The sequence below is a fragment of the Bos javanicus genome, chromosome 3 (genome assembly GCF_032452875.1).
Source record: "Bos javanicus breed banteng chromosome 3, ARS-OSU_banteng_1.0, whole genome shotgun sequence".
Lineage (NCBI taxonomy): Eukaryota > Metazoa > Chordata > Mammalia > Artiodactyla > Bovidae > Bos > Bos javanicus.
This window is the reverse complement of record NC_083870.1, coordinates 11,435,466-11,507,554: the sequence shown is the minus strand read 5'-3', so window position 1 is coordinate 11,507,554 and position 72,089 is coordinate 11,435,466. Positions and strand designations below refer to the sequence as shown.

The following is a 72,089-nucleotide window of genomic DNA, read 5'->3' as shown; positions in this document are numbered from 1 at the left end:
TATTTAATATTTTTACCAGCTGCTTGACAAATATATATGAATCCATTGTGATGATTCATTCATATCTTAATTTGTTTAATCATTGTTTCTCTCACATATACTTTGAATATTCGATATTTTCTAAAAACTCTGATGCTGATGGGGTTAGAGGGATGCATGTGAATACATGTTGCCTGGCACATAAACTTTGTCACCTGAACAGCGACATGGTGTCTGCTTTCTAAGAACTTGATTTTTCCTGAGCAAGTGAGGTCATTATCTTGAGAAGTTCTAGAATATGTTTAATAAGGGCTGGAATCTTTTTATTCACTGATGTATTCCAAATATCTAATAGAGTGACTGTGACTTACTATATACTCAATAAATATTTGTTAAATTGAAAGAAGTGCTATGGGAATGAAAGTGAGAGAAGTGTTTTCCTTTTTCCTGAGAGTTCAGAGGATCTGCCCAAAACTAAAACAGGCGTTGATGTGATACAGCATGGCTTACTGCATGCTCAGTGTCCACAGATAAAATCTGGGAGATGGAAGAGACAAATTTGGAAAGTAGTGAGAACCGAATTTATCAATAGTCCTTCCCCCCAATTTTGCTAAGGATTGGAATACATCATCATAAAGTTTTGGGTAAGAGGTACTCGATAACATATTTAATTTCTCCACATTCACCACTTCTTCCCAACTGAACTGTTTCAATACTCACTTTCCCTGTTTATTCTGTTTCTTGCCACCCTGTCCAAGATTTCTCTCTGTCTGTAATGCCTTGCTTCCCATACTCAGGACCCTATATTCTTCCTGCCCAAATAACTCCTGAAGATATTCAGTTCCAGTTGGTCTTCTCAAGTCAAAAGCAGTGGAAGCAAAAATCTATAGGTTCTTGTATTGAATGATTTTTTCCCCCTAATTTCCCTCGTTGGGTCCTACTATGAGAGAGGAAAGCCAAATATATTGAAAGTAAAGAGTATGATGGATATATGTATATATATATTTTTTTTCATTTTCAGAAACACTGATTCTCTTCAGATTTCTCTTCTGCCTCTAGAGAAAAATCAGGCCTGTAAAAAAACATCAGATATGGAAAGAAAGGGGCCTGAAAAGGTAAAAAAAAAAATAACAACTTTGTTTTCCAAGAAAGCCATCAGCCCTTTGTGTTGTATATTCTATGTTCCTGGTTTTCCCTGTAAGGTAGAGTAAGAAATATGTTTTAACTCCCACCTTTCATGCAGGTGCACATGTACACACACACAGCCTAAAACAGAAGATTCACTCTAAAGAAAGGTCACTCATGTATTGTATACTTTCATTCATTTCTCTCATCTATACTGTTGGTATATTAAAACTGCTGGTGTTGACCATTAACTTGATTCTGTAACCTCAGAGATGGGATAAGCATAAAGTTTCAAAATCACTATCTTTGAACAGCTGATTCATTCAGTGAGGAAAGTAGCAAGCAAAATAAACAAAACACCCCTAAACAGCAACAACAAAAAAGCAATAGTCAAAGAAAATCACACCACTAGTAGCACGCTTCCTATGTAGTACATGATATTTTAAGCACTTTCTACATACTTCCCACATACTTATTTACACATACATTTAATTCTCACATTTGCCATTTTTCAGATGAAGAAACATCAAATTCTATTTTTGATAGATTTCAAACAGAATTATTGAAGAAAAATAAATGAATATATTCAAGGGCCTTGATACATTTTGATGAACTTCTTTCCATAAAATTAAAGCTTATTTTTAAACATATTAGCATTAACACTTTTACTAATCATATAATCCACATCACTATTGATAATTTGGTGAGCACAAATGATCTTTCAGTTTAACTTGCACTACAAATGATGTAAAACTAATTTTTATATATTTGATACATGTTCTTTCTTTTTCATAAATCATATACTAAATCCATTTTCTACACCAGAAGTTTATTTTCTCCATCAGTTGTAATACATTTTTATTAATATTAATATTTTGAAATGATTTTTGTAATTTTTAATTTATTATTTGTTTTCTGATATTTCTGATTGTGCTTTTGTTGACAATATATGTTTTATTTTATTCAGTCAAATTTTTGGTTATTTACTGCTCTTTGGTATACTGTTTTTAGTTTTGAGCTTAGTTTTTCCATTTTTTCCATCAAAAAATGTACTTTTTTTCTAATCTTTTAATTTTTTGTATTTTTTTTTCTTGACATAGCCACAATAATTTTTTGAAAATTATATTAGTTGGAGACTTATACAATATTTTTTCTATTTATTAAGGAAGTAAAGGGTAAAGGAAAAGAAAATGAAGGGTGGTAGGAGCAATTCTGGTTACTTAAGAATATAGTTATCATGTTTATATATACAGACAGTGAGTCTTTTGGTATCATTGGTTTGAATCAGCTGGAGAATGTTTTCTTATTTTTCTTGAATGTCTGTATTGTGATTGTTCAAAGGGGAAAGCATATTAAATAGCCATAATTCACAGTCTAACTCAATCCCTCTGTATTGAATGCAGTAGAACCTCTCTCCCACTCATTTATTGCAAGTATACAGTCTTCTTTTTTGTATTTTTTTAACTGTATATTTATTGTTATATTAACTGTGGTTTGGAGATAGAATTGAGCATAATAATACACTATCATGGCACATCTTAAGTTGCTAGAAATGTAAAAAAATTATGTTTAAAATTACTTAACAAATTTTTTTTTTTTGAAGATCTGTAATGTGTTTCAGAAACACTGAAACATCCCAGAGAAGGACTCATGATGAAAATTAAATGGATCCTAATGTTCCAAAGTTTTCCATTTAGTAATTAAAATAAATATACATATAAAAAATTAAATCATCAATATATCAATTTCCTTTAAAACAGTCTTTTAAAAATAGCTTAATATACCATGACATACACATATTATATTTGTACAAATTAATATAGTTGTGTGGTCATCACCACAATAAGTTTTAGGACATTTTCATCATCCCAAAAGATAACCTCTTGTCTGTTTTCAGCCAAATTCCATCCTGTCCCCATCCCAAGATTACAACTAATCTTCTTTCCACTGATGTATATTTTCCCTTCCTACACATTTCATATAAATAGAATTTCCAATGTGTAGTCTTTTGTACTTGACTACTATCATTTAGCATAGTATTTTTAAAGATATTTATGCTGTGGTATGCACCACAGTTCTTCCTTTTACTACTGAATGTAATAGTCAGTTTTATGGGTATATCAGATTTTGTTTGTCCATAAATTTATTTCTTCATATATTGGGGCACAATACATTGAATAGTTTTCTCCTTTTGGCTATTATCAATAATGCCGCTACTAAGAACATTCACTAAAAATATTTATGTGGATAGTATTCACGTCCCTCTGTTATATCCCTGAGAATAAAATTGCTATGTCATTAGCTAAGTTTATATTTACCATTATAAGAAACTGTGAAACTCTTTTCAAAAGTGACTGCATAATATTACACTTCCATCAGCAAAATGTGAAGGTTTCAGCCTCTCTGCCTCCTTACCAGCACCTCTTAGTATCTATCATTTTCATTATAGTCATCTTAGTGCATATGAACAGTAAGCACATTATGGTTTTAATTTGCATTTTTCTAATGGCAAGTGATGCTGAATGTATCTTTATATACCTCCTAGCCACCAATACACTTTGATGAAATGTCTACTGAAAGAGTTTGCCCATTTTTAAACTGCATCCTTCTCTTATTTTACTTGTAAGGGTTATATGTATATTCTGGATGCAAATCCCTTATCAGATACATGCTTTGTGAATGCATTTTTTCTGTATGATGTTCCCTTCATTTTCACAATGGTACCCTTTGAAGTGTGTATTTCTGGACTCTCAATTCTAACCATTATCTATGTGTGTATATATATGCCAGTACCATGCTTTCTTGATTACTCTATCATTAAAGTAAACTTTGCAATCAGAAAGTATAAATCTTCTATCTTTGCCCTTAAATTTCATGATTATTTTGGTTATTCCAGTTCCTTTCCATATTTATTTTGTGATTACTTTGTCAATATTTTGAAGTCTGTAATGAATATATGGATCACTGTGCTCATAATTATCTCATAATAATGTTGAATCTTCCAATCCATGAACATGGTTGTCTTTTCATTTATTTGGATCTTTAATTTTTCTCAGCAATGTCTGATGGTTTTCTGTGTATAGATGTTGCTCCTCTTTTGTTAAATTTTATCCTAGTTGTTTTATGCCATTAAAAAGGACTTATTTTCTTTGTTTCATTTTTGTGTTTTGCATGGTGTGTTCCTAATTGTAGGAGGCAGCATAATGTCCTTTCAAAGATGTCCATGTATCAGTCCCAGAAACACGCAAATAAGTTAGGTTACATGAAAAAGGAGAATTTAGGCTGGAGATAAAATTAAGTTTGCTAATCCTGTGACCTTCAGCTAGGGAGATTAGTTTATATTATTTGGACTTGACCATGTAAACACATTGTTCTTAAAAGTGAAAGACAGAATCAGAGTCGGAAAAAGAGATATAATTTTCCTGGGTTTGAAGAAGGGAGAGGGGGATAATGAACCAGAGGCTCCTAGGAACTAGAAAAGGCAAGATGTTTCCAACATCTCAAGAAAGGAATATAAGCCTGCATACCCTAGATTTGTGTATTTTTGTACCTGAATGCACTTACTTCCCTTTTGTTTTCAGGTCTTGGCAGAAAACCTCACCATGGTCACCGAGTTTCTTTTACTGGGTTTTTCAAGTCTTGGTGACATTCAGCTTGTTCTCTTTGTGGTATTCCTTTTTCTGTACTTAGCCATTCTCAGTGGCAATGTTATTATTGTTACTGTCATCCGCCTGGACAAAAGCCTCCACACACCAATGTACTTCTTCCTCAGCATTCTCTCAACATCAGAGACCTGCTATACCTTCGTCATCCTACCCAAGATGCTCATCAATCTCTTTTCTGTGGCCAGGACAATCTCCTTCAACTGTTGTGCCATCCAAATGTTCTTCTTCCTTGGTTTTGCTATGACCAATTGCTTGCTATTGGGAGTTATGGGCTATGATCGTTACGCTGCCATCTGTCACCCTCTACATTACCCTATCCTTATGAGTTGGCAGATGTGTGGAAAATTGGGAGCCCTCTGTGGGATTGGTGGGTTCTTGGCCTCACTAACAGTAGTATATTTAGTTTTCAGCCTCCCTTTCTGTAGTGCCAACAAAGTCAACCATTACTTCTGTGACATCTCACCAGTTATTCGTCTGGCTTGCACAAATACAGATGCTCATGAATTTGTCATATTCATCTGTGGTGTTCTTGTACTCGTGGTCCCATTTTTATTCATTTGTGTTTCTTATATCTGCATTCTGAGGACTATCCTGAAGATTCCCTCTGCTGAAGGCAGACGGAAGGCCTTTTCCACCTGTGCGTCTCATCTCACTGTTGTCATTATTCACTATGGTTGTGCTTCCTATATCTACTTGAGACCAACAGCAAACTATGTGTCTAACAAGGACAGATTAGTAACAGTGACATACACTATTGTCACTCCATTATTAAACCCCATGGTATACAGTCTAAGAAACAAGGATGTTCAAGTTGCTATTAGAAAAGTGTTGGGGAAGAAAGGATCCCTAAAATTATATGATTGATATATTGTTATATTTCAGATTCTGTAATAAATATAGCTTTCTGACAAAGAATGTGTTTCCATATCTTTTTAACTGAGAATTTGTTTTTTGAGAATAGTTGGCACATTTTCTTCTCTCAGCTTTTGTAACTCAATTGCAATATAGACAAGTTCAGATAAAGTTAATTATGTGACACTAATGTCTATTTTTGTTTCAGAATAAGATGCTACTTTGAGGTTTATTGAGTTTAGAATGTTACTGACAGTAAAAATAATCATATATTTGACCTGATCAGTGTTATGCTGCTGCTGCTGCTAAGTGGCGTCAGTCGTGTCCGACTCTGTGCGACCCCACAGACGGCAGCCCACCAGGCTCCCAGGTAAGAATACTGGAGTGGATTGCCATTTCCTTCTCCAATGCATGACAGTGAAAAGTGAAAGTGAAGTTGCTCAGTCGTGTCCGACTCTTTGCAGCCCCATGGACTGCAGCCTACCAGGCTCCTCCGTCCATGGGATTTTCCAGGCAAGAGGACTGGAGTGGGGTGCCAGTTATGGCCATAGTGAATCAGTTAATCATTCTAGTCCACATATTGCAACAGACAGTATTTTTGAAAGCAATATCCAAAAATGAAATTAGCCTCATGAATACGAGTGGGGGAAGACTTATTTACAATTTAAAGAGTTAGCAGCATATCTAAATCCATTCACAGACCCAATTAGTTGAGAGTCTTTGCTCATGGCCAACCTTATCTAAATCATTTCACTCTGTATTACCATTTAATCTTTCTACATTATACATTTGAATATTACAGTGTTCTTTTTTACATGTTTGAGAAATTATTCATATCCTTCTGGCACAGATTTTATGTTTTGTAATTTGAAAAATAATGACAGGATAGATTAATTGGCATTCTTGCATCTACTCATAGATATACTCATCTACTACAGAGTATGTAGACATTAGGAAATCAAATTCTATATGTCCAGAAGTTACAGCAATTAAATAGAAAACTCCAGAAGTAGACTTTACACTTAATTCCTTGATCAACTTTCATAAAATGTGGGTGAGATTTGTGTGCAGCAGTCTGACACTAAAGTGATTTTTTTAAAGTTTTTATCTATCCTGCTTTATGGCTTTAATTTTCTGTTATCCTCTTCATGTGTGGACCTCCTGAATGATTTTAAATTTACCTCATCTTTTTCTTAGTGTTTCTAGAAGAGAGATAAATTGTTTTCTTTGGCATCAAGTGTGCCTTGCTAAGTCACTTCAGTCCTGTCTGACTCTTTGCAATCCTGTGGACTGTAGCCCTCCATGCTCCTCTGTCCATGGGATTCTCTAGGTAAGAATTCTGGAATAGGTAGCCATGCTCTCCCCTAGGGGACCTTCCCAACCCAGGGATTGAACCCATGTCTTGTCTTGCAGCTCTTGCATTGCAGGCAGATTCTTTACCATTGAGTCACCAGGGAAGCCCTGGAGACAAGTTTGCTTTTTTCTTATTCCTTACGTCAAGTCAAAAATGTGCCAAAAATTATGTCAAGTCAAAAATTGTGTTAAACAGACAAGGAAAATTTTATTCAAGATTATTTTGGTAATGGAGAAATACCAAGTCTGAATTTGGCAACTCTGCCACAACCAACAGGGATAAGGTTTTCAGTGGCTACGACGAGGTAATGGAAAGGTACTGGAGAACCTTATAGCATTTGGGTTTACTACCTGATTTTATCAAAAGGAAAAATAAACATCTCATGGCTTTATTACAGGATGCAATTTTGTGCTTGTAGCAAGGTATTCACCAATGTTGGATTCCTTTCATCCCATGCAAATTGGGATATTAAGAACAATGTCTTCCTTAATGATCATATTTCAAATGGATGCTCCCAGGTCCTTGAGAAAGACATTTCTGGGTTGTAAAACTGACTAGAATTTAAAAATATGTATATATTGGAAGGACAGAAAAATAATATACAATTGCACATTTTCTAAAGCATATACTCTAAGAAAAGGGAGATCAGGGGTCTAGGGTCAGGAAGAAACCTCCCCAAAGTTTAATCAAGTTGAAGGCAAAATTAGGCCTGTCCTGGTCACCTATGCTCTGGGCCCCTCTCTTGTAACACATACTGCTCTATGTACATCTCCCTGTGGCAACAGAGGGTCAACAGAAATTCTGATACTTTGGCTATTGCCAGAAAGTAACTATCCTTTGTCTTTGACCTAGAGTCCTCATCATCTGTGGAGTTGTAGAAGACTATCTTCTTAGCTTGCAATGAGTGCAAAATCTCATATTCTTACAGTTCTTCACACCACATCTAATGAATTTAGGTAAACAAAACGATAATATTTGGAAGGTTTGTGGACTGCTCATGTATATGAAGAAAGATTTCATGACCAGGGTTTTTGAAGGAACTAGAACAACTGCAAAACTTTTCTTCATAGGATCTTGTAAATCATCTCTTTAAGGAACTGTCATTCAATGATTTTCTGTCCTCTCTGTTTACCCATGTTTTTAGTACTGGGTTAGAGAAAATGGTTTGCCTGAGTCAGGGAATAAGCTCAAACTTGTGGTCAAAAGGATAACTTCCTGTAATTCATTTCCCCAGTTGGTTTACATAGAGTCAAACAAAGTTCCCTAGAAGTGGGATGCTATACAAATGAAATTAATAGATCTCCATTAAATGTGACTGCAAAAATAGTGTATATATGTATATATATGTAATACAACATTGTGAGTAAACTATATACTCCAATACAAATCAATTAAAAATAAAGTAGCAAAACAAAAAAAAAAATATGCTTGACTTTCAAGCATGTACACATTTATTTGCATATAAGGAGACATCTTTTTCTTTCTATAATTCCAAAACTATCCATTTTTAATAAAATAAATTAATATGTCCTGAACACTTACTAAGTGTTAGACACTATTTTAGTTACAGGATACATTAGTAAGAAAAAATAAAGAACCTTGCCTTCGTGGAGTTTATAGTCTATTGCAGAGAAATGAAGCATAAACAATAAGCAGGATATATTAGTAAATTATATGTTAGAAGATCATGTGTTCCATGGGGGTTGGGGGGTGGGGAGTAAGGCAAGGGAGCAAAGGTATTGGTGGTGATGATTTTAACAGGGTGTACAAGATCTCATTAAGAAGGGGCCATTCTAGCAAATACTTGAAAGAAGTGAAGAAGAACATTATGACTGCATAAATTGTCCCCCTTTTTGTCACCTTTCATCAGCTAAAATTTAGTATCCATCCATGAACAAAAGTACCTCTCAGAGAGTTGGGGGATCCAGGGAGTTTTTCCCACCTGTGCACTGGATAACAGGTAGATAAACCTTATTATGGGTTATGGAACTGGCAGGTGTCTGTGGACTGGTTTTGGCCCCTCTTTGTTGCAGTTGGGGAGCACCTGCAAAGCACTGACGTGGGCATATAGCCAAGGATAAAAGAGCCTTTGCAGAAGTCCTGGTTTACAGAGGGAAGATGCCAGCACTCTGTTGAAGCAAAAAAGCAAAAATCAAAAAACCCACAAAATACTTGCATTGAATATGGAAGAAGACGTTTTTCAGTGCCACCCCTCCTCTAGGTGTCACAGCTTGGCACTGAACTAGCTGGCAACAACTCTCCTGAGCAAAATGGGAGTGAAATGACTGAGTGCCCATGTTCCCCAGCTGTGTGGGATGCTGCTGGAGGAAAGCTTTTCTCTCCTAAAGCACCCAGGGTACAGGAAAGACTTTCATGACTACATGGGGAGAGGGGATCAGGAAAGGCAGATACAAATATGAGAGCACGTTTAAGGGATCTGGTATCTGTTGACTGTATTCAAGACTCTAGCAGCAAGTCCACATACAAGCTTTTGGAAAACCTCACTTGAAGATCTCCCCTAACTGGCCCATAGTTACCCCAAATACCCAAGTACCAAGCCCAAATCTCCCCTGACTTTTCAGCCAGCTCCTTTTGAATGATCCTGAAATGGCTGTGAGAGTGAGCTATGGTATTTAAAGAAGGCAAGCAGAAAACAGAGTCTATGGGCAAGGGACAAAGCACAAAGTTGGGCTACAGCACCACCTTCAGGAAAATAAGAGATTTCCAATATCTGATTGGATGTGCTAAAAGATTAAAAGAAGACATGCAAAATTAAGAATTCTGCTACTTAAAAAACAATGGATGATACAAATTACAATATTGGATGAACCTTGAAAACACACTGAGTGAAAGAAGCCAGTCATGTATGACCACATCATATATGATTCCATTAATATAACATGTCCAGAATAGGCAAGCTTATAGAAATAGAAAGTAGGTTAGTAATTGCCTAGGGATGAGAGTTGGGTGGGAATACGGGGTCTTGTAGGCTAAAGGTGTGGATTAATTTCTTAGGCTAATAAAATGTTCTAAAACTGATTGTAATGATGGGTGTATAACTATGTGAACATACTAAAAGCCATTGAATTGGACTCTTAAATGATTGACTTCTATGGTACATGGATTATATCTCAACAAAGCTTTTAAAAGAAGAATTCTGCTACATGAGGGAGCATGGAGCAGATGTTCCCATGCAAGGTCAGGAAATTCCAGTGTATAAGTAGGACCAACAAATGTACCTTCCACCTGAAGACAGTTAGTAAGGAATGCGGAGGTTATAACTCCTTCAAGTGCCAAAGTAGCTATGTACAATTTCAAGATACGCAAAAAGTCAAGGAAACATGACTTGATCAAATGATCACAATAATCCTCTAATAACTGAGCCCAAAGGTACAGAGATATGTGAATTGTCCAATAAATAATTCAAAATAACTTTTTTTGAAGAAACTTAATGACTTCATACTTTGGCCACCTCATGTGAAGAGTTGACTCATTGGAAAAGACTCTGATGCTGGGAGGGATTGGGGGCAGGAGAAAAAGGGGACAACAGAGGATGAGATGGCTGGATGGCATCACCAACTCGATGGACGTGGGTTTGGATGAATTCCGGGAGTTGGTGATGGGCAGGGAGGCCTGGCGTGCTGCAATTCATGGGGTTGCAAAGAGTCAGACACGACTGAGCGACTGAAATGAACTGAACTGAACTGAAATCACTTCATTGGAAATAGGGGAACAGTGGAAACAATGTCACACTTTATTTTGGGGGGCTCCAAAATCACTGCAGATGGTGACTGCAGCCATGAAATTAAAAGACACTTACTCCTTGGAAGGAAAGTTATGACCAACCTAGATAGCATATTCAAAAGCAAAGACATTACTTAGCCAATAAAGGACCATCTAGTCAAGGCTATGGTTTTCCCAGTAATTTCCCACCTGCAATTCATGGGGTCGCAAAGAGTTGGACATGACTGAGCAACTGAACTGAATTGAACTGAATGACCAGACAATTCAACAAAATCAACAGAGCAATGCAGAAATGAAATAAGTTTAAAGGAGATACATGTTGTAATAAAACAGAATCATTCAGAAATTCTGGTGCTTAGGAATTTAGTGAATGAAATTAAAAATGCAATAAAGGACATCAGTAGCAGAGCTGATCAAAAAGAAGATGGACTCAGTGAGTAAGAGAATAGGAATTTTGAAATAAGTCAATCAGAGAACAAAAAAAGTATGAAAACAGCAAAGAAAGACTACATGATCTAATGGACATCAAGAGAACAAATATCAGAATCACTGGATTTCCAGAAAGAGAATATGAGGAAGAGGACAAAAGGTTTATTTAAATAAATGATAGTTGAGATCTTCTCAAGTCTTATGTGATATTTAGACACCCAAGTTCATGAAGCTACATCCCCTCATTATTTCAATTCAAAATGTTGTTCTCTAAGACACATTAAATTAAATTCAAAAAATCAAAAGCACAGAGAGAATCCAAAAAGTAGCAAGAAGATAAAGATTTCAACCTACAACATAACCCTCATTAGACTATCAGCAGATTTCTCAGAAGAAACTACTGACCAGAAGAGAGCAAGATGGTATGTTCAATGTGCTGAATTAAAAAAAAGAAAGAAAGAAAGACAGCCAGCCAAGAGTACTCTGTCAGGGTTATTCTTCAGAAACAAAGGTGAAATAAAGATTTTACCAAATAAACAGAAGCTAGTGGCGTTCATAAATCATCGTTAGATCTGCCTTATAAAAAATGTTGAAATACTGAAAGGATTTCTTTAAGCTGAAGAAAGGCGATGCCAAAGAATGTTCAAATTACCATACAATTGTGCTCATTTTACGTGCTAGCAAGGTAATACTCAAAATCTTTCAAGCTAGGCTTCAGCAGTACATGAACTGAGGACTTCCAGATATACAATCTGGATTTAGAAAAGGCAGAGGAACCAGAGAACAAATTGCCAGCATCCATTGGATCATAGAAAACCAAGAGAATAAAAAAAAAAAAAAAAATCTGGTTCTGCTTCATTGATTATGCTAAAGCCTTTGTGTGAATCACAGCACACTGTTGAAAATTCTTTAAGAGATGGGAATACCAGACCACCTTACCTGTCTCTTGAGAAGGTTTCTCAAGAGAGAAACAGAACCAGACATGGAACAATGGACTGGTTCTAAATTGGGAAAGGAGTATGTCAAACCTATATATTGTCACCCGGCTTATTTAACTTATATTCAGAGTGTATCATACAAAATGCTGGGCTGGATTATTCACAAACTGGAATCAAGATTGCTGAGAGAAATATCAATAATCTCAGATATGCAGATGATACCACTTTAATGACAGAAAGTGAAAGCAAAAGTGAAAGTCACTCAGTCGTGTCCGACTCTTTGTGACCCCATGGACTATATAGTCCATGTAATTCTCTAGGCCAGAATACCAGAGTGAGTAGCCTTTCCCTTCTCCAAGGGATCTTCCCAACCTAGGGATCGAATCCAGGTCTCCTGCATTGCAGGCAGATTCTTTACCAGCTGTGCCACAGGGAAGTGAAGGGTAATTAAGGAGCCTCTTGATGAAGGTGAAAGAGGAGAGTGAAAAAGTTGACTCAAAATTCAACATTCAGAAAACAAAGATTATGGCATCTGGTCTCATCACTTAATGGCAAATAAATGTGGAAAAATTGGAAACAGTGACAGATTTTATTTTCTTGGGCTCCAAAGCCACTGTAAATGGTGACTGTAGCCATGAAATTAAAAGATACTTGCTCCTTGGAAGAAAAGCTATGACAAATCTAGACAGCATATTAAGGAGAGACATCAATCACCTTGCTGACCAAAGTCTGTACAATAAAAGCTATGATTTTTCCAGTAGTCATGTACAGATGTAAGAGTTGGACCATAAAGAAGACTGAACACCAAAGAATTGATGCTTTTGAACTGTGGTGCTGGAGAAGACTCTTGAGAGTCCGTTGGACTGTAAGGTAATCAAATCAGTCAATCCTAAAGGAAATCAACCCTGAATATTCATTGGAAGGACTGATGCTGAAGCTGAAGCTCCAATACTTTGGCCACCTGATGTGAAGAGCTAACTCACTGGAAAAGACCCTGATACTGGGGAAGGTTGAGGGCAAGAGAAGAAAGGGCAACAGAGGATGAGATGATTGAATGTCACCACTGACTCAATGAACGTGAGTTTGAGTAAACTTGGTGAAGGACAGGGAAGCCTGGTGTGCTGCAGTTCATGGGGTCACAAAGATCAGACATGATTTACACTGAACAAAAGCTGAAATGAAAGGGTGATAATTAGTAAAATGAAAATACATGAAAATATGCAGCACAATGGAAAATGTAAATATCATCAGATTTAGAAATTTTGAATTTTGTAATATGATGTGTTAACTATTCAACTGTTGTATAAAGGCTAAAGGAGAAGAGAATTAGAATGAGTATGACTACTATAATTTCTTCATGAATACAAAATACAAAAACATTAATTTTGAGATTAAAATTTAAAAGGCAGGGAGTAAAAGAATAGAGGTTTTATGCAAGCTGAGGTATGTTGCTATCAGTGTGAGAAAGGAAACATCACAATTTTAAATTGGTTAAAAGTTTTAAATAGGCAGACTCCAAAGAATACATGCAAATCACTAGTTACATATAGAAAAAAATAAAAACTCAATAGCAGTAGTGATTGAGGAAATGCAAATCAAAACCACAACATATCACTTCACATTCACTAGGATGGCAATCATACTAATAATCCTAATAATGCAGAAAATACCATGTGTTGGCTAGGAAATGGAGAAATTGGGATTCTCATATATTTCTAGAGAGGTAAATTAGTGCAGTTGCTCTGAAAATTTTGACTGTTCCTCAAAAAGTTGCAGATAAAATTACCATATGATCCAGTAATTCTACTCCTATCACATACTCAAGAAAATTAAATACATATGCTTACACAATACATTGTACATGATTCTTCATAGAGGCATCATACATTTTGATAATAGTCAAAATTTGGGAACTACCTAAATGTTGCCACAAAAAGTCACAAAGCCCTGATACATGCTCTAACATAGATGACCTGTATGCTAATTAAAAACACCCATACAGAAAAGACAACATATTGTATAATTCCATTTGTATAACATGCTTAGAATAGGCAAATCTATACGGATAAAAAAGTAGAGTAGAGGTTGCTGGGGGAAGAGGAGGAGACTGCTAATGCTTATGGGGTTTCTTGCCAGGCTAATGAAAATGTTCTGGAATTAATATTAGTGAAGGTGGCCTAATTTTCTAAATATACTAAAATCCATTGAATCTACATTTTAAAAGAGTAAATATTATAGATCAAATTGCCAACATCTGCTGGATCATCGAAAAAGGATGAGAGTTCCAGAAAAGCATCTACTTCTGCTTTATTGACTATGATAAAGCCTTTGACTGTGTGGATCACAATAAACTGTGGAAAATTCTGAAAGCGATGGGAATACCAGACTACCTGACGTGCCTCTTGAGAAATCTGTATGCAGGTCAGGAAGCAACAGTTAGAACTGGACATGGACAACAGACTGGTTCCAAATAGGAAAAGGAGTACGTCAAGGCTGTCTATTGTCATCCTGCTTATTTAACTTCTATGCAGAGTACATCATGAGAAACGCTGGGCTGGAAGAAGCACAAGCTGGAATCAAGATTGCCGGGAGAAATATCAAATACCTCAGATATGCAGATGACACCACCTTTATGGCAGAAAGTGAAGAGGAACTAAAAAGCCTCTTGATGAAAGTGAAAGAGGAGAGTGAAAAACTTGGCTCAAAACTCAACATTCAGAAAATGAAGATCATGGAATCCATTCCCTTCACTTCATGGCAAATAGATGGGGAAACAGTGGAAACAGTGGCTGACTTTAGTTTTTGGGCTCCAAAACCACTGCAGATGGTGACTGCAGCCATGAAATTAAAAGACGCTTACTCCTTGGAAGGAAAGTTATGACCAACCTAGGTAGCATATTCAAAAGCAGAGACATTACTTTGCCAAAAAAGATCCGTCTAGTCAAGGCTATGGTTTTTCCAGTAGTCATGTATGGATGTGAGAGTTGGACTATAAAGAAAGCTGAGTGCCGAAGAATTGATGCTTTTGAACTGTGGTGTTGGAGAAGACACTTGAGGGTCCCTTGGACTGCAAGGAGATCCAACCAGTCCAGCCTAAAGGAAATCAGTCCTGAGTATTCACTGGAAGGACTGATGTTGAAGCTGAAACTCCAATACTTTGGCCACCTGATACGAAGAGCTTGACTCATTTGAAAAGACCCTGATACTGGGAAAGATTGAGGGCAGAAGGAGAAGGGGATGACAGAGAATGAGATGGTTGGATGGCATCACTGACTCAATGGACATGAGTTTGAGTAAACTCATGGTGATGAGAGATGGGAGATGGTGATGAGAGCAGGAGATGGTGATGGACAGGGAGGCCTGGCGTGCTGCAGTCCATGGGGTCACAAAGAGTCGGACATGACTGAGTGACTGAACTGAACTGAAATAGTATAGTATGTGAATTCTCTCTCAGTTAAGAAACAATCTGATTCAGTCATAAATACACACTTGAAAAAGATTCATAAATATTTGTAGAATAATTTAAAGATTGATAGTAGATTATCTATCTACCTATGTATCATCTATCTATCATGTTTCTCTCTCTAAGTAATGTGTTTTGTGTGTGCATGTGTATATATTCATAATCAGTTTAATTATAAAGAGTGGAAATTCAAGGAAATAAAGTTGAAGAAGAAAGGACATTTCACAATCTCTGTTACATATTGATACTTTTTTTTACTCTGAGGATCATATGTTATTTAGATAGATATTTTAAATAAAAAAGTACTAAGGAATCACTAAGAAATTAGCTGTTGGAACAGAGAGCAAAATATATTGTTTTTCATTGCATCTAAAAAATAAAAATTTGTTTAATAGAAATGGGGGGGGGCATTTTTTTAACAAGAAATTTTTTATTGAAATATATTTAATATAGAAACCTCATAGTCTCTTTCTAATTTTTTTAAATTTATTTGCTTTGAATTGGAAGACAATTGCTTTAGAGTATTGTGTTGGTTTCTGCCATACATCAACATGAGTCAGCCATAGGTATATGTATGTCCCTTCCATCCTGAACCTCCCTCCCACCCCAACTGATGCCTCTATATTGTTGCAGAGCACTGGATATGAGCTTCCTGAATCATACAACAAATTTCCACTAGCTATCTAATTTTGCATATGGTAATGTACATGTTTTATTACTACTCTCTCATTTCATCCCACCCACTCCTGGGACATTTCAAAATGAAGAATTGTGTTATGGGTTGGATTGTGTCCCTCTGAAATTCACATGGTGAAGTCATAACCACTGGTACCTCAGAATATGACTGTTTGGGGAAAACAAGGTTTTAAAGCAGGCAATGAAGCTAAAATTAGGTCATTAGAGTGGACCACAATCCAGTATGACTGGCACCTCTGTAAGAAGAGGAAGTTTGAATACAGAATTACAGAGGAAAGATGAATGAAGCCACAGGGAGAAGATAGCTAAACACAAGTCAAGGAGAGAGGCCACAGAATAAACCAAACTGATGATATTTTGAATTGGATTTCTAGCTTTCAGACTGTGAAAAAATAAATTCTGTTATTTAACTAGCCAGGTCTACGATACTTTGTTACAGCAACCTTGGCTAACTAATATAGAACATGTGGCATAAGTATATTTTGCATATTTAGAAACTTAGCTGGAGGAGCAGGTGTGAAGAGAGAGGAATTTGAGGACAATTCATGGAGGATTTTAAGGCCAGCACAAAATATCTACTTTCGTTGGTTGTAAATTGTGAACTTTTGAAGCTTTGCGGAAGAGAGGAATTTGATCAGAAATTTTCTTAGGTTGAGATCCATGAGCATCATCAATTTAGAAGTGGAGAGACCAACAGGAACAGAGATTTTAGGAGCAGTTTAGTGACCTAGGAAGATCAATTACTGCCAGATAATTATGACACAACTGTTTATCTTTCTACTTTACTCAATACTGTTCAAACTAATCTCATCTTTATCTACTTTAAATGAAGATGTAGATCAATAGAGAAGAAGACACCCATATCCTTATTTTACAATGAATAGTCCATGGCCCAAACTAAGAAAGTAATGTACTTAGTAATTTTCTAGGTCAAAGAGGTCATACATTATATATGTTCTCTTTCCTTGCAAATTTTCACTTTGTATGACCTCAAACAGTGTGGGAAGTGAGGAGGAAGCAGTGGTGCTTGTTGATTCATGAGGTCATCCTTAGAACTGAGTTGCATGTCATTGCATGGGAAGAGGGTCATGGTGTCCAGGAGTGTGTGTGACAAGATATGGGAAATAGTTTCCATGACTGTTGGGCAATGTTAGTGCCTTAATCACAGCATGAGGCAGTGGGGACAGTGGTACTGGACATACCACTGGAGTGAAAATTCAACTGAGCTCTGGGAAAGGGGTAAGAGTGGTTTCTCTGCCATGTATTTACCTGCAGTGTGATTTAAAAAAAATACATAATCTCCACTATATCCAGTGTTTACAATGTGGTAGAGGGCTAAAAATTCTTACTTAGCTTATCTCAAAATTTTTAAAGTAACAATTCACACACACTTACAGACATATATATTCCTCTATATATGTGTATTCCTGGAGAAGAGCATGGCAACCCACTCCAGTACTCTTGCCTGGACAATCCCATGGATAGAGGAGCCTGGTGGGCTACAGTCCATAGGGTCACAAAGAGTCAGACATGACTGAAGCAACTTAGCATTCATGCACCTATGTGTATAAAGGTGACTTGAGGGATTTATGATTAATATTATGCTTGAAACTTGGGAATATTTATCGTATTATCAAACAATTAATATTTGAGTGGCATTGATTTGAGTTTAAAGACGAAATAAGGACAACTGGTATGTCTTCAAAGTTGAGGCATCCTGTCCTTGTATACAGTATGTCTATATTTATCCAAGTTTTATTCTGTATCCCTCAAAAAGGTTTCTTTATAGCTTCATTTTAATAGGTCTCAGCTAGAAATTATGAAATGTTTCTAGATGATTTGCAAGGTAAAAGATTAAAATTCTCCAATTTGCAAATATCTTCCTTTAATATTTTCACACAGATCTATGTTGAACTTCCAAAGGAACTCATATCCCAGAACTAATCCCTTTTCTTTCATTTGCAAGCTGTTCAGGGATTTACATCTAAATTTTCCTGTGGGCACACACAGAGTTTCTGTCACATCTTCTTAATCCCCCAGATCACTCTCTATAGAGTTCACTTCTACAAATTCCTTCTGAGCTGTTGAACCACTGATTGTTACCAATGATGTCTCTTTTGTCTCTTGCCAAGCCCAGATAGATACATTTGCTCTGTAGCTGTGTGATCAAATCCCCTGGAATGATTATGACATTATGTTTTGATACACATTTTTTTCCGTATTACTAATAAAGATTCATCAGGGAAAATGAGCAACTTTCTTGATTGGGACATAAGTTTAAAAACTGATATCATGCAAAAACTTAAATCAGGTTTCAAAAGATTTTCCATAGGGGAAAGTGCAAGATGAAATGAAATGGTCAAAAAATTATCTGAGGAAGTATAGAAGATTTTGAGGGGGGAAGGGTGGAAGAAGTATAGGAAATTACTTCACGAGCACTGAAGGAGTTTCAATTAATGCATGAAAGTTGAGGTAGTTAGTACAGAAAGGATGAGGGATATTTTGCTGGAAAATGGGGATTTTTAGAACCCTGTTTTTACCATGAGCTGGTCACCTTCTTCCTACAAATTATATGTGTTTGTGTGCTATGTTGCTTCAGTTGTGTCCAACTCTGTGTGACCTTATGGACTGCAGCCTAACAGCCTCCTCTGTCCATGGGATTTCCCAGGCAAGAATGCTGGAGTGGGTTGTTGTGCCCTCCTCCAGGGGGTCTTCCTGACTCAGGGATTGAACTGGTGTCTCCTCTTACATCTCCTGAATCGTCAGGCAGGTTCTTTACCACTAGCGCCACCTGGGAAGTCCTTTTACTGACTGTATTTCTGGTCACTTGTCTCAATGCCCTGTTGTGCCACAGTCACATCTTAATTACAAGGATAGTAGGAAGAGGATGGCTCTACACATATAAAAATGTACATGTGTGCTTTCCTAAGGAATTATCTTCTCAAATGAGGGTTGTCTGGGAGAAATTAACTAAGCTAGTTCAAGTAGAATTAATCTTGTATTTGACAATGACTGGTTTTCTCAAAATGTGTGAGACTATTAGTGGCTCATTAAATTCATCAGGAAAGGCAAAAGGCAGTCAGGAATTTAGAAAAAAAAATAATACATTGAAATTTGCTCTCTGAGTATTTCTACCCAATCAACCTATCAATTCTCAATCTTTGTGAAAGCTAAGTTTGTTTTATTTTTTAAAAACTTTTTATTTTGTAAAACAAAACAACAATGTTGTGGTAGTTTCAGGTGGACAGTAAAGGGATTCAACCATCCATATACATGTATCCATTCTCCCCCCAAATACCTTCCCATTTAAGTTTGTTTTAGGCTGCAGTGGCCTTGTTCTCCGCTTTTCAGTGTTGCTGTTTGACGACGTTGCCCTGCTCACTTCAGCCTCCGGCCCGCCATCTCCTTGAGACCTACCACCATGCCTTCAATTAAGTTGCAGAGCTCTGATGGAGAGATATTCGAAGTTGATGTTGAAATTGCAAAACAATCTGTGACCATCAAGACTATGTTGGAAGATTTGGGAATGGATGATGAAGGAGATGATGATCCAGTCCCCTTGCCAAATGTTAATGCAGCAATATTGAAAAAGGTCATTCAGTGGTGCACTCACCACAAGGATGATCCTCCTCCTCCTGAGGATGATGAGAACAAAGAAAAACGAACAGATGATATACCTGTTTGGGATCAAGAATTCCTGAAAGTTGACCAAGGGACACTCTTTGAACTTATATTGGCAGCAAACTATTTAGACATCAAAGGTTTGCTTGATGTTACCTGCAAGACTGTTGCTAATATGATCAAGGGCAAAACTCCTGAGGAGATTCGAAAGACATTCAATACCAAAAATGATTTTACTGAAGAAGAGGAAGCCCAGATACGCAAAGAGAACCAGTGGTGTGAGGAGAAGTGAAGTTTCGTGTCTAACGCTGTAACACTGTAAGGATTATTCCAAATACTAGTTGCACTGCTTTGTTTATAATTGTTAATATTAGAAAAAGAGTCAACAAATGCAGCAGCAAGTCAATTGTATCAGCAGAATGTTGTCCTCATTGCATGTGTAGTTTCAGTACAGTTCCCAAACTTAAGGCCCAGTTTCTTCTAGTGTGATTGAAAGTTTCTTTTCTTTGCTCTGAATAAAATTGAACTGTGGGTTCCCTATAGAAAGTGGCATTTTGGGCTTTCCCTTTTTGTAAAGCAATTTCTGCCTAGTTTATTGTCCAGTTAATTTAAGTTCAGTGACTTTTAAAGTTGGCGTTGTAAATAAAGCAACTTGCAAAAAACTTTCTGAAATAAAAAAAAAAAAGTTTGTTTTATATCACTGATTAGGGAAACAAAAATCTGTGTGTCTTTCACTGACTTATATGGAGTATACATACACATACATACACATATACACAGGAGAATCATTGTGTTTGCTAGGCACAAACTTATTTATCATTCTCAATGTAAATCTCTATGTGGTGTTATTTAACTGCTCTCAACTGTAATTCACTCCTCTATGTATAACTTAGGTTGATATCTTTAAAATTACATTTTATTGAATCATAATTGATTCATCTGTTCAATGGTAAAAGGTGTTTTATAAAATCAGTTCCAACATGCAGGCCAGCCTGATAAGCTACAAATCCAATTTACATGCAACTATATGATATCATGTGGCTTCCTAGGTGGTGTTAGTTGTAAAGAGCCCACTTGCTGACGCAGGAGGCCTAGGAGACGTAGATTTGATCCCTGGATCTGGAGGATCTTCTGGAGGAGGGCATGGCAATCCACTCTAATATTCTTGCCTGGAGAATTCATGGACAGAGGAGTCTGGTGGGCTGCAGTCCATGGGGTTGCAGATAGTCGGACACAACTGAAGTGACTTAGCACACATGCATGCATATTATAATCTGGCCAAGATCACAGAAATTCCCTAATTCATCCTCGACTTAGCATTTTCCTGCAGTGTATTCAAAAGAGATATATACATAGGATATGTGAGGAAAGAGCAAATTAGCCACGATGGTGTGGTCAGGCCCTCTTGCCCCACGGCCTCTTGCCCAGTGTCTTGTAAGGTAACCCTGAGATCACCTGTAGCACTGCATGTGTGTGCCACGACACACTCGCCTGGTCATGGGCTGCTTTGTGTGGTGTGCATATTCTCACTCCACCTAAACCACAGTGGAGTTACTGCTGTGTTGTGGCTGTGTCCATTGGGTCAGTCACAAGAGGAGAGAATAGAGTGTCTACTGCTACAGTTTCTGTATCAGCCAGGAGAGAATTCTGTCATGGCTGCTGTGCCAGCCAGAAGAGAGGCTGTTGTGTTAGGTTATGCTATGGCTGTTGCCAGGAGCCTGTAGTTCCTACGGCTCCTCAAGCCTTCTTCCAGTCTCTTAGCTTGAGCCTTGCCTACCCTGGGTTCAGCAGACAGCATGCACAGTGAGATACAAAGAGACAATTGGTTTCACAAGCGTGATCAGCAATACAACTGGTGTAGTTGGCAGGATACCCAGCAGGTAGGGAAGCCTGAGGCTCCGCTGGAAGGAGGAAGCCACTGGCCACACACAGTATGTGGTACCCTGTGGCTGTGATCCTCCAGGTGTGGGCTCGGTTGGAAGATTGGGAGGCAGTTGACAGATCACCAGATAATACTGAAAAGGCATTAGAAGTGGTGAGTTCCTGTTTCCCAAACAAGGCAGCACGGACTGCTCTGGCACTGTGGGGTGGATTTTTCTGACTGTCCTGAAGGAGAATATGGATGGTGGTCTACATAATGCCATGTCAGGGAGAAATGTGCAGAGATGCTTAGAAGAACTAGAGCAAAGTATCCTGGCATACAAAGCTTCCCTGGTGGCTCAGACGGTAAAGCATTTGCCTATGATGTGGGAGACCTGGGTTTGATCCTGGATTGGGAAGATCCCCTGGAGAAGCAGATGGCAACTGACTCCAGTACTCTTGCCTGGAAAATCCCATGGACGGAGGAGCCTGGTAGGCTACAGTCCATGGGGTCACAAAGAGTCGGACATGACTGAGTGACTTCTCTCTCTCTTCTCTCTCTATCCTGTCATTAGAGCAAGAACCCCGTGGGCCTGAAGAACCCAGCATCTCTAACAGTGAGGTGGTAAGTGACAGTGATGATGAACATTATGAGAATGCAGGTTCCTGCTTGGCAGCAAGGCCTATGGTATAGTGGAAAATGAAGCATGAGCAGCCTATAGGCCTGAGGGGCATCCTCCAGGGGCCCCCGATGCGACTGAATTCACAATGAATTGACCATATACACAGGTGAAATTGGTTGACTTGGGTAAGCAGTTTCAGCAAATGCAAGGGAAAACCTTTGCAGCTTGGCTTTGCAACTCTGGGACATAGGGGTGGGGCTGGCACCTGTTGAGGGTTTTGTGGGTCTTTACTGAGAGAAGTAGAAGGATGGCATGCAAGACCATTTTGAAAGTGTGAAGATCCCAAAGAGGGCCTGAGCAGGCAGGGGTACCATCTGGGTTATGGGGATGCAAATGCAGGCTGGTCTGTGTGGAGATAAACTACAAAGGCTGTGTCCTATACAGAACATTGTACTGTAAGTGCTGTGTCCTGTGATGTAGATTTAGGCTGTGTCCTCTGATGTAGGTTTAGAACAACATACTGTAAAGGCTGTGTCCCGTGCTGTAGATTTAGTTGATGAAGATTTAGACTGTGTTCTCTGATGTAAGTTTAGAACAGTATTCTGTAAAGGCTGTGTCCTGTGATGTAGATTTAGTAGAACAGTGTACTGTAAAGGCTGTGTCCTGTGGTGTGCTACTAACCTCTGATTCTCTTGCAGATTTAGAACAATATGAAAGCATATGGTATTTTGTGGGTAGGCTGTGAATGCCACCAAAATCCCCTCCTTGAAGGGGTGGGCCCGTTGCCTATGGGGGTTTTGCAGGCCCTTAATAATAAAATAATAATAATAAAAAAACTCCTCAGGGTTGGAGTTGCCCCTGTTGTTGGAGTTGCAGGGATAGATGGTGGACTGGAGTTGGCTGTGGATATAAGGGCACTCCACATGCAGTGGGTGTCTCTTCTGGCACTGTGAAGGCAGAGATAGCGACATGAGCTCCATGTGATCCCTGGCGCTGGGTTTTTCTTTGTGTTGGGGATGTGACTGTTTGTTTTAGTCTCTATTGTCATTGCAGGATGTGGGTTCAGGTGGTGGCATTGTGTTCTGGGAGGATGCTGCATAGGGTGGAACCTGCATTGTGGGATGAGAGATCCTGAAGGGGTGGAGTGTAGTGAAAGAGCAAATTAGCCAAGATGGCCTGGCCAGGCTCTCTCACCCTATGGCCTCTCACTCTTGACCCACGTTTTGTAATGTAACAGTTAAGATCACTTAGCACTGCGTATGCACAACGCAAGGTTTATGTAGCCGCTGAGCTCACTTACAGCACTGCAAATGCATGGCACGAGGTACTCGCTTGGTCATGGGCTACTCTGTGCCTTATAAATATATGCTGCTGCTGTTTCTGCTAAGTCGCTTCAGTCGTGTCTGTCTCTGTGCGACCCCATAGACGGCAGCCCACCAGGCTCCCCGGTCCCTGGGATTCTCCAGGCAAGAACACTGGAGTGGGTTGCCATTTCCTTCTCCAACGCATAAAAGTGAAAAGTGAAAGTGAAGTCGCTCAGGCGTGTCTGACTCTTAGCGACCCCATGGACTGCAGCCTACCAGGCTCCTCCGTCCATGGGATTTGACAGGCAAGAGTACTGGAGTGGGGCGCCATCGCCTTCTCCGTATGCATATATGCTGCTGCTGCTAAGTCGCGTCAGTCGTGTCCGACTCTGTGCGACCCCAGAAACGGCAGCCCATCAGGCTCCCCCGTTCCTGGGATTCTCCAGGCAAGAACACTGGAGTGGATTGCCATTTCCTTCTCCAATGCATGAAAGTGAAAAGTGAAAGTAAAGTCGCTCAGTCGTGTCCGACTCTTAGCGACCCCATGGACTGCAGCCTACCAGGCTCCTCCATCCATGGGATTTGCCAGGCAAGAGTACTGGAGTGGGGTGCCATCACCTTCTCTGTATGAATATATGAGCTCCCCCTAAATAATAGCAGAATTACTGCTGTGTCACAGCTATGTCCATTGATTGGGTCAGGCACAGGTGGAGAGAATAAACAAACCGATTTATTATTACTGGCTGAATTTATACCTGAAACTTAAGTGCAGATTTCTCCGTAAGCTCAGCTGAAATACATGACCCAGTTTGGAGGCTAAAGGGGCTTTCCTTTCTCACTCAAGTCAATCCCAAATTTGAAGATCTTACCTCTTTCCAGCAAGTTACATATGAATAAAGAGGGGAGCTAAAATTAACCATGGGCCAAGGGTGTGTGAGAGAGCCCTTTTGTGTGTCCATGAAAAGAGGAAGGAGGGCAAAATGTTTAGTTCTAACCCATGAGCACAGGCTCAAGGCCAAATTAATTTTATGATCATATAGGGAACAACAAAAAAAAAAAAAAAAAAGAGGAAGAATAAACTGCTAGAAGGAGAATCATTCTAATATACATGACCTGTTCATACACAGTGATCCTTCCCACTTGTGAGTGTTATGCTATCTGACTCAAAATGATGGTATTTATAAGTCTTGGGAAAGAACAAAGCAAAAGGTGGGAGGCTTTCTTGCTCCTCCTCCTTCAACACTGTGTTACAGAAGGATAGGGATTAACTACACCATATGATATAAAGGTCATTTACATCATACTTATCAGTATATTTTTTACACAGATGTTAATGAGCTTACAGTTATTATTATTTTTTTTAATCTTGTATGAAGATGAATACTTGTTCATTCTAAACTCTATTAAGAAAGTCATAGTCTTCACAAAGGGTCATGCAAGAGCATTGTAGGAGCATTAAAACAGGAAGTGAGTGATGTGGGATCAGTATTAATTCTACTCACTAACAGGAAAGGCATTTTAATTTTCTGAGAGTCAGTTTTCTGATCTATAAAAAGTACATTATAATATATCCTTCCTAGGTCTGCTCTAATGTTCAAGTAAGGTGACATTTAAAAAAAAATTTTTGTTTACTTGAAAAGATTTTTTTTTAATTTTATTTTATTTTTAAACTTTACAATATTGTATTAGTTTTGCCAAATATCGAAATGAATCCGCCACAGGTATACCCGCGTTCCCCATCCTGCACCTTCCACCCTCCTCCCTCCCCTCCCCTCCCTCTGGGTCGTCCCAGTGCACCAGCCCCAAGCACCCAGTACCGTGCATCGAACCTGGACTGGCGACTCATTTCATACATGATATTATACATGTTTCAATGCTATTTTCCCAAATCTCCCCACCCTCTCCCTCTCCCACAGAGTCCATAAGACTGATCTATACATCGGTGTCTCTTTTGCTGTCTCGTACACAGGGTTATTGTTTCCATCTTTTTAAATTCCATATATATGTGTTAGTATACTGTATTGGTGGTTTTCTTTCTGGCTTACTTCACTCTGTATAACAGGTTCCAGTTTCATCCATCTCATTAGAACTGATTCAAATGTATTCTTTTTAATGGCTGAGTAATACTCCATTGTGTATATGTACCACAGCTTTCTTATCCATTCGTCTGCTGATGGGCATCTAGGTTGCTTCCACGTCCTGGCTATTATAAACAGTACTGCAATGAACATTGGTGTACACGTGTCTCTTTCCCTTCTGGTTTCCTCAGTGTGTATGCCCAGCAGTGGGATTTCTGGATCATAAGGCAGTTCTATTTCCAGATTTTTAAGGAATCTCCACACTGTTCTCCATAGTGGCTGTACTAGTTTGCATTCCCACCAACAGTGCAAGAGAGTTCCCTTCTCTCCACACCCTCTCCAGCATTTATTGCTTGTAGACTTATGGATTGCAGCCATTCTGACTGGCCTGAAATGGTACCTCATAGTGGTTTTGATTTGCATTTCTCTGATAATGAGTGATGTTGAGCATCTTTTCATGTGTTTGTTAGCCATCTGTATGTCTTCTTTGGAGAAATGTCTATTTAGTTCTTTGGCCCATTTTTTGATTGGGTCATTTATTTTTCTGGAGTTGAGCTGTAGGAGTTGCTTGTATATTTTTGAGATTAGTTGTTTGTCCGTTGCTTCATTTGCTATAATTTTCTCCCATTCTGAAGGCTGTCTTTTCACCTTGCTAATAGTTTCCTTTGTTGTGCAGAAGCTTTTAAGTTTAATTAGGTCCGATTTGTTTATTTTTGTTTTTATTTCCAATATTCTGGGAGGTGGGTCATAGAGGATCCTGCTGTGATGTATGTCAGAGAGTGTTTTGCCTATGTTCTCCTCTAGGAGTTTTATAGTTTCTGGTCTTACATTGAGATTACTAGAACTAATCAATGATTATAGTAAAGTTGCAGGATACAAAATCAACACACAGAAATCCCTTGCATTCCTATACACTAATAATGAGAAAACAGAAAGAGAAATTAAGGAAAAAATTCCATTCACCATTGCAACGGAAAGAATAAAATACTTAGGAATATATCTACCTAAAGAAACCAAAGACCTATATATAGAAAACTATAAAACACTGGTGAATGAAATCAAAGAGGATACTAATAGATGGAGAAATATACCATGTTCATGGATTGGAAGAATCAATATAGTGAAAATGAGTATACTACCCAAAGCAATTTATAGATTCAATGCAATCCCTATCAAGCTACCAACGGTATTCTTCACAGAGCTAGAACAAATAATTTCACAATTTGTATGGAAATACAAAAAACCTCGAATAGCCAAAGCTATCTTGAGAAAGAAGAAAGGAACTGGAGGAATCAACCTGCCTGACTTCAGGCTCTATTACAAAGCCACAGTTATCAAGACAGTATGGTACTGGCACAAAGACAGAAATATTGATCAATGGAACAAAATAGAAAGCCCAGAGATAAATCCACGCACATATGGACACCTTATCTTTGACAAAGGAGGCAAGAATATACAATGGATTAAAGACAACCTCTTTAACAAGTGGTGCTGGGAAAACTGGTCAACCACTTGTAAAAGAATGAAACTAGACCACTTTCTAACACCATACACAAAAATAAACTCAAAATGGAGTAAGGGGACATTTTTAAACAAAAGCACGTAAGTACAAATTGGACAATTGACACATTAAACTGATTCGCATGAGAGGTTATCAGTTTATTTCCTTTTCATGAGACAACTTGATAGGCTGGAAGTCTGGGCTGAGCAATGGGACTAAAGAAAAGATGACTTGATGGCCAAATTAAATTTGCTTTGGTCCCTGGGATTTCATAGGTGGCACTAGTGGTAAAGAACCTGCTGGTCAATTTAGGAGATTTTGATCCCTGGGTTGGGAAGATCCCCTGGAGGAGGAAATGACAACCCACTCCAGTATTCCTGTCTGGAGAATCCCATGGACAGAGGAGCCTGATGTGCTACAGTCTATGCCATTACAAAGATTCGGACATGACTAAAGTGACTTGGCATGCACTATGATCTTCAGGCCCCTCCTTCAGGAAGTTTCAAGCTGCAGAGAAGTGCAGCAGGCTTGCATTCTTGGGAAGCTCAGCATCCCACATTAAATCAGGGCTTGTGAATAAAACATTCCAGTTTCTACCCTCTTCCTGCAATCCCTGAGTGTATATAACATTGATGAGGAAACTTGTGGAAGAAAATAATAAGAAATGGAATGATTCTGTCAGGAGACCTTATTAACAAGTCAATCTTGGAAAAAATATATAAAGCAAGGAGGCAGCTTTCTCCAAGGAGCTCCTTGTTTGCTCTACTTCTGTAGGAACATAAGCAAAATGTTCCATTCAAAATCTGGCTTGAAGTGCACATGAAGATTCCCAAGCTTCCTGAGACAGATGCTGTTTACTCTTTACACAGACTTTTCTACTTAATGGAGTGGTTAAACTTAGCCTGCTTTTCTTGCCCAGTCTGTGTGATTCTAGTTCTCTTTAACCAATGTCCTTGTGAATATCTTTAAGGAATTCTAACTAAATTTAGATTTGTACTGGTGCATAAAAAAATAAATAAATAAAAAAACAGTTTTCAATACACTAGAAACATAGAAATGGATAACTTTTTGCATAATATTCTTATTTGAACATTGGATATAACTTATGCACCAAAAATTGTTACTTTACAAATGCCATTTCATTTAAAAATTGTGTCCTAAGCTAAACCAAAGACATTGAAGGGTGTTTGTTCTTTATAAAGACTGAATATTATTTGATTATTTTGTCTACTCACTCTGCTTTATAAATACAAATAATGTTTTCCATCTATAGGTTAATATTTATTGGAGAATAGAATAAAAAATTAAGATTTGGAAAAAATGATAAAATAATACAAATTATGGTCTGACTATCCTGACATCCAGAAAAGGGAGCAATAAAGAGAAGGAGCTTTCTGGGTTGCTAAATCAGAGAGTTAATATTGTACAGTATTTTGTATATTTAAAATCTGGGTGAGATTGGGTAATAGTGTTTGCAAGAGTATAAAATTCTGAATCTGCGTATATTTTCCTGCAGTAGCCATCTAATATTTTTCTGTCAATCAAGAGGACTTCAGTAGACAATAATTTATGTGACCATGACAAGGTACTTTTTTTTTTTTTTTTGGAAATAACTGAGAAATATCTCTGTTCTTGAACACTGCTCATTGCTTGATCATTTTTACTCAAGGAATTTTCCCCCATGTATTTAAAAATGAAGAATCTAGATTAATGTCATGATAAACAAATTGTTCTTCCCACAACTCTTTGAAGAGCTGATGTGAACTCTTTATTTCTCAAACTGTAAATCATAGGATTGAACAATGGCGTTAGGATTGTGTAGGATACTGATATGAGAGCATCCTGGCTTGAGGAATAGTTGGATTTAAGCCTTAAGTAGATAAAGGAGGCACAGCCATAATGAACAATGACAATAATGAGGTGAGAAGCACAGGTGGAAAAAGCTTTGTACCTGCCTAATGTGGAAGGAAATTGGAGTATGGCAGAGATGATGCAAATATAGGATACCAAAATCAACAGCAGGGGGATAATCAGGACCAATGCACAGAGCATGATAATGACAATCTGACTAAAGTGAGTATGGTGAGATGCTACCTTAAGAACAGGAGAGATATCACAGAAGAAGTGGTGTAGTTGGTTGGAGGAATGAAAGGGCAGATGAAATACCAAGGATGTGATGATCTGTGCGACAGTAAAGCCACAGGCACAGGCAGCAGCCACTAGTCCCACGCACACCCCATGCCCCATGAGCACTGTGTAGCGCAGAGGGTCACAGATGGCCACGTAGCGATCATAACCCATGGCTGCCAGCAGGAAAGAGTGAGAGCAACCTAGAAAGAGGAAGGAAAACATCTGGATGGCACAGCCCAGAAAGGAGATGGCCTTCTTCTGGGCCAGCAGGTCAACCAGCATCTTGGGTACAATGACGAAGGTGTAACAAGTCTCAAAACAAGAGAGTACAGCAAGGAAGAAGTACATGGGGGTGTGGAGGGCTCTGTCCAACACAACGGTGGAGATGATGGCGTTGGTGCCCAGGGTGAAGAGGTAGACTACCAGGAAGACAGCAAAGAGCAGCCGCTGTAGCCCAGCCAGAGAGGAGAAGCCAAGGAAGACAAACTCTCTCACCAAGGAACCATTGACACACTCCATGGAAGATGCGTCATCAGGAGACAATCTGAGAGAGAAGACAATGCCAAGAAAAAATCCCTGAAAAATAGAAGAATCCCGAGAAACTGGTGATCATAGAACATGTATTCTCAGGTTTTGAGTTTACTCATTAGTCTCCTTCCTGGTTTTTGTAAGACATGAAGAAGCATCTAAAATTATTCAAAGCTTGCATCCAACTTTGAGTTTCCTCAATATTTTTAACATCATAGGAAAACTTTCTCGACATTTCTTTTTTACAGACATAAAGATTTCAGGAAACCAGTTACATCTCCCGATTTCTGGAGAAAAGTGTTGTGTTGACCCTGATGTTTTCTGCTTCTATAGTTATACCATTCTATCTCCCCAACTCAAACCTTATGAAATGCACACATCTTTTCTTCCTCCATTTATCCCCCTGATTCTTTGTTCAGTGCCTAACACAGTGCTTTTTATTGCTTAGAAGGTACATTTATTACTAAATAATTACTATTATATTTTTAACTCCAGGATCCTCAATTCTCAGGACTATGAATACATTTATACAAATATAATCTTAAATTTTATCCTTGCAAACACATGTAAAATTGAGTACTGTAGGAATAAAATGAATTTTGAATTTAGATAGATATAAGCTTTAATCCTGACTCTGGCATGTTCTTGTGGTAAGATCATAAATTCTCTTAGTCCCGCTTTCTCATTTGTATCATGAGAAAAGTAATTCTTACCTTCTAGGGTTATACAGTAAATTAATTAGGACCATGCATTACAAAAGAGACATTCAATACATAGTGCTTAATAAATAATTCCATCTAATCACTTTTTTATTGTTCTTCAAGAATTAGAAATATTTTCATCAAGGATAAAATGAGCATTTATTTAACTCACGGCAAGTTGTTGAAGCTGCCTTTCTGTACTTTCTCAGGGGTGCAGAGGGGATTTAAAAGAGATTATCATTCCTCTGAGTTCTCCAAGCTTGATTAAAAGTAACTTGGTCTTACTGGAGTCCTGTTCTTCACTGGAAGGGAGGTAAGGTGACTGACTTTGAAGTTCCAAGCAAGTTCTTTGGTATTTAGTTCTCTGTAGTCTGAGTCACTCAGGCAGGTTATTTACATTTTGCAGAGAGTAAGGGAGGTTTCACAAAATTCCTATTTTGGAGGGTGGGGGTATACAGGATAAGTTTAGAAGATAAACTTGTATTGCATAATCAGACTTAGTCACATACAAATAACAATTTAGAAGTTTATCATTGTGGATGCTCTATAAATCAATGATGCACACTTTATGTATGTTTTAGTCTACATATTTATAAATCAGCATCAGCTCTTTGAAAATGAAAACATGAAACTGTTAGTCACTCAGTTGTGTTTGACTTTTTGAGACCCTATGGACTGTAGCCCACCAGGAATCCCTGCCCATGGCATTCTCCAGGCAAGGATGCTGGAGTGGGTAACCATTGCCTTCTCTAGGGGATGTTCCCAACCTAGAGACTGAGCCCAGGTCTTCTGCATTGCAGGCAGATTCTTTACCATCTGAGACACCAAGGAAGTCCTTTATTGAGTTCTTAAAGATTAGAGATGAAGCACAAGTTGTAATCAATATTGTTGGGAGAAATATCAATAAACTCAGATATGCAGATGACACCACCCTTATGGCAGAAAGTGAGGAGGAACTGAAGAGCCTGTTAATGAAAGTGAAAGAGGAGAGTGAAAAAATTGGCTTAAAACTCAGCATTCAGAAAACGAAGATCAAGTCATCTGGTCCCATCACTTTATGGCAAATAGATGGGGAAACAGTGGAAACAGTGACACAATTTATTTTGGGGGGCTCCAAAATCACTGCGGATGGTGTCTGCAGTCATGAAATTAAAAGATGCTTGCTCTTTGGAAGGAAAGTTATGATCAACCTAGACAGCTTATTAAAAAGCAGAGACATTGCTTTGCCAACAAAGGTCCATCTAGTCAAAGCTATGGATTTTCCAGTAGTCATGTATGGATGTGAGAGTTGAAATATAGAGAAATCTGAGTGCTGAAAAATGGATGCTTTTGAACTTTGGTATTGGAGAAAACTCTTGAGAGTCTCTTGGTCTGCAAGGAGATCCAACCAGTCCATCCTAAAGGAAATCAGTCCTGAATATTCATTGGAAAAGCTGATGTTGAAGCTGAAACTCCAATACTTTGGCCACCTGATGTGAAGAGCTGACTCATATGAAAAGACCCTGAGGCTGGGAAAGATTGAAGACGGGAGGAGAAGGGGATGGCAGAGGATGAGACGGTTGGATGGCATCACTGACTCAATGGATATGAGTTTGAGTAAACTCCGGGAATTGGTGATGGACAGGGAGTCCTGGTGTGCTGAAGTCCATGGGGTCACAAAGATTCAGACATGCCTGAGCAACTGAATTGAACTGAACTTAAAGATTAGAGTAGATTACTTAATAATATTCATATTTTATGACTTTGTCATTTTTATTATATTTTAAGTATTAGTTATAAATATGAATAAAATAATTTTTCCTTTCTCATGAAAGTGATAATAAAATAGTTAACCATATTGTAGGACATACTATCATAAATATCATCAGGGATCAAGCAAAATATCTTGAAAATCTTGAGGAAAAACAAGCCACTTCATGGAAATCTTTGAAGAGCAAATGCCATTTGAATGTCACCTATAAACATTTTGATAAAAATATGGACTGAGTGTCAGTGTTATGATGTAGCTGATTAATTTCCCTTAATGTTGATTAGCCCTTCAGAATTGAACAAATACCTGTCATTTTGTTGTCAGGCATAGAGATACATCATTTTTACAAAGGAAATACCTCAGTTTACATAGTTCTGTGAACTGAGAGACACTCCTTTCTTCTCTTATTTTTTCCTTTTCTTTCTTTACCAAAACAGTCACATTGAGGTCACAAACTCAAGCACAAACAAAAAACCCAATTCAGTTCTTTGGAGATCATCATCCCAAATATTAGTCCATCTGTATTGCTTTTAACATTTCCAGGAAGAAAAAATAGGATATAATTTTGGTATCAGCTTATCAACAAAAATTTAGATCCATTATATAGAAATATAACATGAACTGTCATTTATCATGTTTTTCATAATGCAGATAGGGTGAAAATACTGTTGTATTTGGTCCTCATCACGATCTCATGAGGTAGGTATTACTTTTGATTTCTTCACTGTAAGAGAGAATAATTTGAGAATCAAAGTGTTTGGAGACTCCTTTCAAATTCACACAGCTAGTGGAACAAGCACCAAACTATGAATATTCTGACTGGCATAGGAATAAAATGTGTGTGTGTGTGTATTGGTGAGAAAGGAAAAATAGTATTCTGTCACCTCCTTACATAGGATGGTATTTTAACAAAAGGATTCCTCCCTAGAGAAGGAAATGGCAACCCACTTCTGTATTCTTGCTTGGAAAATTCCATGGACAGAGGAACCTGGAGAGCTCATGGGATCCTAAAGAGTTGGTCATGGGATCCTAAAGAGTTGGCCACGACTGAGCACATTTGCACATATTGTGATTTAAAATAGTTGTTTCCTTTTTGTATTCCTTACAGAAAAGTTTGGGACTTCCAGTTCTTCCACATCCTTTCTAATATGTTTAGTCTTTTTAAACTTTTGATGTTTTTAATAAGTGTGTAGCATTAAAAAAAAAAGAATAAAGGATAAAAGGAATCTTGTTACAATTTTGTTACGGGCTCATCATTTGTCAGGCATAGAGATACATCATTTTTACAAAGGAAATACCTAAATTTACATAGTTCTGTGAACTGAGAGACACTCCTTTCTTCTCTTTTTTTATTTCCTTTTCTTTCTTTACCAAAACTGTCACATTGAGGTCACAAAGGACTTCAACATGTCCGAAGTACTTTCCTCTTCCTTATAATAGGGTTCATTCTGATACCAGCTAACTTAATTTTCAAAGTTTGTTCAAAATGAATAAGAGAATATCATTGCAAATCTTAAATATTACACAAATATTAGTTCTGTAATTGTAATTTAGAGTTGAAAAGGGGAGACAGTTTTGAGAATATTTCCCTCATACTGCTTGTTATACTCCATTGATATCAGGAAGGGTATATAAGATAAAGATGATTTCCATTCCCAGGACTGAGAAAGGCATATTGCATTTTTGTCCTTGTGTCTTACTCAAGAGGATCTACAGAAAACTGGGGTCATAAATGTTATGTAAAGCTGTGACAAAGTAAAAATGCTAATTGCTCATTCCTGCCTGACTCTTTGCGGCCCAGTAGGCTGTGGCTCATCAGGCTCCTCTGTCCATGGAATTCTCCAGGCAAGAATACTGGAGCGGGTTGCCATTTCCTTCTCCAGGGGGCCTTCTTAATCCAGGGGATCAAATCCAATCCACATCTCTTATGTCTCCTGCATTGGTAGGCAGGTTCTTTACCACTAATGCCATGCTAGTGAAGCCAGACACAGAAGGACAAATTCCATTTGTAAATGTTATATAAAATAGTCAAATTCACAGAAAGAGGAAGTCAAATAGTGATTGCCAGGGCCTGGGGCAAGGAAGAGAAAGAGGAAATGGCTGTTCATCGGTGTTAAGTTTCAGTTATGTGAGATGAATGTGTTTTAGAGATCTGTTGTATAATATTGTGTCTGTAGCTAATATTTTGTTATTGTATACTTAAACATTTACTAAGAGGGTAGATCTCACGTTTGTTGTTCTTACTAAAATGAAACAAAAGTTTTGTGAATAAAGTGTTGTTGAGTGTACTTTTGAATTAAATCAGAACCAAGACTGTGTCTATGTAAATTTAGGAGAAGCAATGAGACAATTAATTTAAAATATGTATAAAATATACATTCATAGTTCTATAAAAGTTCATTTTAAAATGTCATTAATCCTGATTAACATTCTTTGGAGTCCTCATTCTTGGGTATGGCTATTTCTGTCTTTCACTGTCACTGCACCAATGTGGGCCCCTCACCCTTCTCTGTCTCTTACCTGAGCTGAGAAAGCACAGGTCCTGCTGGGGATTAGATGCTTACTCTTATTCCCTGTCCATTGTCCAGTTGCTCATTCCTGTAGGTGCTCAGTCCAATGTGTTGTCTGTTATTCATAGATGGGCCCCCGTTTGCCTCTCCCTTTCCCTAAGAAAAGCCAGAGGCACAGTGACTACAGGAGCTAGAATCCAGTTGAAATGGGAAATGGGAAAAGACCAAAACAGAGCAGAGGCTACTGGTCTCTACTCAGGGGTAGAGATATGATGATGGTCTGGGGACTAAGACCCAGACCAAAATCAAATGTAACTAATTTCTTCTTGACATTTTGTGCCAATTGACCAAAGACCACAAGTCATATCTAACAGTGACCACTGAAGTGTTGGCACTTTCATTGCATTTATTGGTAGTGGGAGGTTTCTCTGTGGGTCTCCTGATGCCAGAGTCATTGCCATGGAGATGTTGCACTGGGTTTAATTAAACAGCTGAATTGACTGTGGAAAGTAGAGGCAAGTTATCAAATGCCAAATTGCTCCAAATTGTACTCAAGCATTAGGGCTTAGGGAGTGGAAGTCTCTAAGCCACTCTCAGATGTAGCAATTTTCAAAAATTGACTATTTTAAATTGGTTTCTCAATTTTATGTTACCAAAGGATTGAAAGGTGTAGTTCATGATGATACATTATAAAGCATGTTTGTTCAGTGTAAAATGTGCTTTTGCACTTATAATTGGGAATATATCTTTCTGTTAGGCTGAGAGGACCAAATGAGCAATGTTGCTTTTACAGTAAAGGCCCAGGTCAGGAAAAGTTGAAAGGAGATTGATTTCACCATTAACCATTGAGTTCATTTTTTCTGCTCTTTATTTCATTATCCAGAAACTAATATAGCATACTTTTACACATGGGAGACATTAAAGATGTACTGAATGTTGGATGAATAAATGGTCACAGGTAGCATTATCCCTGGAAAAGGCAATGGCACCCCACTCCAGTACTCTTACCTGGAAAATCCCATGGATGGAGGAGCCTGGTAGGCTGCAGTCCATGGGGTCGCTAAGAGTAGGGAACGACTGAGCGACTTCACTTTCACTTTTCATTTTCATGCATTGGATAAGGAAATGGCACCCCACTCCAGTATTCTTGCCTGGAGAATCAAGGACAGAGGAGCCTAGTGGGCTGCCGTCTATGGGGTCGCACAGAGTCAGACACGACTGAAGAGACTTAGCAGCAGCATTATCCCAATTACATAAATGACCTCTTAGTTTAAACAAAAATATCATCATTTATTTTCCAGTTTCCAAAATTTCTGGTTTCTACTTGCCTGTGGCTAAGCTAGAAATGGTTGATTTCAAAAGCAATGTCAATAAATGTTAAAGTCCCCTAACAATGGCTTGATGCATAGTAAGAATTCATCAACTATCTGATAAATTGAGAAATAATGATATTGAGAACAAACGTGAAAACAAAGGAATAACAAAAAATAAGTGAGATAGAGAAATAATGTCCCAAAAGAAGTAAGAAAAGTGAAATTTTAGATATCTGATTCTGAATGCCAAGCATTTTTGTTGTTGTTGTTATTGGTGTCCATAATTTACTCCAAATGCATGTAGTTTTTTTTTTAAACTTTTTAAAAAGTTTTTATTTTTTTTAATTAACATATGATAGAGATAGGAAAAGCTGTACATATTTAATGTATACAACTTGATGAATGTGATATAAGTATATATCCATGACCAGACAACCTTACCTGCCTCCTGCTAAAACTGTCTGCAGGACTAGAAGCAACCATTAGAACCAGACATGGAAAAAGGCACTGGTTCCAAATTGGGAAAATAATACATCAAGGCTGTATATTGTCACCCTGCTTATTTAACTTATATGCAGGGTATATCATGTGAAATGCCAGGCTGGATGAAACACAAGCTGGAATAAGATTACTGGGAGAAATATCAATAACTTCTGATATGCAAATGACACCACTTTTATGGCAGAAAGCAAAGAACTAAGAGCCTCATGCTGAAAGTGGAGAGTGAAAAAATTGGCTTAAAACTCAACACTCAAAAAATGAAGATCATGGCATCCAGTCCCATTACTTCATGGCAAATAGAAGGGGAAACAATGGAAATAGTGGCAGACTTAATTTTTTTCAGCTCCAAAATCACTGCAGATGTTGACTGCAGCTATGAAATTAAAAGACACTTGCTCCTTGGAAGAAAAGCTATGACCAACCTAGACAGCATATTAAAAAGCAGAGACATTACTTTGCCGACAAATGTCTGTCTAGTCAAAGCTATGGTTTTTCCAGTAGTCATGTATGGATGTGAGAGTTGGAACATAAAGAATTGATATTTTTGAACTGTGGTGTTGGAGAAGACTCTTGAGAGTCCCTTGGACTACAAGGAGAGCAAACCAATCAATCCTAAAGGAAATCAATCCTGAATATTCATTGGTGGGATTGATGGTTAACTTGAAGCTCCAATACTTTGGCCACCTGATGGGAAGCACTGACTCATTAGAAAAGACCCTAATCCCAGGAAAGATTGGAGGCAGGAGGAGAAGAGGATGGCAGAGGGATGAGATGGTTGGATGGCATCCCTGACTCAATGGACATGAGTTTGAGCAAGCTCTGGGAGATGGTGAAGGACAGGGAAGCCTGGTGTGCTGCAGTCCATGGGGTCACAAAGAGTTGGACACAACTGAGCAATGAACAACAACATATATCCATGAAACAATCACCACCATCAAAACCATAGACATATTCATGACCTCCCAAAATTTTCTCTAGCTAACTTTATTATCACTTATTATTAACTGTGATAAGAAGACATAAGGCCTATCCTCTAAGCAAATTTTAAGTATACAATACACTACTGTTATCTCAAAGTAATATACTGCATAGTACATCTCCAGTTATATTGCTAACTGAAATTTTGTACCCTTTAACCAGTATCTCCACATTTCCTTTATTCCCATCATCCTATTGTCTGCTTCTATGAGTTTAACTATTTCACAGATCCCACACATAGGGAGATCATGCAGTATTTGTCTTTCTATGTCTGGCTTATTTCTCTTAGCATAACACTCTTGAAATTCACCCACACTGTGGCAAATGTTAGGCTTTCCTTTTTTTTTATGTTGTGCTCTTACCACATTTTTTTTCTTTATCTATTTTCTTTGATACATACCATTAGGTTGTTTTCATATCTTTGCTATTGTGAATGGTGCTGCAATTAACATGGGAATGCAAGTATTGCTTTGGATTCTAATTTCAATTCCTTTTGATAACTGCCCCCAAAGTGGGATATCTAGATCACATGGTAGTTTTATTGTGAATTTTAAAAGAACTTCCATGCTGTTTTTCCTAATGTCTGTATCAATTTGTATTTCCACCAACAGTATACCAGAGTTCCCCTTTCTCCACATCCTTGCCAAGGTATTATCTTTTCATTGATAAAGGTCATTCTAACAGATGTGAGATGATATCTCACTATGGCTATAGTTTGCATATCCCTGATGATTAATGATTTTGAGTATTTTTTATACATCTTTGACTATTTGTTTTGTTTTCAAATTGGGGAAAGCATAGCCTCTATTAATGGTTTTAGGAAACACTGGATAGCAAAATAATAAAATAGGACCCTTTTGCTATATCATACATAAAAATGAACTCAAAATGGATTAAAAACTTAAACATAAGGCCTGGAACTATAAAATCCTTAGTAAAAAAATATAGAAAAAGCTTCTTAACATTTGCTATTGCAGGCTTTTTTAATATGCCCCCGAAAGTACACATAACAAAAGCAAAAATAAGTAAGTAGAATTATGTCAAACAACTTCTGCACAGCAAACAAACAATCAAAAAATTAAAAAGACAATCTGTGAAATACAAACATAGTTTTGCAAACAATGTATCTGGTAAAAGACTAATATCCAAAATATATAAGGAACTCATACAATTTAATAGCAAAAACAAAAAAACAAAAATTTTTATTAAAATTGCATAAATAAGCTGAGTAGAGATTTTTCCAGAAAGAACTATAAATGGATACACCCACTACTTGGAGTAATACCCCAAATTTTATTATATTTTAAATTTTGTTCTCATGTTAATTGAATTGCTTCATCCTGAAATTTCAGGAGGAGCAGGTAATGTTTACTAAGTCAGTCAGAAAATTGGATTTTTCCTGTAGTGTTTGATTCAAGATGAGTATGTGATCCAAATCTGTTAAAACACACACACACACACACACACACACACACACACACACACACACAAATCTGTTCAATCAGGATCAAGAAGATTCAATATCCCAACTTTTGTTTTCACATCCAAGGAAGTGAATTATTTCTTCCTCTGGACTAGATTTTGTGAGCTAAAGTTGTCAGAGACTTCTGAGCTTAGGCTAAAAAAGTGGAGCCAAGACTGAAGAAGCAGATCTATGTGATGCATCCAGATAACTAAGGATGACTGAACTCTGTATCAAATGTGGGGCCAGAACCAGAGTAGTGCCGGACTTTTCAAGCTTACATAAACCACGTTATATTTTTTGTTATTGCCAGTTTGCGTTGGATTATCTTTTATTTGCAGCCCAAAGAATCTTAAATTATAAGACCTGATTGCATTCCATGACAGATTGAAGATGACTTACAGTATGTCCTATTAAGGCAAGCATTACTGTGTAAAAAATAAGAAATTAGAACAAAGGTAAATAATGATATCTTTGTGTGATATAATTTCTATAATTGAAATTTTAAGAGTGTCAAACTTAAATGTTCTCACCCAAAAAAGTAAAAAAAGGTAAATATGTAAGGTGATGGCCTTGTTAATTAACAAGATAGCAGGACTCTTTTTACAATGTATATCAGGCATCCCAATGTCACTTTAAATATTTAAAAAAAAATAATGATATCTTAATAAGGTAAATTTGGGAGGGACAATTACATAGAAATGTATATAGTGAACAAACATATGTATTAAATTTAATCTTAAAATTAAACAAGGTTCATACTAGCTAATTCAAAACATACATAATTGAGTCTTATTGTTCTTAGATATAAAACATCTAAAGGATGTGATTTCCAATATTACTTCAAATAGAAGTATTGATCATATTGATTAAATCATAAATAACCATTGGATATCCAGGCAGAATAAAAGATCTAAAAAAAATTGTGACCACATCACACATTTAAATATCAGCCTAAATGAAAAGTGTACGTTTATCTACTCTCAGCCCGCTCAGATCTCTGGTTTCTATGAACCATCACTACGGATTTAAGAGTGGAGTCTCTATTTTGTACAACCCTCTAACTTTTCTGAAAGTAAACTCTGCTGGCTTTCAAAGCCAAACATTCTTGAGGTCATCATTCTGTCATAAGGCCCCTGATTTGGGGCTCAGCTCAGGCTTCTTACTTCTTATGGAGAATCTCTGTGATTGTAATAATAATCTGTCTGTGAGTTGCCCACTCAGGTCATCAGTTGTGATTCTTCTTGTGGTTGTGGTTCCTTCTTTATATCTTTAGTTGTAGAAGATCTTTCCTGCTAGCTTTCCAGCCTTTCTTATCAATAGTTGTAACTGATGAGATTATAAATACTATAATTTTGGTGTGTCTGTGGAAGGAGTTAAGTTCAGAGTCTTCCTACCCCCACCATCTTGTCGAATCCACTCATAATGACTTTCTAATAAAAACTATTCAGGTAGCTTTAAGTCTTTCTTTCTTTCTTTTTTGACACAAAAGATTTATTTGCCTATCAAATTGAAGTTCCATCCAGGGCACTTTCATGAATATAACTTTGCCAACTTATCAACTCACACATATCATTTTGGGAAATGAGTACTATAAGAACCTTTTCAGAGCAGTCTTCCCTTCCTTATTCCTCAATGTGCAGGCAAGTTGTTTGAGTAGAGAGGTGATCACTGTATAGGTCGCTGCCACAAGCTGGTGTATGAGGAGTACAGGGATGCAAACCTCAATAGATAAATGAAGCACAGCCAGAGTGGACAATGACCATGGTGAGGTGGGAGGACCAGGTGGTAAAGCCTTTACACCTCCTTATAGAGAGATCTTGAGGATGGCGGAAACAATGAAGACATAGGAGATGAAGATCAGCACTAGGGGAACCAGCAACACCAGAATGCTGAGGAAGAAGATAGCCATCTCCTTCAGGTTAGTGTCTGTGTGGCCCAGTTTTATGACTGGGGAAATGTCACAGAATTGGTTGATCTGACTGGAGGTACAGAAGAGTACACTAAACACCAAGGTGTTGACAACCACAGAGATCAGGAAACCACAGAAGCTTGAGGCTGAAACCAGCATGCAGGTGGAACAGCTTGCAATGAGTGTGTAGTTGAGAGGGTTGCAGATGGCAGTATAGTGATCATAGCCCATCACAGCATTTAGAAAACAGTTGGTACATGCCAAGCCCACAAAGAAATAGAACAGGGAAGTAACTATATTCTGAGAAAGAAATAGTATTGTGGAAACAAGTAGTCAGCATTTTGGTACAATGAGCAAGAAGTAACAGGTTTCAGAGCAGGAGAAGACAAAGAAAAAGAAGTACTGATCCAAAGGAATGACAGCCATGATGGTGGCATTGGCCATTAGAGTGGTCAGGTAGACCAGGAGGAAAACAAGAAGAGAAGGATCTGCAGATGTCCCAGCTTTAAGAAGCCTGTAAGGATGGACTTGATGGTCATATTCTAGTTCTACCTCACCAATAGGCACTGGGAATCAAACTCAGACATTCTTATATCCAGAACAGAAAGAATATGACAAAAGTGAGGTGCTTCCATGGAAACCACAAATGCATTTCTGTACAAAGCTAATGATACTGATATGAAAACAATTAGTAACAAGTTAAGCACACTAATAAAGGAAGGAGGAGAAAGCAGGAGGCATGAGAAGCAGTGACATAAGTTTTAAAATATCTAAGTTAGTGATATCTGAATGTTTATTTCTATAATTGTTCTCATTCTTTGTATTATGATTTGCATGGAAGATTCATACAAAGCACATTAAATCAATAAGTGATTTTAAGCTCATCTCATCCAATCCTGCCATTTTATGGAAGAAGAAAATTATTTACTTAATTGACATGTTAATACAAAGTTAATGAAAGGAGTAAAATAATGAACTTAGGAAATCAATCAAATATAGACTAAGGCAAAAGACATAAGAATCAATAAAACTTAAAGTTTAAAAAAAAATTAAATCAACAGTCTTAGCTAAATTGACTCTACACGTGGACATAACCAGATGGTCAACACCGAAATCAGATTGATTATATTCTTTGCAGCCAAAGATGGAGAAACTTTATACAGTCAGCAAAAACAAGACTGGGAGCTGACTGTGGCTCAGATCATGAACTTCTAATTGCCAAATTCAGACTTAAATTGAAAAAGTAGAGAAAACCACTAGACCATTCAAGTGAAGTCACTCAGTCACGTCCGATCCTTTGCGACCCCATGGACGTTAGCCTACCAGTCTCCTCATCCATGGAATTTTTCAGGCAAAAATACTGGAGTGGGTTGCCATTTCCTTCTCCAGGGGATCTTCCCGACCCAGGGATCGAACTCGGGTCGGCCGCACTGTGGGCAGATGCTTTACCATCTGAACCACCAGGGAAGCCAGCAGATCAGACCATTCAGGTATGACCTAAATCAAATCCCTTATGATTATAGAGTGGAAGTGAGAAATAAATTTAAGGGACTAGATCTGATAGACAGAGTGCCTGATGAACTATGGACGGAGGTTCGTGACATTGTACAGGAGACAGGGATCAAGACCATCCCCATGAAAAAGAAACGCAAGAAAGCAAAATGGCATCTGAGGAGGCCTTACAAATAGCTGTGAAAAGAGGAGAAGTGAAAAGCAAAGGAGAAAAGGAAAGATATAAGCATCTGAATGCAGAGTTCCAAAAATAGCAAGGAGAGATAAGAAAGCCTTCCTCAGCCATCAGTGCAAAGAAATAGAGGAAAACAACAGAATGGGAAAGACTAGAGATCTCTTCAAGAAAATTAGAGATACCAAGGGAACATTTCCTACAAAGATAGGCTCGATAAAGGACAGAAATGGTATGGACCTAACAGAAGCAGAAGATATTAAGAAGAGGTGGCAAAAATACACAAAAGAACTGTACAAAAAAGATCTTCATGACCTAGATAATCACGATGGTGTGATCACTCACCTAGAGCCAGACATCTTGGAATGCGAAGTCAAGTGGCCTTAGAAAGTGTCATTACAAACAAAGCTAGTGGAGGTGATGGAACTCCAGCTGAGCTATTTCAAATCCTGGAATATGATGCTGTGAAAGTGCTGCACTCAATATGCCAGCAAATTTGGAAAACTCAGCAGTGGCCACAGGACTGGAAAAGGTCAGTTTTTGTTCCAGTCCCAAAGAAATGCAATGCCAAAGAGTGCTCAAACTACCACACAATTGCACTCATCTCACACGCTAGTAAAGTAATGCTCAAAATTCTCCAAGCCAGGCTTCAGCAATATGTGAGGTGTTCAAGCTGGTTTTAGAAAAGGCAGAGGAACCAGAGATCAAACAGCCAACATCTGCTGGATAATCAAAAAAGCAAGAGAGTTCCAGAAAAACATCTATTTCTGCTTTATTGACTATGCCAAAGCCTTTGACTGTGTGGATCACAATAAACTGTGGAAAATTCTGAAAGAGATGGGAATACCAGACCACCTGACCTGCCTTGAGAAACCTATACGCAGGTCAGGAAGAAACAGTTAGAACTGGGCATAGAATAACAGACTGGTTCCAAATAGGAAAAGGAGTACGTCAAGGCTGTAAAACGCTGGGCTGGAAGAAGCACAAGTTGGAATCAAGATTGCTGGGAGAAATATCAAATACCTCAGATCTGCAGATGACACCACCCTTATGGCAGAAAGTGAAGAGGAACTAAAAAGCCTCTTGATGAAAGTGAAAGAGGAGAGTGAAAATGTTGGCTTAAAGCTCAACATTCAGAAAATGAAGATCATGGAATCCAGTCCCATCACTTCATGGCAACTAGATGGCGAAACAGTGGAAACAGTGGCTGACTTTAGTATTGGGGCTCCAAAATCACTGCAGATGGTAATTGAAGCCATGAAATTAAAAGACACTTACTTCTTGGAAGGGACGTTATGACCAACCTAGATAGTATATTCAAGAGCAGAGACATTTTTTGCCAACAAAGGTCCGTCTCGTCAAGGCTATGGTTTTTCCAGTAGTCATGTATGGATGTGAGAGTTGGACTGTGAATAAAGCTGAGCACCAAAGAATTGATGCTTTTGAACTGTGATGTTGGAGAAGACTCTTGAGAATCCCTTGGACTGCAAGGAGATCCAACCAGTCCATTCTAAAGGAGAGTGTTCTTTGGAAGGACTGATGCTAAAGCTGAAACTCCAGTACTTTGGCCACCTCATGCGAAGAGTTGATTCATTGGAAAAGATTCTGATGCTGGGAGGGATTGGGGGCAAGAGGAGAAGGGGATGACAGAGGATGAGATGGCTGGATGGAATCACTGACTCGATGGACGTGAGTCTGAATGAACTCCGGGAATTGGTGATGGATGGGGAGGCCAGGCGTGCTGCAATTCATGGGGTCGCAAAGAGTAGGACATGACTGAGCGACTGATCTGAACTGAACTAGCTAAATTAAATAGGAAAAAAGGGAAGACTCAAATAAAATCAAAGAAACAAAAGAAGAGATGTTGTAATATATGCCTCAGAATGTTAAAAGAGTAATAAAAGAATATTATCACCGACTGTGTACTTCTAAATTGGGTAATTTAGAAGAAATTAATAAATTTATAGAAACATCAATCTACCAAAACTGTGTCAAGAAGAAACAGAAAGTTTAAGTAGACAAAAACTGATAAAGATATTAATCAGTAGTCAAAAATCTCCCAATAAAGAAAAATCCAAGATCAGATGGTTTTCTGAGCTAATTTTACCAAGCATGCAAAGAAGAATTGATACAACCCTTATTAAATGCTTCAAAAAAACAGAAGAAGGAACACTTTCAAATTTAAATAATGAGGTTAACATCATCCTGATACCAATACCAGATAAAGACAACAGAAAAACTACAAGCCAACTTCCCTAAAGAGCATAGATGGAAAAAATCTCAACCAAATACTAGGAAACTAAATACAAGAGAACATTACATTTGTTATATTTTATTCTAATGATACAAGGGTGGTTGAAGATGTACAAATCAGTCAAGTGCTGTACCACATTAATGAAATAAAAAGCACCATCAAATAAATATATGTAGAAAAAGTATTTGACAAAGTTCAACATCTAGTCATGATTAAAACTCTCCAAATAGTTATAGAACTTACTTTGACACAGTAAAGTTGGTATACAAAAAGCCCACAGCTTAATCATAATCAATGAGAGAAAATGTAAAGCTTGTTATCTAAGACTGGGTACAGTGGAAAGGATTCCCACTTTCATCACTCCTATTCAGCAAAGTACTAGAAGTCCTAGTCAGAACAAGGAAAAGAAATTGAAGGCAACCAAATCAGAATGAGAAAAGTATTTCTATTTGCAGATGATGCAAACATATACATAGAAAACTCTAACAATTCAATCAGAAAATGTGTATTAAAACTAATAAACAAATTTAGTAAAGTAGCAAGATACAGGATCAACATAAAACCAGATATGTTTCTATACACTGTCAATAAATTATCCAAAAAAGAAATTAAGAAAATAACCCCATTCATAATAGCAACAGACAGAATAAAACATTTAGGAATTAAATTAGCCAAAGAGGTGAAAAACTTGTACACTGGTAATTGTAAAATACTGAAGAAGGAAATGAATGAAGAAACATGAAAGAAAAGACATCTAACCAACAGATAAATGGAAAGACATGCAGCATTCACAGGCTGAAAGATTTTATATTGTTAAAATGTCTATATTACCCAATGTGATCTACCAACTAAGTTCAATTCTTATGAAAATCCTATTGACATTTTTTAAAAAATAGGAAAAAAAAACCTTGAAATTAAATATAGAACTACAAAAGACATGGAATAGCCAAAGCAATCTTGAAGAACAAAGGTTGAGGCCTCACTCTTTAAGATTTAAAAATATATTACAAAGCTACAGTATTCAAAATGGTATGCCATTGGCAAAGTAAAAAACACAGAGACCAAAGGAATTGAATAGAAAGCACAGAACTAAATCCATCCATTTATGGTCTATGTATAACTTGCAGATCTCTAATTTACATTTAAATTTTTGCATTAAACAAAACATTTTCAGAAAAATAAAATCAATTATATAGTAATTATAAAACATAGGATCAATATCTTAACTAGTGTAAAAATCTCCTTTCCATCTGTGGATGATTTGTAAATAGAACATAGTAGACTCAAGTAACCAAGGGCAAGTTTCAACTTCTGTTTTTGTGTTTCCTGATAGAAGCAACACTCCTTGGAAAAATAACACCTCTAAACTATGAATCCCAATATTATGTAAGTCATTAGAGGTAATAATGAAAAGAATCATTTCCACCACCACCCCCATTACATTAATTCACAGATATAACATATTATTGCTGTTGGAGAATAGGCATAATACATTGTTTGCTAGCTCAGAGTATACACTGCTTTAAGTAGACCTATGGGGTTCCATCATGTCTTGTCACACAGGTGGTGCTTTGCCTGAGCCTTCAGTAAGCCATTTTATTTTATATTATGACAGCTACTTCTAAGTGATGTGTACATAGAGAGAGCCTGGTTTCTCAGTTTTATTTACTAATTACAATGGTCTTACTGATTTGTGAGGTAACTCAGATCAGATCAGATCAGTCGCTCAGTCGTGTCCGACTCTTTGCGACCCCATGAATTGCAGCACGCCAGGCCTCCCTGTCCATCACCAACTCCCGGAGTTCACTCAGACTCACGTCCATCGAGTCAGCGATGCCATCCAGCCATCTCATCCTCTGTCATCCCCTTCTCCTCCTGCCCTCAATCCCTCCCAGCATCAGAGTCTTTTCCAATGAGTCAACTCTTCGCATGAGGTGGCCAAAGTACTGGAGTTTCAGCTTTAGCATCATTCCTTCCAAAGAAATCCCAGGGCTGATCTCCTTCAGAATGGACTGGTTGGATCTACTTGCAGTCCAAGGGACTCTCAAGAGTCTTCTCCAACACCACAGTTCAAAAGCATCAATTCTTTGGCACTCAGCCTTCTTCACAGTCCAACTCTCACATCCATACATGACCACAGGAAAAACCATAGCCTTGACTAGACGAACCTTTGTTGGCAAAGTAGTTAGTGAGGTAATTACGCAAAGACAAATTTTCCAAATATACATAGATCAATTTCAGAGATCTCCTTTTTGCTTCTTTGTAATACTTAACTCTTCCTATTCTAGAAGCAAGCTCTTTTTTTTTTCTTTTTTTAAATTTTATTTTGTTTTTTAACTTTACAATATTGTATTGGTTTTGCCATATATCAAAATGAATCCACCACAGGTATACATGTGTTCCCCATCCTGAACCTTCCTCCCTCCTCCCTCCCCATACCATCCCTCTGGGTCGTCCCAGTGCACCAGCCCCAAGCATCCAGTATCGTGCATCGAACCTGGACTGGAGACTCTCTTTTTTATTACTAAGGCATCTGACTATTGGGTCAAGTGAACCACTATATCACTTGTTATTTTTCAAAAGTGTCTTATTATTCCATGTAAACTATAAATTTGTATTGTTAGGCTGCTTTCACAATTTATGGTAGAGTTTGGATTAGAATTATATTGATTTTGGATTAGCTTGGATGAAATTGACAACTATATATATCTAGTTATTCTAGTAAAAATTTGTAAAATAGCAAGAAATTTAATGATAATGCTCAACTAGATTTTAACAATACACTTGTCAAAAATTTAGATTTTTGCAGAACACGCCTATGTTCCTACTTAGAATTTCTATGAACAAGGATCTGAGAAGATAAATTTGCAATTATGCCCTCCTTTGACTCATAAATAAAGCTGAGACTCACTGGACAAACATACTCGTTTCCTGATGTAAAATTCAATGAAAAATTTCCTCTTGATCTTTGCATTACAGTCTTAATTGTGGTGATTTCTCCTTCAGAATCCTTAACAAATGGACTCAACTTCCAGTGAAGACAGGGGCCAATTATCCTTATGGCTCCTACTCCCCAGGTTCCTCAACTAAAGCCAGCTTGTGACATTATTTTTCCGTAATGACCTTAAACTTCCAATAAACCCCAGGACAATGTCTCCAAGGTAATAGATCAAGCCTCAGGAGTCCAGCAATCACAGCATATGCTTCTAATAACCACACCCCATGTTGGTCATCAGAATTTCTAAAGATAATGATTTTGCCTGGAAATGCTGAGAGTCCTTATGAACAGGGGAGGCTACCTCTGTTAATACAGAGGAGAGCTTCTGTCTCAAGGCAGATTCACACTCTTCTGCTGATATTTCTTCAAGTACTGATCTTTGGCTTCACATCTACTTGTCAAGGGATCCTAGATTCTGAATAGCTGCTTCTGTCTGAGTTGAAAGGAGAGCAATGTAGGTATTTGTTGAGCCATGAGAAATATCGATCTAGTTAATCTGGGGCTTTGTAGGGTCTAAACCTTGGTGAGTGGTAGTATTGTCAACACCTCCTCCCATTGCAATTCTGGCAGGTGACAGAATTAAGAAGGAAAACCAAGGTCTGCTTTTAACTCCAGGTACTAAGAGTGACTGGAGTTGGTTCATATAGTTCTTCAATTTTTCCTTAATGATCAGACTGGGTCAGCTTGCTCCCAGCTAGATCTTATTTTCTTTTTTAAACTGGTTGCCTCAAGAACTAAGTGAAATACATACTTACTGAACCTGCACTTCTCTATTTGCTGTGTACTTATGGATATGTTTTTAGCTATAATTGAAACCTGATACTTAAGCTCCATTTTAGTAAGGAAATTCAGGATTTTCATGTGTATCTAAGAAAACAAAAATTCCACTTCTTTAATATCTGAGACTGTGTACATGATTTCTCTCAGTTAATTGATTGATTAATGTTTTCCCTAAGTATTTGAAAACATCAAAAATTTTGCATCTGAAAAATGATAGATTTGCCCCTTTTGAGGTACCTGGTAGCCTGGATTATTGGGTCAGTATTTAATCCTAAATTATATAAAATTCCTTGAAGCATCTAAAGAGTTACAAAAATAAGTGTAGAAATGTCATCTCTAAGGATCATAACCTGAATTCCATCCCTAGGTTCTAAAATATCATAAAGGGAGTTTAGGGATCATCTAACTAGAGAGTTTTGGACTTTCTCAGTTGAAATGTCTTTTGAGAGTCAGTAATGAACTCTTAGCTTAAGTCAAAACTTCTTCTACAGGATATTATTTTAAGAGCCTCTGGTTAAGTACTTTCTGTTTATTACAGTTATTGCCATGTTACATTTAATTTTAAAAATAAACTGAATACACATGTTAAGTACTTTGACAAAGTCACATAAAGCTATACCTGAAATATAGATCTCCAATTGAGGCATCTTTAACCTTAATTTTACAGCCTGTGAGTTTTCGGCTGGAAGATCTTTTTAATCTTCTACTCTTAAATCTTTCTATCTCTAGTACTGATATAACACACTGTGGTGGTCTTTGATGTCTTCTTGGGCAGAGGGGTCTGCCTTCTCGGATATACTTTGCCAGTGGGTCTCTGTAAATCATGGAAAGGGCACATAACTCATGTTACTCACTTAGAGTAACTAATCAACTAATGAGTAACTAATTGATGAGTTACTCATCAATCATGTAACTCATTTAGAACACAGGGTTATATTAATAGTATAAAAAATGTCATCTAATTGAAATCAGCTGCCCTTATGAGTCTGAGTGATAAATGATACAGTTTTTTTTTGGGGGGGGGGGATTGGATAAATACAGGTGCTCCTTCAGTACCACATAATTCTAACTTCTGTGGTCTACTCTACAATTTATACTCAGTGGCATGAGAATATAGTAAGAATTAGATATGGATTAGTTGACAGTAGATCCAGAAAAATCTTGGGAAAATGATAAGAAAACGATAAGCAATGATCATAAATTGAGATTTCCCTCAGTGTTTTGAAAGAGACAGAAATCCCTTTACCCAGATAGAGATATTATACAGATAAACTGCCTGATTGGTTTGCAATTTCTTCATGTAAAAAACATATATATATATATATTATATTTAAGTATATATATATATATTATATTTAAGTGTGTATATATATATATATATATATACATATATATATATATATACTGCTAAGTCGCTTCAGTCGTGTCCGACTCTGTGCGACCCCAGAGACGGCAGCCCACCAGGCTCCCCCATCCCTGGGATTCTCCAGGCAAGAACATTGGAGTGGGTTGCCATTTCCTTCTCCAATGCATAAAAGTGAAAAGTGAAAGTGAAGTCGCTCAGTCGTGTCCAACTCTTCGCGACCCCATGAACTGCAGCCTACCAGGCTCCTCCACCCATAGGATTTTCCAGGCAAGAGTACTGGAGTAGGGTGCCATTGCATTCTCCTATATATGTATATATATATGTATATAATGGCGATATACATATATTTACATTCTTTATATGTAATAAAAATACCTCTACAGTTACAGAATAAAAAAAAAAAATTCCCTGTCATTTGTGTTAAAGGACTTTAAAATTAGCATGTATATCTTAATATTAACTTCAAATCACTGCATCTACTAAGTTTATGATCAATTTATAGTAATTGAGAAAGAAAAAAACATATCTTTTCAGAAATTTCCGATTGCCTGACTTAAGGTCTAGAAAGTCAAGATTTGCTATTGTCATAAAAAATGCAAAAACAAAAATTTCTGGTAGTGGATGCAAGTAATTCCTCAACACAAAATGATGTAAAAGTTTAAATATACTGAAAAGTGCATAAACAAAGGCTAGTTACAACCAATAAATGCTAAATGATTTTGTACCCAAGAAGCATTTTATTTGCTTCTTAGGCTTTAACAGTTGGGGAATACACCCATGATAAAAAGTATCTGATATAAGCCCTAAAAATGAATTTCAAATAGCAGTTTGCAAACTGGATGTAGTAGCAGAATATTAAAAAGGAATCTTATTGTCATAACCATATGAAAAATATATAAAGCTTGTGATTTGATTAGGAGTTGTAATCCTGGAAAACTGTTCAATTGTCTCATTCTCTGTCACTCTGTATGACATTTTTGCAAAGCTCTATTTTCCTGAGGCATCTTAGAATGGGGGAAGGTGAAGTGTGTTTAAAATGCCACAAAGTACATGAGATTCTTTTTAACAGTCTGATGATTCTTTTCCTAGAAAAAGGAGAAACTTTTCTTTAAATTAATGTTATTTTCTGTTCCACTCTTGCTCAGTGCTCTAGGTTGTGGAACTTCTGGCAATGTTCCTAGTTGGTCTGAAAACTGTTTTTTTTTCTTTTTCATATTCTTTTGTCTATTGACATAAAATTTGACATAAAATTGTCATAATGAGTAACTGACATAAGGTATATGATAGTCTTACCACTAATCTTATAACAAGCTGTCAATGACACAAATCTCCCCACACTTTTATTCAGAGATCATCTAATTCTTCCTGTCCCTTCCCATTTTGTGGTTGGTTATCTAAAGTTCACCTACTGTGTCTAAACATCTCATTCTTTATTCTACTTTCTGATCAAGCTCAGATAGTTGAAGTTTAACATGTTTTTCACCTTTGGAGAGCTACATTCCTTTGGCTTGTAGTGAGCAAGAAAAACATAGTAATTCATAAGTACAGGGATAAATAATTTCAGGTAACTCTTTAATCCTTAGCTAGAGAGATAACATGTTATTGGTCTTGGCAAAAAGTCTATTAATTGGTTGTCAGTTACTCTGTTCCACATTTAGCCTTAATTCTTATTTTGGCAGGTGTTTTTTAGAGGGAATCAATGAGTTCCATCAACCATTTGGAGATGCCTGCCACCTGAAGACTTTGTGCTCAGTTCCCCATGCACATCTTCATCTCTGAATTCTGGCCTCGGGCTCTGGCTCTCCTGTATTGCAGTGACCATGGAGTGGGTCAATGAGACCTTGGTGAGAGAGTTTGTCTTCCTTGGCTTCTCATTTCTGGCTGGGCTGCAGCAGCTACTCTTTGCTGTCTTCTTGGTGGTCTACCTCTTCACCCTGAGCACCAATGCCATCATCATCTCCACCATTGTGCTGGACAGAGCCCTCCACACCCCCATGTACTTCTTCCTTGCTGTACTCTCCTGTTTTGAGACTTGTTATACCTTCATCATTGTACCTAAGATGCTGGTTGATCTGCTGGCCCAGAAGAAGACCATTTCTTTTCTAGGTTGTGCTATCCAGATGTTTTCCTTCCTCTTTCTAGGTTGCTCTCACTCTTTCCTGCTGGCAGTCATGGGTTATGATCGCTATGTGGCCATCTGTGACCCTTTGCACTATACAGTGCTCATGGGTTATGGGATGTGTTTGGGACTAGTGGCTGCTGCCTGTGCCTGTGGCTTCACTGTGTCACTGGTCACCACCTCACTAGTATTTCACCTGCCATTCCACTCCTCCAATCAGCTCCATCACTTCTTCTGTGATATCTCTCCTGTCCTCAAGCTGGCATCTCATCACTCTCGTCTCAGTCAGTTGGTCATATTCATGCTTGGTGTATTTGCCTTGATTATTCCCCTGTTACTTATCCTGGTCTCCTACATCCGCATCATCTCTGCCATTCTAAAAATCTCATCCTCTGTTGGAAGATACAAGGCCTTCTCTACCTGTGCCTCCCATCTCATTGTGGTAACTGTTCATTATGGTTGTGCCTCTTTCATCTACTTAAGGCCCAAATCCAATTACTCTTCAAGTCAAGATGCCCTAATATCTGTGTCTTATACAATCCTCACTCCATTGTTCAATCCAATGATTTACAGTCTAAGAAATAAGGAATTCAAATCAGCTCTTCGAAGAGCAATGGTCCAGACTTCATATCCTGTTAATTAAAGAACTAGTCTTTACAACTGTTCAGTTAATTGTAAGCCTTTTATGTGCCAAGTAAAATGTGCTTTCAAATATTTTTTATTTAAATGACAGTTTTCATATGAAAAGAATGGGACTCAAAGAAGTTAAGATATTCTGGTTATCTGCCATGAGTAATACTCTAAGAAGGCCATGCAGACATGAAAATATAATTCATTTCTAGAATAAATTTCATTTTATTTCATTCCTGTAAAGATTAGTCATTCAAAAACAAATATATCAGTTAATGAGAGCAAAGATGCAACCAAGCTATTTAGTTCAAAGAATAGAAGAAAAGATAACTATCTATTCTCTACCCCTCCTGCTATCAGTTCTCCCTTTCCTGAAGACAACAGATAACCTTGGTCCCTTTCATTCTACAACAAACTTTAGTGCCCCTTTTTGTTTCCTGATTCTTTCACTCCCAGCTCAATCTACATGTTGAAATGGCTTTGCCTTTACTTGGGGTTGTTCTGTTCTTCCCTTGTTTGAGATTGAAAGCTTATTATGGAGTTTCCTTCCTATGTATGTTTATGCTATTTTAATATTATCCTATCATAGCCTCCAAATTTATACCCTGAATGCTATATCTATTTATTCTCTTCAAGGCAGCTAATAACACTGAATAATTGATGAAGCATTTCAAGTAGTCTAAACAAAGGAGTTGAGTCAATATTAATAGGGTGAAGAGCATGAGTTTTTTAATGATCAGAAAATCCATGGAAAATTCCTTCAGTGACTCTACTTTCCATAGAGGATGATGTCAAGAATTCCCTGTTAGCAAGGATTTATCACCTAATCCCTGCCTGCTTTTGTGGCATTATTATTTCTAACATTCAGATCAGATCAGAACAGATCAGTCGCTTTGTCGTGTCTGACTCTTTGCGACCCCATGAATCGCAGCACGCCAGGCCTCCCTGTCCATCACCAACTCCAGGAGTTCACTCAGACTCACGTCCATCGATTCAGTGATGCCATCCAGCCATCTCATCCTCTGTCATCCCCTTCTCCTCCTGCTCCCAATCCCTCCCAGCATCAGAGTCTTTTCCAATGAGTCAACTCTTCGCATGAGGTGGCCAAAGTACTGGAGTTTCAGCTTTAGCATCATTCCTTCCAAAGAAATCCCAGGGCTGATCTCCTTCAGAATGGACTGGTTGGATCTCCTTGCAGTCCAAGGGACTCTCACGAGTCTTCTCCAACACCACAGTTCAAGAGCATCAATTCTTCAGCACTCAGCCTTCTTCACAGTCCAACTCTCACATCCATACATGACCACAGGAAAAACCATAGCCCTGACTAGACAAACCTTTGTTGGCAAAGTAATGTCTCTGCTTTTGAATATGCTATCTAGGTTGGTCATAACTTTTCTTCCAAGGAGTAAGCGTCTTTTAATTTCATGGCTGCAGTCACCATCTGTAGTGATTTTGGAGCCAAGAAAAATAAAGTCTGACACTGTTTCCACTGTTTCCCCATCTATTTCCCATGAAGTGGTGGGACCGGATGCCATGATCTTCGTTTTCTGAATATTGAGCTTTAAGCCAACTTTTTCACTCTCCACTTTCACTTTCATCAAGAGGCTTTTGAGTTCCTCTTCACTTTCTGCCATAAGGGTGGTGTCATCTGCAGATCTGAGGTTATTGTGATTTCTCCTGGCAATCTTGATTCCAGCTTGTGTTTCTTCCAGTCCAGCATTTCTCATGATGTACTCTGCATAGAAGTTAAATAAACAGGGTGACAATATACAGCCTTGACGTACTCCTGTTCCTATTTGGAACCAGTCTGTTGTTCCATGTCCAGTTCTAACTGTTGCTTCCTGACCTGCATACAAATTTCTCAAGAGGCAGATCAGGTGTTCTGGTATTCCCATCTCTTTCAGAGTTTTCCACAGTTTATTGTGATCCACACAGTCAAAGGCTTTGGCATAGTCAATAAAGCAGAAATAGATGTTTTTCTGGAACTCTCTTGCTTTTTCCATGATCCAGCGGATGTTGGCAATTTGATCTCTGGTTCCTCTGTTTTTTCTAAAACCAGCTTGAACATCAGGAAGTTCATGGTTCACATATTGCTGAAGCCTGGCTTGGAGAAGTTTGAGCATTACTTTACTAGCATGTGAGATGAGTGCAACTGTGTGGTAGTTTGAGCATTCTTTGGCATTGCCTTTCTTTGGGATTGGAACAAAAACTGACCTTTTCCAGTCTTGTGGCCACTGCTGAGTTTTCCAAATTTGCTGGCATATTGAGTGCAGCACTTTCACAGCATCATCTTTCAGGATTTGGAATAGCTCAACTGGAATTCCATCACCTCCACTAGCTTTGTTGGTAATGATGCTTTCTAAGGCCCACTTGACTTCACATTCCAGGATGTCTGGCTCTAGGTCAGTGATCACACCATCGTTATCATTATTACTATCCATTTCTCAGATGTGCCTCATCATGAAGTTTGAAGTTCGTGTATTATTTACTGGTCCTCAAAGTGACACTATTCTGTGTTCTGCCATGGTTTCTCATGTGCTGCTTCTTTTTGGAATGATATTAAAAAGGAGTGATGGAAACACTTTTAGGTGCATGGCTGCCTGTGTGGATGAGTTAATTCACCAACATGGGACATGAAGGAAGCTGAGCAAGTTTGGCAGCAAAAGATGGTAGAATAGGGCAAGGCTATTCTACAAACATCCCTTTGGTTCCAGGCATTATATGAGGAACAGTGTATACAAGGTCATGTATAATGAATTTGAATTTCCTGAAGGCCACAGATTTTATATAAATACAGCATTGTCAACACTGTTTGGTTTTCTTCAATATTCTTTCATTGAAATGATTCTGAGATGAAATATAAAGGATTTTTTCCTTCCACAGAAGGGTGGAAAATCTAAGCCAGCAAGATCTCAGAATTCTATTTTACTTTCATGGGAGTAATTTTGCTTAGCTCTATTCAATAGCTTGAATAGCCCTGTTCAATAGACTCCCTGACTGCATTTTTTTGGTCATTACAGCAAATTATGCCTTTGTTCACAAAGGGATGGAGTGAGGTAACATGAAGGCATATGCATAAATCCATTCTTAATACAAATAACACCACTAAAAGAGTAAACCATACATTTGGATTCCTGTGAAAAAGGGAATTATTACAAATTTCTATTTCAGATAATGTGGGACTAAAAGTCAAAACTTACTGGGCATAGACTTAAGTATTTCTCAACTCTAACAGAAAATCTTACAGCCTTACAGTGACAATCTTGAGGTCTTTACTCTGAGGCAATACTTTCCTGAAGTACCTTGAATTTGATCTTTCCCTTGAAGCCATTTCTTATTTTCAGAATCTTTGATGGAGAGATTAGGGATGGTATGAGGAAACGTTTCATTTTCAAGCCTGGCACTTTCTTTCACCTTACTAGAAATTTCTCATGAGTTTACTAAATATTTTTTCTGTATTCCAAGCTATAAAAATGCAAACTTTCCAAGAAAGTACATAAATGCTCCCCCCCCCCTTTTTTTTTGTTTGATTGTTGTTTTGTTTCTACTGTTTGCAACTCCATGGACTGAGACTTCCAAGCTCCTCTGTCCATGGGATATCCCAGGCAAGAATAGTGGTGTAGGTTGCTGTTTCCTCTCCAGGGGATCTTCATGACCCAGGGATCAAATCTGTGTCTCCTGTTTAGCATGTATCACTGAGCCACCTGGGAAGCCCGTTTTGTCCCAAACTATATAACCACTTCCTCTCTGTCCTTAAACTGCTTGCCATCGGTTGCCTCAAGGTTCTTACACCTTTCAGTGATAGATACCTAAAGCAGTTACAGATTTTCCTACCATCCACTGCAAACTCAATGCCATATTTTTAAGTTATAATATCACCTTGACTTTAGATACCAAATTCTGTTTTAGCTATTTATTACCATTTAGCAAACTAGCCAGAAGTTTAGCTAAGATAACAACAGTTACTTATTTTACACACAAATCCACAGTTTTGGCAGGCCTTCATGTGACAACTTGAATCTACTCTTTGTGAGGTCATGTTGGTTGGCCCATATTTGGCTGAAGGGTCATTTACAAAATTGCTCACTTATGTGGCTGGTTAGTTCATATTAAATGTTGATTGTGGGGAAATTTGGGGCTGTTCAGTCTTGGTTTCTTACCACAAGGGTTTTATAAGGCTGCTTGGGCTTGCTCAAAAGGTGGTGCCCAGAGAAGGAGATCAAGATAGGAGAGAAGTAGAAAACCCAGAGATAAACCCGTGCACCTATGAGAAAGTTATCTTTAACAAAGGAGGCAAGAGTTTACAATGAGGAGCCTCTTCAATAAGTGGTGCTGAGAAAAACGGACTGCTAAGTGTGAAAGAATGAAACTAGAACACTTCCTAACACTATACACAAAAATAAACTCAAAATGGATTAAAGAGCTAAATGTAAGGCCAGAAACTATAAAGATCTTAGAGGAAAACATGGACAGTACACTTTTTGACATAAAGCTCAGCAAGATCCTCTTTGACCCAATTCCAGGAGTAATGGAAAAAAAATGAACAAATGGGGCCTAATTAAAATTCAAAGCTTTTGTACAACAAAGGAAACAATAAACAAGATGAGAAGACAACCCTCAGAATGGGAGAAAATAATTACAAACAAAGAAACTTACAAAGGATTAATCTCCAAAATATATAAGCAGCTCATGCAGCTCAATATCAGAAAAACAAATAACCCAATCAGAAAATGGGCAGAAGACCTAAACAGATATTTCTTCAAAGAGGACATACAGATGGCCAAAAAAACACATGAAAAGATGGTCAGCATCACTAATTATGAGAAAACTGTAAATCAAAACTACAATGAGGTATCACATATACCAGTCAGAATGTGCCATGCTAAGTCAGTTCAGTTGTGTCTGACTCTTTGTAACCCTGTAGACTATAGCCCACTGGGTTCCTCTGTCCATGGGATTCTCCAGGCAAGAATACTGGAGTGAGTTCTCATTCCTTCCTCCAGGGGGTCTTCCTCACCCAGGGATGGCCATCATCAAAAAATCTGCAAACAATAATTTTTGGAGAGGATTTGGAGAAAAGAGAACCCTCTTGCATTGTTCGTGAGAATGTCTAGTGATAGAGCCACTATGGAGAAAAATATGGAGATTCCTTAAAAAATTAAGATTAAAGCTACTACTGTGTGACCCAGCAAGCCCACTGCTGGGCCTATACCCTGAGAAACCATAATTGAAAAAGATACAAGTACCCCAGTGTTCATCACAGCATTATTTACAATAGCCAGGACATGGAAGCAACCTAGATGTCCGTAGATAGATGAAGAGATGACAAAGCTGTGGTACTTTTATACAACAGAATATTAGCCATAAAAAGGAGTGAATTTAAGTCATTGGTAGTGAGGTGGATGAATCTAAAGTCTGTTACACAGAGTGAAGTAAAGAAAGAAACAAAGAAAACAGGTATAGTATATTAATGTGCATATATAAGAAACCTTAAAAAATGGTATTGAGTAATACTCCATTGTGTATATGTACCACAGCTTTCTTATCCATTCATCTGCTGATGGGCATCTAGATTGCTTCCATGTCTTGGCTATTATAAACAGTGCTGTGATGAACATTGGGGTACACGTGTCTCTTTCCCTTCTGTTTCCTCAGTGTGTATGCCCAGCAGTGGGGTTGCTGGATCATAAGGCAGTTCTATTTCCAGTTTTTTAAGGAATCTCCACACTGTTCTCCATAGTGGCTGTACTAGTTTGCATTCCCACCAACAGTGTAAGAGGGTTCCCTTTTCTCCACACCCTCTCCAGCATTTATTATTTGTAGACTTTTGGATCGCAGCCATTCTGACTGGTGTGAAATGGTACCTCATAGTGGTTTTGATTTGCATTTCTCTGATAATGAGTGATGTTGAGCATCTTTTCATGTGTTTGTTAGCCATCTGTATGTCTTGTTTGGAGAAATGTCTATTTAGTTCTTTGGCCCATTTTTTGATTGGGTCATTTATTTTTCTGGAGTTGAGCTGTAGGAGTTGCTTGTATATTTTTGAGATTAGTTGTTTGTCCGTTGCTTCATTTGCTATAATTTTCTCCCATTCTGAAGGCTGTCTTTTCACCTTGCTAATAGTTTCCTTTGATGTGCAGAAGCTTTTAAGGTTAATTAGGTCCCATTTGTTTATTTTTGCTTTTATTTCCAATATTCTGGGAGGTGGGTCATAGAGGATCCTGCTGTGATATATGTCGGAGAGTGTTTTGCCTATGTTCTCCTCTAGGAGTTTTATAGTTTCTGGTCTTATGTTTAGATCTTGAATCTATTTTGAGTTTATTTTTGTGTATGGTGTTAGAAAGTGGTCCAGTTTACACAATGGAGTATTACTCAGCCATTAAAAGAAAATACATTTGAATCAGTTCTAATGAGGTGGATGAAACTGGAGCCTATTATACAGAGTGAAGTAAGCAGGAAGGAAAAACATAAATACAGTATACTAACGCATATATATGGAATTTAGAAAGATGGTAACAATAACCCGGTGTACGAGACAGCAAAGAGACACTGATGTATAGAACAGTCTTATGGACTCTGTGGGAGAGGGAGAGGGTGGGAAGATTTGGGAGAATGGCAATGAAACATGTAAAATATCATGTAGGAAACGAGTTGCCAGTCCAGGTTCGATGCACGATGCTGGATGCTTGGGGCTGGTGCACTGGGACGGCCCTGGGGGATGGTATGGGGAGGGAGGAGGGAGGAGGGTTTGGGATGGGGAACACATGTATACCTGTGGCAGATTCATTTTGATATTTGGCAAAACTAATACAATTGTGTAAAGTTTAAAAATAAAATAAAATTAGAAAAAAAAAAAAAAGGGAGAGATGCGGGGAGCTGCCCGTGAGAATGGGGTCCTTTGTCTGAAGGACACAGCTCTGGGAGCTGCCTCAGTCCTTGAGGGTTTGCTTGCAAACATAGCTCTCTGTCCCGCCACCCCAGAGATTAGGCGATTATTTACTGCAGACACCTGGAGTTCTGGACAAACTTCTCATGCACAGGGAAATGTTATCTGGTGTAAGAAATAATAACAGGGTGCCATTCCCATGCTCTCACGATTTCTTGTAACTGTTTGTAAGATGTATAGGTCAACCAAGAAAAAATGTTAACTGTCTTGTCGTTCTCACGCTCTCCTGTATAAATATAAGATGCTAAATAAAGCAGGTGTCAGACCACTTCCCTTTGTGGAGACGTGTCTGAACCTCTTGACCCCCCCCCCCAAAAAAAAATGGTATTGATAAACCTATTTGTAAGGAAGGAATGGATACACAGACAAAGAGAATAGACTTGGATATAGAGGGGCAAGAAGAGGGTGGGATGAACTGAGAAAGTAGCATTTAAATATATACACCACCATGCATAAAATAGATAACTAATATGTTAGTCGTTCAGTCATGTCCAACTCCTTGCAACCCTGTGGACCATAGCCCACCAAGGTCTTCTCTCCACAGAATTCTCCAGGCAAGAATACTGGACTGGGTATCCATTCTCTTCTCTGGGGACCTTATTGACCCAGGGACTGAACCCAGGTCTCCTGCACTGCAAGCAGATTCTAAGCCATCTGAGCCACCATTGGGAAGCTGCTCTATAACACAGGTAGCCAAACCTGGCAGTCTGTGTTGACCTAGAGGGGTGGGATGGGGAAGTGAGAGGGAGGCTCAAGAGGGAGTGGGGGTATATGTGCATAACTATATATATAGTTATGACTAATTCATGTTTTATGGCAGAAACCAACAGAACATTGTAAAGCAATTATCATCCAATTAAAAATTAAATGAATAAATAAAAATTTAAAAAGGAGATGACAGAGTAGGAGGACAGCAAGTTCACTTTGCTCCACCCATGCATTAAAAATACAGGTTCATGTGGAACAATTCTCAGTGAAAACAAACTGTAGACTAGCGGAAAGACTCTTATATAACTAAGACTATAACAAAGAGCCATCATGTTGGGCCATGCACCTCTGAGAGGAGACAGAGGAAAGGAGGGAAATTACACAGACATCGATCAAGCAGTTGAAACCAAATATTGCTTGCCACTTTCCTGAGGTCTGACACTAGAAAGTCTAGGTCATTAGCTGGTTTGAAAAGCAGTGGGACTGACAGCAGGGCTGTAGAACCTAGGCCCTACTCATGAAGCACATGCACATGCTTGCTTACACACCAAACAAGGTGGAAGAAACAGATTGAAACTGCCCAAAATTGTGGCCAGCTTTCCACAACCATCCCAGTGCTCACCCTAGCCCCTTTCTGGTCCCTCTTTCTCTGTGACACAGCTCCACACTAGGGTGAAGGTACTGCAGCAGGGGAGAGTCCAGTTTCAGGGGACAGAGTCTGCTCAGATAAGCCCAATATTCCATCAGAGTGCTGGCAGCCATTATTGGCATCCTGGGAGCAGAGGGTCAGAAGTGGTCCAGAATTCTGACTGGGGCTTGGATAGCATCAGCCCATGCCCTTATTTATGCCAAGTCAATTGAAATTATAGAAGTATACAGGCTGTTTTATCCAAAAAACATCAGTATATATATAGTTTCCCCCTCTCCACCAAGTGCACAGGGAACTTTCTCCAGGATAGATAAAATACTACCACAAAACAAGTCTTAACAAATTTAAGGGAACAGAAATTATACCAAGCATTTTTTTTTCTTGTCATAACAGTATGATACTAGAAATAAATTATGGTAAGAAAAATGACAAAAAACAAAACAAAACAAAACAAAAACATGCAGAGACAAAACAACATGTTACTGAAAAACCAATAGGTCAGTGAAAAATTTCTTTTTTTCTTCAAATAAGAACAGTCTTATGGACTCTGTGGGAGAGGGAGAGGGTGGGAAGATTTGGGAGAATGGCAATGAAACATGTAAAATATCATGTAGGAAACGAGTTGCCAGTCCAGGTTCGATGCACGATGCTGGATGCTTGGGGCTGGTGCACTGGGACGGCCCAAGGGGATGGTATGGGGAGGGAGGAGGGAGGAGGGTTCGGGATGGGGAACACATGTATACCTGTGGTGGATTCATTTTGATATTTGGCAAAACTAATACAATTATGTAAAGTTTAAAAATAAAATAAAATTAGAAAAAAATAAAAAATAAACAAGGCGACAATAAAAAAAAAAAAATCCACTTTGATGCAGCTAAATGGATGTTTCCCCTCATCCCAATTTAATTAAAAGTTATATCTTGCCCTGAAAAAAAAAAAAAAAGAACTCAGAAATATCTCAAGACAAATTAAAATAAAACATAACTTCCAAAATCTAAGAGATGCAACAAAAGCAATTTTAAGAGGAAAGTTTACAGTGACACAGGCCTACCTCAAGAAAGAATATAAATATCAAATAAACTATGTAACATACCATTTAAAGGAATTAGAAAAAGAAGAACAAGCAAAGCTATAGTTAGTCAGTAGAATGAGGGAAAAGAAAGAGAAGAGAGAAAATAAATTAGAGACCAACAAACAATCAAAAATACAAATGAAACAAAAACCTGTTTTTTTTTTTTAATTACAAAAAATTCACACATGAAGCTCAATAACTAAAAAGAGATAAGATCAAAATAAACAAAATCAAAGATGGAATAAGAGAAATAGCAACCAATAGCACAGAGATATGAAAAAAAATCATGAGACTACTAAAAACAATTATATGCCATCAAATGTGCTAACCCAGAAGAAATGGATGAATTTCTAGAAATATACATTTCTTAATACTGACTTAGAAAGAAATATACAGTCTAAACAAACTTACCATTAGAAATAAAATTAAATTTGTAATTTTAAAAAGAAACAAAATCTCCCAGCAAACAGAAGTCCAGGACAGGATAAATTCACAGGGCAAATTCAAACACATAAAGAAGAACTAATATTTATTATCAAATTATTCCCTCAAATTGAAGAGGTGGAAATACCTCCAATTTTATATATTATTCAAGACCCCCCATTACCCTGATACCAAAACCAGAAATCAAGAAAATTATAGGCCAATATCTCTGATGAATGTAGAGACAATAATCCCCAACAAATTTTAGTAAACCTAATTCAAAAATACATAATCTGACTCATACACCATGATCAAATGGGATTTATTCCAGAGATACAAGGATGGTTCAATATCTGCAAATTCATCAATGTTATACACCATGTTAACAAAACTAAAGGACAAAAATTACACGATGATCTCAGTAGATGCAGAAAAAGAATTGGAAAAAAAATAATATTTATTCATGATAAAAACTCTCATCAACATTGGTATAGAGAGAGTATATCCTAACATAATAAAACCCATTTATAACAAACCCACGGCTAACATGATACTCAGTGGTGAAAAGCTGAAAACTTTTCCTCTAAAGTCAGGAACAAGACAAGGATATCCATTCTTAACACTTCTATTTAACATAATGTTGAAAATTGTAGCCACAACAAACAATAACAAGAAATAAAAGTCATCCAAATTAGAAGAGGTAAACTGTCACTATTTGCAGTTGACATGATACTAAACATAGGAAACGCTAAAGTCTCCACAAAAATATTAGACCTAATAAATAAATTTAGTAAAGGTGCAGGATACAAGATTAACTCACTGAAATCTGCTCTTTTTATATACACCAATAATGAACTGTCAGAAGGGAAAAACAAGAAAACAATTCCATTTATTTATTTTAAATTTAATTTAATTTTATTTTTTAACTTTACAATATTGTATTGGTTTTGCCATATATCAACATGCATCTGCCACAGGTATACACGTGTTCCCCATCCTGAATCCTCCTCCCTCCTCCCTCCCCACACCATCCCTCTGGGTCGTCCCAGTGCACCAGCCCCAAGCATCCAGTATTGTGCATCGAACCTGGACATATCACATATGAAATAATTCCATTTAAAATCACATCAAAAAGAATAAAATACCTAGACATAAGTTTAACCAAGATGTGAAAGACCTGTACTCTGAATACTGTAAAACAATGAAAGGAATTGAAGATGATACAAAGAAATGAAAATATATCCTGTGTTTTTAGATTAGAAGAATTAATATTGTTAAAATGTCCTTACTATTGAAAGCAATATACAGAGTCAGTACAACATATTTTCACAGAGGTAGAACAAATAATCCTAAAATTTATGTATATCCATAAAAGACCCTCAATAGCCAAAGCAATTTTGAGATGAAACAACAAAGCTGGAGGTATCACACTCCTGATTTTAGATCATATTACAAAGTTATAGTCATCAAAACAGTATGTGCTGTTTTGAAATATACCCATATACCTATGATCAGAAGATCAGTTAATCTATAACAAGCAAAGCAAGAATATGCACTGGAGAAAAGACAGTCTCTTCAATGAATTATTTTGAGAAAAGTGGAAAACTAGCTACATGTTAAAGGAAAAGATTAGAACATTTTCTTACACCATACAAAAATAAATTCAAAATTGATTAAAAACCTAAATGTAAGACTGGAAGCTATAAAACTTCTAGAAAAAAAAAAGTCAGGACATGCTTTGAGAGAAATCATAGCAATTTTTTTTTTGATCTGTCTCCTACCTCCTTCTGTTACATAGGGAACAAAAGGAAAAATGTATAACAATGAAACCAGAACACTTTCTGACACCATACACACACACTCACTCACACAGACACACACACACCCCCCCCCCCTCAACATGGATTAAAGATTTAAATGTAAGGCCAGAAACTATAGAGCTCTTAGGGGAAAACATAGGTAGTACATCACAGCAGGATCCTCTTTGACTCACCTTCTAGAGTAATGGAAATAAAAACAAAAGTAAAGAAATGAGACTTAAGCATAAAAGCTTTTGCAAAGCAAAGGAAAAATTAAACAAGATTAAAAGACAACTCTCAGAATGGGATAAAATAATTGCAAACTAAACAACTGACAGGATTAATCTCCAAAATATTCAGGTAAGTCATGACTCTCAATGAGCTACTTGAGCTTATTAATTGAGTTGAAAAACACCATTTCAACTCAATGAAATGGTTGGAAGACCTAAACAAGACATTTCTCCAAAAAAGACATACAGATGGCCAGCAAACATATGAGAAGATGCTCAACATGGCTCATTATTAGATACAAACCAAAACTACAATGAAGAATCACTTCACACTGGTCAGATTGCCATCATTTAAAAAAGCTACAAACAACAAATGCTAGAGAGGATATGGAGAAAAGCAAACCCTCTTGCACTGTTGATGGGAATGTAAATTGATACAGCCACTATGGAGAACAGTATGGAGAGTCTTCAAAAAACTAGGAGTAGAACTACCATTTATTGTTGTTCAGTCACCAAGTCATGTCTGACTCTTTGTGACCCTATGAACTGCAGCATTCCAGGCTTCCCTGTCCTTCACTATCTCCCTGAGTTTGCTCAAACTCATGCCCATTGAGTCAGTGATGCCATCCAACCATTTCATCCTCTTTTCCCTCTTCTCCTCTTGCTCTCAATCTTTCCCAGCATCAGGGTCTTTTCCGATGAGTCACTTCTTCCCATCAAATGGCCAAAGTATTGGAGCTTTAGCTTCAGCATCAGTCCTTCCAATGACTATTCAGGACTGATTTCTTTTAGGACTGACTGGTTTGATCTCCTTGCTGTCTAAAGGACTCTCAAGAGTATTCTCCAGCACCACAATTTGAAAGTATCAATTCTTTGGCACTCAGCCTTCTTTATGGTGCAGCTCTCATGTCCATACATGACTACTGGAAAAGCCATAGCTTTAACCATATGGACTTCTGTCAGCAAAGTGGTGTCTCTGTTTTTTAATATGCTGTATAGGTTTGTATAGCTTTTCTTTCAAGGAGCAAGCATCTTTTAATTCCATGGCTGCAGTAACTGTCTGTCGTGACTTTGAAACCCAAGAAAATGAAATCTGTCACTGTTTCTTTTGCTTCCTCATCCATTTGTCATGAAGTGATGGGACCAGATGCTACTATCTTAGTTTTTTAAATGCTAAGTTTTAAGCCAGTTTTTTCACTCTCCTCTTTCACCTTCATCAGGAGGCTTTTTAGTTTCTCTTTGCTTTCTGCCATTAATATGGTATCATCTGCATATCTGAGGTTGTTGATATTTCTCCTAGTAATCTTGACTCCAGTTTGTGCTTCATCTAGCCCCACATTTTGCATGATGTACTCTGCAGATAAATTAAATAAACAGAACTACCATATGACTCAACAGTCCCACTACTGGGCATATAAGCTGAGAAAACCATAATTGAAAGAGACACATGTACCCCAATGTTTTTGCACCACTTTTTACAATAATTAGGACATGGAAACAACCTAGATCTCCATCAAAAAATGAATGGATACAGAAATTGTGGTACACATATATAATGATATATTACCCAGCAATAAAACAAATGCATTTGAATCAGTCCTAATGAGGTGGATGAAGCTGAGCCTATTATACAAAATGAAATAAGTCAGAAGGAGAAAGACAAATATTGCATATTAGCACATGTGTATAGAATCTAGAAAGATGGTATTGATGAACCTATTTGCAGGACAGTAATGGAGATGCAGAGATAGAGAACAGACTTGTGGTCACAGTGGGGGAAGGAAAAGGTGGGACAAATTGGGAGAACAACATGGAAACATATACATTACCATATGTAAAATAGATAGCAAATGGGAATTTGCCGTGTATCATGGTGAGCTCAGCTCAGTGCTCTGTGACAAGCTAGAGGGGCAGGATGTCATGGGAAAGAGGAAGGAGGGAGAGGACATACATACACCTGTGGCTGACTCATGTTGATGTGTGGCAGAGGCCAACACAATACTGAAAAACAATTATCCTCTAATTAATAAAAAATAAAAAATATATAAGCAGAATATGTTTTGACAGAAATCATAGCATTTTTTTAGGGGGGAGGAATGTCTCCTACCCCATATGGAACAAAAGCAAAAATAAGCAAATGGACCCAATTAAACATAAAAAATTTTGCACAGAAAGGGAAACCAGTGACAAAATGTTTTCCCTGCTGAATAGGAAAAAATAAATGCAAATTATGTGACTGGTAAGGGGTTAATATTCAAAATATATAAACAGCTCATACAACTCAATATAAAAAAACATTAAAAAATGAGTAGAAGTTCTGAATAGACAGTTTTCCAAAGACATACAGATGAAAGACACATGAAAGTATGCTCAATATCACTAATAGAGAAGTGCAAATCAAAACCACAATGTAAGAATTACTATCATCAAAAAGTCTATGAATAACAAATGTTGGCAAGTATAAGGGAAAAAGAGAAATCTAGCACACTGTTTCAGAGAAGGCAGTGGCACCCCACTCCAGTACTCTTGCCTGGAAAATCCCATGGACAGAGGAGCCTGGTAGGCTGCAGTCCATGAGGTCGCTAAGAGTCGGACACGACTGAGCGACTTCACTTTCACTTTTTACTTTCCTGCATTGGAGAAGGAAATGGCAACCCACTCCAGTGTTCTTGCCTGGAGAATCCCAGGGACGGGGGAGCCTGGTGGGCTGCCGTCTCTGGGGTCGCACAGAGTCAGACACGACTGAAGTGACTTAGCAGCAGCAGCAGCACACTGTTTATGAGAATCTGAACTAGTACAGCCACTATGGAAAACACTATTGGGTTTCATCAGAAAAACTTAAAATAGAACTACCACATGATCTAGCAATTCCATTTGACATATATCTAAAGTAAATGAAAGCAATAATTAAAAAAGATACATGCACCCTAATGTTCATAGTAGCTTTATTTAAATAGCCAAAGTACAGAATCTCTCTCTCTCTGTCTCTCTCTCTCTCTAGAGATTCACTGTTACTGAGTGAATATATACACATATATACACACACATATACAATGGAATGTTACTTAGTCATGAAAAGAATGAAATTTTGCCATTTGCAATAATTTGAATGAACTTGGAAGGCATTATACTTAATGAAATTAAACAGACAAAGACAAATATTGTACACTATGTTTATATGCAGAGTCTGAAAAAAAAAAAAAAAGAATTCACAGATATAGTGAACAATCCAGTAGATATCAATGGGGGAGGGAAGGTGGAATGGGAAAGATGGAAATAGAAGATTAAGAGATATAATTTACTATGTATGACACAAATAAACTGCCAGATATATATATATATATATATATATATATATATATATATATATAAAAACTGGCAGACTCTAGAGATCAAAGTTTGTAAACCACTATGCCATCATGTTTGCTATAATCTATTGATTTAAGTAGTCATTTGGCCTACCCAGATTCAGTGGAAAGTATATATATATATATATATATATATATATATATAGTGTGTGTGTGTGTGTGTGTGTGAGTTAGTTGCTCAGTTGTGTCCAACTCTGTGACCCCATGGACTGGAACCTGCTAGGCTCCTCTGTTCATGAAATTATCCAGGCAAAAATACTGGAGTGAGTTGACATTCACTTCTCCAGGGGATCTTCCTGACCCAGGGATCAAACCCAGGTCTCCTGCATTGTGGGCAGATACTTTACCATATGAGCCACCAATTTATATTATAAACAGAGGGAATATAACCAATATTTTACAATAATAGTAAAGGGAGTATAATCCATGAAAAAATTGAATCACTATGTTGTATACTTGAAACTAATCTAATATCAGCTATGTTTCAATTTAAAAAGTGCTGTCTATTTTTGAGATTAGTTATTTGTCAGTTGCTTCATTTGCTATTATTTTCTCCCATTCTGAAGGCTGTCTTTTCACCTTGCTTATAGTTTCCTTTGTTGTGCAGAAGCTTTTAATTTTAATTAGGTCCCATTTGTATATTTTTGCTTATATTTCCAATATTCTGGGAGGTGGGTCATAGAGGATTCTGCTGTGATTTATGTTGGAGAGTGTTTTGCCTATGTTCTCCTCTAGGCGTTTTATAGTTTCTGGTCTTACGTTTAGATCTTGAATCTATTTTGAGTTTATTTTTGTGTATGGTGTTAGAAAGTGGTCTAGTTTCACTCTTTTACAAGTGGTTGACCAGTTTTCCCAGCACCACTTGTTAAAGAGGTTGTCTTTTCTCCATTGTATATTCTTGCCTCCTTTGTCAAAGATAAGGTGTCCATAGGTGAGTGAATTTGTCTCTGGGCTTTCTATTTTGTTCTGTTGATCTATATTTCTGTCTTTGTACCAGTACCATACTGTCTTGATGACTGTGGCTTTGTAGTAGAGCCTGAAGTCAGGTAGGTTGATTTCTCCACTTCCATTCTTCTTTCTCAAGATTGCATAGGTTATTCAAGGTTTTTTGTATTTCCATACAAATTGTGAAGTTATTTGTTCTAGCTCTGTGAAAAATACCATTGGTAGCTTGATAGGGATTGCACTGAATCTATAGATTGCTTTAGGTAGTATACTCATGTTCACTATATTGATTCTTCTGATCCATGAACATGGTATATTTCTCCATCTATTAGTGTCCTCCTTGATTTTTTTCACCAGTGTTTCATAGTTTTCTATATATAGGTGTTTAGTTTCTTTAGGTAGATATATTCCTAAGTATTTTATTCTTTTCTTTGCAATGGTGAATGGAATTGTTTCCTTAATTTCTCTTTCTATTTTCTCGTTATTAGTGTATAAGAATGCAAGGGATTTCTGTGTGTTGATCTCAAAAATATACAAGCAATTCCTGCAGCTCAATTCCAAAAAATAAATGACCCAATCAAAAAGTGGGCCAAAGAGCTAAACAGACATTTATCCAAAGAAGATATACAGATGGCTAACAAACACATGAAAAGATGCTCAACATCACTTATTATCAGAGAAATGCAAATGAAATCCACAATGAGGTACCATTTCACATCAGTCAGAATGGCTGCTATCCAAAAGTCTACAAGCAATAAATGCTGGAGAGGGTGTGGGAAAAAAGGAACCCTCTTACACTGATGGTGGGAATGCAAACTAGTACAGCCACTATGGAGAACAGTGTGGAGATTCCTTAAAAAACTGGAAATAGAACTGCCTTATGACCCAGCAATCCTACTTCTGGGCATACACACTGAGGAAACCAGAAGGGAAAGAGACACATGTGCCCCACTGTTCATCGCAGCACTGTTTATAATATCCAGGGCATGGAAGCAACCTAGATGTCCATCAGCAGATGAATGGATAAGAAAGCTGTGGTACATATACACAATGGAGTATTACTCAGCCATTAAAAAGAATACATTTGAATCAGTTCTAATGAGGTGGATGAAACTGGAGCCTATTATACAGAGTGAAGTAAGCCAGAAAGAAAAACACCAATACAGTATATTAACGCATATATATGTAATTTAGAAAGATGGTAACGATAACCCTGTATGTGAGATAGCAAAAGAGACACAGATGTATAGCACAGTCTTATGGACTCTGTGGGAGAGGGAGAGGGTGGGATGATTTGGGAGAATGGCATTGAAACATGGATAATATCATATATGAAATGAATCGCCAGTCCAGGTTCTATGCAGGATACAGGATGCTTGGGGCTGGTGCACTGGGATGACCCAGAGGGATGGTACGGGGAGGGAGGTGGGAGGGGGGTTCAGGATGAGGAACATGTGTATGCCCGTGGTGGATTTATGTTGATGTATCGCAAAACCAATACATTATTGTAAAGTAATTAGCCTCCAATTAAATAAATTTAAAGTAAAAAAAATAAAAATAAAAATAAAAACTCTGTCTAGGGAACCAAAGTTGATATTCCGAGTTAGGGAGTAGAAACTGGCAGACTCTAGAGACCAAAGTTTGTAAACCACTATGCCATCACGTTTGCTATAATCTATTGATTTAAGTAGACATTTGGCCTACCCAGATTCAGTGGAAAGATATAGACTGCTGATGAATTTTTTCACTAAAGGATTTCCAGAAAGTCTAGCTATGGTCCCAATTTATGACATAACTGAAGAACAGTAAAGTTACTAAATCCTAGTCATCAAATTCTTATTTAGTACCTTGGAATTTCCTCCTCCGTTTCCATCCCTCTGGCACCTCTGATGTAACTTATACAAGAGTGGGTCACATGGGTCCCTAAGAGAGACATCGTTGAGTATCTAGTACAATATTTTCCCATTTTTAGCCCAAAGTATATGGACTCACTGGCAGAGGGAATAAATATGCAATATGAAATTAGAAAGTAATCTTACTAAGGGAGAAGTCTCAGCTAACACCTGTAACAAGGGCACTGTGACATTTTACTCTACAACCCAAATCTTCTTTCTTTGTTTGTTGAACAAATATCAATCATGGTCACATTATATTCCAGGAAAAAATTGTTTTCCCATGTGTCTGAAAGACTTTTGTTGCTTCTGATATTCTAATATTATGCTCTCTATTCTTTGTGTCTTTCTTCCCCTGCTAACTTTCAGAAAGGAGAATATGAAGGGAATATTTTTTGCCAGTTTGAGTACAAAAATTTAGCCATTAGGTAGGGATACTCACAGGAAGTAGTTCTACTATGTCTGTTTTAACAAATAAGACCAAGAAAAATTTAACACTTTAATAAGTCCCCAGAGAATTTCTATGAGGTAACCAATTAATGCCACAATTTGTTAGAAAGGGCCTTGTATTTGACCAACTAATTCTCATAGTGTATTACTATAGTTCTACTTGATAACTGGGGATATTATGGACAAGAATTGGACAGAATGTGGTAATTAGCTCCCTATGGAGATAGAGATCTCAATAACAAACAAAGCATTGAGGTCATTGCTGATGTAAAAAGGAAAGACCATTGTCATACTCATTGGGGACACACCTAAACTATCCAAGGCAAAGGTGGAATTTTTGTGTTGAGCAATGTATATAGCTCTCTTATACTGGTCTAGAATTTGTAGAAAATGGAAGAAGAGCCTGGGACATTATGATAGGGAAGGTAATTTTGGCAAATTTCACCAGAAAGTTTAATAGAAGATTCCACAATGTGTCTGAGAGTAAAGACATCAGCATGTCACTGGGCATTAAATTCTCATTTGAAACAATATAAACATTTTATTTAAGGACTTTTATTTTCTTATTGAGAAGAGCAGTGACAATCTCATCATTTATTTTTACATCAAACTTTTTAAACTGTAGGTTTTTCATGGAGCTACTGATCTGTTTCCCCCTAGTTGTTAGTATTGGAAAATAGAAAAACTGGTCAAATTATCAATGGGGCAATTGGATGCTGAAAAATGTAAGGATAAAAGTAAAGACCACAGTAAGAAGAA

The 72,089-nt window shown here is 37.6% G+C and overlaps 4 protein-coding genes and 1 pseudogene across 4 annotated transcripts; 3 read left to right on the top strand and 2 right to left on the bottom strand.

The window, feature by feature from the left end:
- The first annotated feature begins 4,502 nt into the window (after positions 1-4,502).
- On the top strand, positions 4,503-5,633 carry LOC133245271 (olfactory receptor 10R2). The gene has a single exon (XM_061413209.1). It carries the CDS (start codon positions 4,659-4,661, stop codon positions 5,631-5,633), a length of 975 nt encoding a protein of 324 aa, XP_061269193.1. The 5' UTR covers positions 4,503-4,658.
- A 13,932-nt stretch (positions 5,634-19,565) lies between these two features.
- Positions 19,566-20,412, top strand: LOC133238791 (S-phase kinase-associated protein 1-like). The gene has a single exon (XM_061402286.1). The coding sequence runs from the start codon at positions 19,667-19,669 to the stop codon at positions 20,156-20,158; it is 492 nt and encodes a 163-aa protein (XP_061258270.1). The 5' UTR covers positions 19,566-19,666; the 3' UTR covers positions 20,159-20,412.
- Positions 20,413-28,945: 8,533 nt separating this feature from the next.
- On the bottom strand, positions 28,946-30,238 carry LOC133245079 (olfactory receptor 10K2-like). The gene has a single exon (XM_061412985.1). It carries the CDS (start codon positions 29,879-29,881, stop codon positions 28,946-28,948), a length of 936 nt encoding a protein of 311 aa, XP_061268969.1. The 5' UTR covers positions 29,882-30,238.
- Positions 30,239-40,663: 10,425 nt separating this feature from the next.
- On the bottom strand, positions 40,664-41,556 carry LOC133245078 (olfactory receptor 10T2-like; annotated as a pseudogene).
- Positions 41,557-51,796: 10,240 nt separating this feature from the next.
- On the top strand, positions 51,797-52,861 carry LOC133245270 (olfactory receptor 10K1). The gene has a single exon (XM_061413208.1). It carries the CDS (start codon positions 51,920-51,922, stop codon positions 52,859-52,861), a length of 942 nt encoding a protein of 313 aa, XP_061269192.1. The 5' UTR covers positions 51,797-51,919.
- The last annotated feature ends 19,228 nt before the right edge of the window (positions 52,862-72,089 follow it).

Coding starts and splice junctions, on each gene's coding strand:
- LOC133245271 (XM_061413209.1), top strand. CDS start 4,659: ATGCACTTACTTCCCTTTTGTTTTCAGGTCTTGGCAGAAAACCTCACC.
- LOC133245079 (XM_061412985.1), bottom strand. CDS start 29,881: ATGGAGTGTGTCAATGGTTCCTTGGTGAGAGAGTTTGTCTTCCTTGGC.
- LOC133245270 (XM_061413208.1), top strand. CDS start 51,920: ATGGAGTGGGTCAATGAGACCTTGGTGAGAGAGTTTGTCTTCCTTGGC.
- LOC133238791 (XM_061402286.1), top strand. CDS start 19,667: ATGCCTTCAATTAAGTTGCAGAGCTCTGATGGAGAGATATTCGAAGTT.